Genomic DNA, 72,089 nt, shown 5'->3' on the forward strand with positions numbered 1-72,089 from the left:
TGAAAAACATGATGATGCAATGCACATGATGACATGGCAAGGTGCAACACACAAGCAAAATACAAGGCAACATCAGCGAATAACTCGAAGACACCTGGCGCAACGGTCTCGAGCGTCACAAAGCCCCAACGTCACAGCGTATCTTCAAGCAGTTCGCTCGCGAGGTGAACACAGTCCTTCCCAAGCTCGAGGCTACACACCCGCTCAGGTGGTCCAAGTGTGCCATAACCTTCAGCTCAGCAGATCAGCTCAAGTGCGCGGCCACCGCTGGCGCTCTCCCAATGCTTTGTTCACCCGTCATCAGCAACGTGCAAGTCACCAAGACCCTCATCGACGGTGGCGTAGGGCTCAACGTCCTATCCGTCGAGACGTACAACAACCTTCAACCTTTGGATAATGGAAAAACTACTGCACCGAGCTCATCGACTCCGACGTCGCCCACATTCGTCTGCCATACAATGCCATCCTTGGGTATCCGGCCCTGGCCAAGTTCATGGTAGTAACGCACCATGGCTACAACATCCTCAAGATGCCAGGAAGCAGCGGGATCATCACAGTCCCCTGCGAAGAAAGAGATGTGGTGTGCTCCCTCGAGCGCGCCTTCCAAGCAGCATCAATCGAAGACACCGACAACAATGCAGCTCGGTACCCCCTTGAGGTCATCCCCAAGAAGAAGAAGCAGCTACTCCGTGTCGGACCTTAGGAGGGCAGCGCCGCAAGTGGCACCTCGTCAGGATCAGCGCGCACACCTGGGACGCCTCCCTCTGTCGCATAGGAAGGCGCGCCCGACGCCCTCCTTGGGCAGGGCTCGAGGGATCTCTTTTGGAGGGCCTTAGATCTTGCCAACGTCACGAGGGAGGCGCTCGGGCACCACTTGGAGGCGTGTTTCGCGGCACGTCTCCCTCAGGAGGACACCGGGCAAGGAGCGCCCAATGCTCAGGAGTTCATCACCAAGGTATCTCAGGAGCTTCAGGAAGCAAGAGCAATATGTGGAGACCGCCGCCCACCTGGCATTGCTCCCCACCCAGGCGAGGGTGGTGAGCTGCGCGTCTGCATCGACATACCAGGGCTCAACCGAGCCGCATCTCAGGAGCGTTTCTGGCCTTCGCGCATTGGTGAAAGGATCGATAGGGTTGACTAGAGGGGGGGTGAATAGGCAACTAACAATTTTTAGCTTTTCTTTACCAAATTAAACTTTGCATTAAAGTAGGTTGTCTAGATGTGCAACTAGGTGAGTAACCTATATGATGCAACAACAACGAACATACAAGCAAGCAAGAGAAGTAACACTAATAAGCTTGCATAAGTAAATGTAAGAGATAACCAAGAGTGGACCCGGTGAAGATGAGGATGTGTTACTGAAGTTCCTTCCTTTTGAAGGGAAGTACGTCTCCGTTAGAGCGGTGTGGAGGCACAATGCTCCCCAAGAAGCCACTAGGGCCACCGTATTCTCCTCATGCCCTCACACAATGCGAGATGCCGTGATTCCACTACTGGTGCCCTTGGAGGCGGCGACCGGACCTTTACAAACAAGGTTGGGGCAATCTCCACAACTCAATCGGAGGCTCCCAACAACACCATGAAGCTTCACCACAATGGACTATGGCTCCGTGGTGACCTCAACCGTCTAGGGTGCTCAAACACCCAAGAGTAACAAGATCTGCTAGCGATTGGTGGTGGAATCAAATTTCTCTTGGTGGAAGTGTAGATCGGGGCCTTCTCAACCACTCCTGAGCAAATCAGCAAGTATGATTGGCTAGGGAGAGAGATCGGGCAAAAATGGAGCTTGGAGCATTAATGGAGCTTATGGGGGAAGAGGTTAGTCAACGAGGAAGAAGGGACCCCCTTTTATACAAAAGGACCCCATCCAGAGGGCGGTACTACCGCAGGGGGCAGTGGTACTACCGCTGGACCCGGCGGTACTACCGCTCCCCCTTGCGGTACTACCGCCCAACCTGGGAGGGCTTGAAGATAGAGGAGGGACCGGCCCAGCGCGGTACTGCCGCGGTGGTAGGGCGGTACTACCGCTCTCGAGCGGTACTACCACACCTACTACCGTTGCAAGTGTCGCTCAACCCGACACGAGAAGCGCCCCCCTCGAGTCGAGGCGGTAGTGGCCCGGTACCGCAGCGGTACTACTGCTGAGGACCGTCAAGCGGTACTACCGCTGGGCACCGCGGTACTACCGCTGGGGCCAAAGACTGCCCAAACAGCAGGGAATCAAACCTCCAATGACGCAGGAAGGCCCAGAGGGTGTGAAGCGGAAGTGTGCGTGATGATTCCACCCTAGCCTTACCAAAGCAGACCCCCTCTTGATAGTACGGTGACTCCTACGAAACTAGTCCACCAACAAGAAACGAAAGAGCTACATCGTCTTGAAAAACACTCTGAGGGGAAAGAAATCGTCTCGAGCCAAAGGATGAATCTCTGAAATGCTCAAAGCACATGGTTAGTCTGCAAATATGTTGTCATCAATCACCAAAACTACATCGAGAGAGATATGCCTTAACAATCTCCCCCTTTTTGGTGGATTGATGACAACCAGGGATTTGCACAGGGAAAAGACATGAAAGTAAATATACTTAGAACTACAAAATATACACGGGCTCCCCCTGAATGTGTGCACCTAGTTAGTAGCGCCTTTGGAATGCAAGACACACACATTAGGATCAACAATTCCCCTATATTTTATAGTCCAACAATTCTAAGCATAGGATACATGAGAGCAGGGTATAAAACAGGATAAGCATGCAACTCAAGATACTACAATACTGGATAGACATAGATAATAAAGGTAAAGATAAGGTAGCATATGTCTCACACCATATGTCTAGAACTTAGGTCTCACCAAACCAAGCAAAACGACGAGAAAACACAAGACACCACAAACCACAAAGACACACTCGCAACACGACAACAACACAAATCCCTAAACTCTCTCCCCCTTTGGCAGCGAGACACCAAAAGGGCAAAGAGCGTTTCTACGGCTCCAGGTGATAGCAAGCTGAGGATCTCGAACATCACATCTCAGCGGGATCGTTTGCACCGCCGTCGTCGGTCGGAAAGTGCTCGACGTCTGAATCAGTCCATGGGCAATGCCGCTGAACCCACTCCTCCTCGTCATTGATCCTCTCCTCAGATCCACTGTTAACAGTGGCACCCAACTGGCGCATGAGCTCCTTGTGACATCTGCGGGCCTTCTTTCTTAGAGACATGAGACATGTACTGGCCATGAGACTCCATGCAGAAAAGTTTCTTCATCTTGCGCTTAATCCTCTTAGCCCATGAGGGCTCCACACCGGAGGGCTCATAGTCCTCATCCTTGTCGGCCTCAGCATTGTCCTTGAACTCCATGTCATCCTCAGAAGGTGGAGCATCAGATCGAGGGGCCTGGGTGCCCCAGTTGTCCTTCTTCCTCAGACGTTTGATATCATGAGAAATCAACTCTCCAGTTTCCAGCGCAGCCCTGGGATAGTGATGTGCCCAGGCCTTGTCAATTAGCAACATGATGAAAGGACCATAGATCGGGCACTTGCGCTCAGAAATGGCAGACAGAAGTTCAGACCACATAACATGAGAAATGTCCAGGGTCTCTCCAGTGGTTTCTTCCTTCTCATGCTGGCAGAAGAGAAGCATGTCCACAAGATAGGAGTGGACCATATCCAGATTCCCAATGCGCGGGAAAAGAGTCTCGCGGAACACATGGTGAAGGATGTCCAGATAGGTAGACAGCTCATAGGTTACCTTCTTTGTCTTGGGGTTAACCTTCTGAGAGCAGTAGGGCCAGAGAGCTTGCTTGTGAGTGGAGGTGACATTGCGGTGAGGACGAAAGCCGACTGGATGCTCAAGCCCGTGATCTTCCACCCCAAGTAACTCCATGAAGGCCTTCCACGTGACAGAGAGCAACTTGCCATTTGTCATCCAAGTCAAAGTCCTTTCTGCATCAGTTCCAAGATGGACAGTGGCATAGAATTGGCATATGATGTCGGCATCAAAGTCCTTGTTGAACTGCATGATTCTGAGAATGTTCAACTGAGTGCACATCTGAAGGGCTTTGCCAAAGTACTCAGGGTCCTTTTCCATTGGATCGGTGTCGATAGAACGGACATCAACAAAGTGATTCTTCTTAGCCTTGATCACATCAAAGAAGATGGCGAACTGAAAGCGGTTCCAGAACGGGCGGTTGACCAAAGTGGGATCTTGGTCTTCCTCATAGGGGTTGCGGCGACGCTTTGCCCAAAATTCCTTGGCAGTCATCTCAGTCACAGTCTTTCCCTTTGGCTTGCTTGCAGATCTCTTCGTGTGCTGAGGTGGCGGTGGAGCACTTGAGGTTGTGCCTGCTGGCGGCGGTTGAGCACTAGATGAACCACCGACTGACTCAGAAGTGCGGTAGCGCTTTGACGTGGCACGACCGGGGTTGACACGGTGGGCCTGCTGCTCAGGATGATCACCACCTGGAACCAAACACACGAGCAGAAGAAACACACGAAAGAAAAGAGCATAAGCCACCAAAGAACACAACACGGATCAAAGCTTGGTAGGAAAAGATGGAATTAGGCATCTAGCTTGCGCGGTAGTACCGCTTGAAGAGGGCGGTAGTACCGCACCAGATGGGGAACGGTAGTACCGCGACCCATAAGCGGCAGTACCGCTTGCGCGGTAGTACCGCTCGAGGAGGGCGGCAGTGCTGCGCCAGATGGGGAACGGCGGTTCCCTATTGCCGTGGACGGATCCGGCACTACCGAAGATGCCAAATTCAAAAATAAACCTACCAAACTTCAATCCATAGGGCCTAGAAGCCATCTCCATCCTACTCAAGTCTCGCCTTAGCCAAAAGACGAGAAGAACAATGCCTATTGCCCCTAAAAACTAGATGCAAGATCTAGGCAAAGAGAGAACAGGAACGGGGGCAATACCGGCATTCATGGCTAGAGGACGTGGTGGGGATCGACTCCACCGAAGGAAATGGAGAGGGACGGCACGAAAACGGTGGCCAGCCGGGGCCCTCCTGCGGCTAGAGGTCGCTGGAGCGACGAGGAAGACGAGTGGGGGCGAATGGGTATGGAGGATAAACAACTCCCCCTGCCCCGACATAACCCCCCATCGCCCGCCCCGCAGCGGTAGTACTGCTGGAGTGGGCGGTAGTACCGCTTGACCCTTGTCAGCGGTAGTACCGCGCACGCAGCGGTAGTACCGCTCTGCCGCAAAAAGGACTAACCAAAAAGGGCTATGCTCAAGGAAAAGAAAAAAATGAGACAAACACGAGAACACACACACACACACACACAGAACCGACAAAAGGAACGAAGACACACACCTCTCCAAGAGAGGGCGGTGGCCGAGGCCACCTATGTTTGAGTTCAGAGGTATGGCGCCACAAAGATTTTAACCTTGGGCCCTTGACCAACACTCATCTTTGAAGCACAAGTACCATAAAAAATGGTTAATGTGAAAGAGTTTGGTTAGTTTATGCATTATGGGGGGAGGGAAAGTTCATTGAGAGAACAACACTCCCCCTATGTCCATGCCTATACCTAAACTAGACGACAGGTTGAGTGTGGTGGGGTGTGCAAGGGTTCAAGTCACATTGCTCGAATCAATGATATTTAGCTCATGCCTTAACTCGCGAAATCTTGCTTCATCCAAAGGCTTTGTGAAAATATCTGCCAGGTTATCATGAGTGTTGATATAGTTGAGCTCGATCGCCCTCGCCTAATATGATCCCGGATGAAGTGATACCAAATCTCAATATGCTTTGTCTTGAAGTGTTGCACCGGGTTGAGAGAAATCTTGATGGCACTTTTATTGTCACACCAAAGAGGCACTTTGTCACAAGTGACACCATAATCCTTTAAAGTTTGCCTCATCCATAAAAGTTGTGCACAACAACTACCGGCAGCCACATACTCCGCTTCCGTGGACGAGAGAGACACACAACTTTGCTTCTTGGAAGACCAACTCACCAAAGAGCAACCAAGAAATTGGCACCCTCCAGAAGTGGACTTCCTATCCACTTTGTCTCCCGCCCAATCCAAGTCCGAATAACCTACAAGCTTGAAGTTTGCTCCTCTTGGGTACCATAAGCCAAAGTTTGGGGTATGAGCCAAATTCGAAAGATTCGCTTGACCGCCAAAAAGTGACTTTCCTTAGGTGCGGCTTGAAACCGTGCACAAATTCCCACACTCAACATGATATCTTGTCTAGATGCACAAAGGTAAAGCAAGGAGCCAATCATGGAGCGATATACCTTTTGATCCACCGCTTTACCATTGGGATCAATGTCAAGTTGGCACTTGGTGGGCATGGGAGTGGAAGCTGGCTTGACATCACTTAGCTTGAATCTCTTTAGCATATCTTGCGTGTATTAGGCTTGATTGATGAAGGTTCCTTCTCTCCTTCTTCGAACCCGATAAAGAACTTCAACTCTCGCATGGAAGACATCTCGAACTTTGAGGTCATGAGATCGGAAAATTCCTCATTGAAAGCTTTGTTAGGGGAACCAAAGATAATATCATCAACATATAACTGGCACACAAACAACTCCCCTTTGACCTTCTTAGTAAAAAGAGTGGGGTCGATTAGCCCAACTTCAAAACCACGGTCTTGTAACAACTCGGTAAGGTGGTCATACCACGCACGTGGGGCTTGTTTAAGGCCATAGAGTGCCTTATCGAGTTGATACACATGATCGGGAAAGTAGGGATCCTCGAACCCGGGGGGTTGCTTGACATATACCAATTCATTAATCGGGCCATTAAGGAAAGAACTCTTCACATCCATTTTTTGTAACTTAAAGTTATGATGAGAAGCATATGCAATCAACATGCGAATGGATTCAAGACCAGCAACGGGGGCAAAGGTTTCACCGTAGTCGATACCCTCGACTTGGGAGTAGCCTTGTGCTACCAAACGAGCCTTGTTGCGAATGATAATCCCATGAGCATCTTGCTTCTTCTTGAATATCCACTTGGTTCCAATGACATTGTGGTTCACCATTGGCCTTGGCACCCATCTCCACACTTTGTTGCACTCGAAGTTGTTGAGTTCTTCATGCATGTCATTGAGCCAATCCGGATCTTCGAGCGCCTCATAGACCTTTTGGGGTTCAACACAAGAGACAAACACGTGATGTTCACAACAGTTTGCTAATTGTCTATGAGTGCTTACCCCCTTTCTTAAGCTTCCAAGCACATTTGTCATGAGATGATCCTTGGTGGAGAGCTTGGAAGCAACCTTGGTGGCACGACACTCCAATTCCTCCTCGGGGGTGAGACGAGGAGTGGTCACTTGATCATCTCGAGCGTCATCTTGAGCTTGTTCTTGATCTCGTGGAAGCTCTTGATCATGAACTTGCTCGGAGGAGGGAGCTTGACCTTGGGCATCACTTGATGTTACAACACCATCTTGAGATTGATCTTGCCCTTGGTCTTGTTCTTGAGGTTGAGGGCCCTCACTTTGTTCTTCGGAAGCATGTGGGTCTTGGGTTGGTGAAGGTTCCACTTGAGTAGAACATTGTCCTTCTCCTTCGGCCACAAGGGGTTCCTCAATGGGTAGGATATGACCAACACCCATTCTTCTTATGGCTTGGGGAGGAATTTCATCACCTACATCACAAGTACCACTTTGCTCCACTTGGGAGCCGTTATTCTCATCAAACTCCACGTTACACGTTTCCTCAATAAGTCCCGTGGACTTATTGAGAACACGGTAAGCATGAGAGTTTGTAGCATAACCAACAAATATGCCCTCATAAGCTCTAGCCTCAAATTTAGACAAACGGACACCTTTCTTGAGAATGAAACACTTACACCCGAACACCCGGAAGTACTTGAGGTTGGGCTTGTTACCGGTGAGTATCTCATATGGAGTCTTGTTCAAGCCTTTGCGGAGGTAGAGCCGATTAGATGCATGGCACGCGGTGTTGATGGCTTCGGCCCAAAAGTTGTAGGGAGACTTGAACTCCGCCATCATGGTCCTTGCCGCATCCATCAACGTCCGGTTCTTCCTCTCCGCTACACCATTTTGTTGAGGGGTATAAGGTGCGGAATATTGATGCTTGATTCCCTCATCACTCAAAAACTCATCCAAGGTGTAGTTCTTGAACTCGGAGCCGTTGTCACTTCTTATTGTCAAGATCTTTGCATTGTGTTGTCGTTGAGCTTCATTTGCAAAGTCGATGACGGTTTGTTGGGTCTCGCTCTTCCTCTTGAAGAAATATACCCAAGTGTATCTTGAATAGTCATCTACAATCACCAAGCAATACTTTCTACCCCCAAGACTATCAAAGGATGGAGGTCCAAAGAGATCCAAATGAAGGAGCTCCAAAGGCCTCTTCGAGTAGATGATAGTCGTGGGAGGGTGAGCCTTCTCATGTAGCTTTCCTTCGATGCAAGCACTGCAAGCACGATCTTTGGCAAAACTAACATTTGTTAGTCCACGGACATGGTCCCCCTTGAGAAGACTTTGCAAAGATCTCATATTGACGTGGGCTAGACGGCGATGCCAAAGCCATCCCACGTCAACTTTAGCCATTAGGCATGTCGCGGTCTTAGTGGGTCGCTCCGAAAAGTTAATCACATAGAGACCATTCTCGACATGCCCAACAAAGGCTACTTTAAGAGTCTTGCTCCACAAGAGGGCCACGGTATCAATATCAAAGAAAATGGCAAAGCCCATGGGTGCTATTTGACGAACGGAAAGTAAATTGTATGCAAGGGACTCAACAAGCATGACCTTCTCGATCGTAAGATCATGAGAAATGACAACTTTGCCGAGTCCCAATACCTTAGAGGACGAGGCATCACCCCACTAGACATTGGTGGGCATGGATGGAATCTTTTGCACGTCCACCACCAAGTCCTTGCTTCCGGTCATATGATTAGTAGTTCCACTATCGAGCAACCATGACCCCCCACCGGAAGAAAACATGTACAAGATATCAATGCTTGGTTTTAGGTACCCATTTTGTAATGGGTCCTTTGATGTTAGTAACAAGGGTCTTAGGAACCCAAATAGACCATTCAATGTACTCATAAGGAGAACCAAAAAATTTGGCATAAACATGCCCATCTCTAGCACGACACAATACATAAGAAGGGTTAAAGTCGCTGGCTTTGTTGGGAATGGAAGCGTTGCCCTTCTTGGCATCACTACCCCTCACGGAGTTCTCCTCCTTCTCCTTAGTAGCACGCTCTCCCTCCTTCACAAAAGTTTGCTTGAGAGGAGGAGGTCATTTGGCCTTGTCATTCTTCGTCTTGTTCTTGGACTTGGGCACGTACCCAATCCCTTCCTTGGCCACAACTCCCTTTTGGTTGGTCAAAAGGTCGCTGAGATTCTTCTCGCCTTGTATGCAAGACACAAGACCTTTCTCAAGTTGCACCTTTAGCTTAGCGTTCTCCTCAACAAGATGCACATGCTCACAACATGGGTTAGTAGCATTTGCATTATCAATTAACATCATACGAGGAAAAGTGGCTTTCTCCTTGGTTAGCTTTACTTGAAGTTGATCATGAGACTCTTTGAGGCTAGCATGAGCACCCTTCAAGACCTTGTGAGCCTTGTCAAGTAGGTCAAACTCCTCTTTGAGTCTAGCAAGATCAACCCCAAGCTTGGCCTTCTCGAGTTTAGCACACGAGAGACAACAAGAGCATGATCAAAATGTTTCTTTAACTTAGCATGATCAACGTTGTGTGACTCCTCAAGAGCCAAACGAAGACCACGCTCTTCCTCAAGAGCATTGGAAAGATCTGAAATCTCATCGGCATAGTCACGACTATGCCCCTCCATCTTGGGGATAGTATCTTCGTGAGCCATGATCATGTCATTGGCTTCACCAAGTTGTTCCAAGAGAGCAACAAAATGCTTGTTGGATTTACCCTTGAGTTTACCCATAAAGGACTCAAACTCATTTTCCTCCACATTGGATCCCCCATATTCATCAATGCAATCCTCCAAGGAAGGATTATTAATGATGGTAGTTTTGATGTTGGGGGTTACCTTGTTGGTGGCCTTAGCCATGAGGCACTTGGTGGTGATGTTCTCATTGGGTGAGTCGAAGAGAGACACTCGTGGAGCTTTTGCAATGGCAACGGAGACCATGGCAACCGACTCACCATCATCATCATCATCATCATCCTCATGGTACTCTTCTTGAACCACCAACGCCTTGTGAGGGGTCTTCTTGGTGAAGTTGCTCTTGTTAGGGAAAGACTTGGCTTTGTCCTTTCGGATGAGCTTGCCACCATTGTCTTCCCTCTTCTCATACGGACATTCCGCAACGAAATGGCTCACATTGCCACAATTGTAGCAAGTCCTCACACGTTGCTTGCTCTTCGTGCCACTTGAGTTGTTCTTGTTGGAGTTTGGCCTTGAGTTCTTCTTGCTCCAAAATTGCCTTGAAGCAAGTGCCATGTGTTCATGATAGGCATACTTAGTATCTTCGGGGTTGCTTTCCTCTTCTTCCTCTTCTTCTACTTCTTCAACACAAACCTTGGCCTTCAATGCAAGGTTGGGCTTCTTTGCCCTTTGAGAGCGAAGTACCGCATTGTCGGCGGTCTTGTCCAAGATGTTCATAGCCACAAACTCATCCAACACTTCACTTGAGGTCAAGGTGTGGAAGTCGGGTCTTTGACGAATGATGGAGGACATGGCCTTGTGGTAAGGCATCATTGCCTTGAGGAATTTGTGCTTGATCTAATTGTCATCCGTGTCCTTGCTCCCATGATCTCGAAGTGAGACCGCGAGTTTGGTTACTCTCCGATAAAGCTCACGAGGTTCTTCATCTTCTTTCATAGCAAACTCATCGGCTTCATCTTGCACTACTTCATAGTTGGAGCGTTGAATGCTTGCGCTTCCCCGGTAGAGAGAGACAACACAAAGCCATGCATCTTTGGCCAAGGCGAATGGCCGAAGATGAGGTAGATCTTCGGGTGGAATTGCATCTTGGATGATGAAGAGAGCATTCTCATTGAATTGATTATCCGCGGCTTCTCGAGGAGTGAAGTTGCTTGGGTCATGCGGATAGAAACCTTCTTCAATGATTCTCCAAGATTAGTATTCACATGATTTAAATGATGCTTAAAGCGATAAACCCAAGAATCAAAGTCCTCATTTTTCACAATCTTAGGGGAGGACCGGCATGATTCAAATGAGTGGAAGGAACCGGTCCGCCATAAACAAGTGGTGGTTCCACATGGGCAAAGATGCCGGTGCCATTTTTACCACTAGAAGAAGGAGCCTTTTCACTACTAGCTTCCCCCTTGTCGGAGTTAGCATCTGTCACCTTGTCACTGGGATCACCCACTTTCAACGATGCGGTGGATAGTTTAAGCCCTTCAATGAATTTAGTAAACATGCTTTCAACCTCGGTCGTCATTGAGGTTTTCAATGTCTCCAAGGCTACATTGAATTCCTCACGGGAGACCAAGGTTCCACCATCACCCGTAGACGAGATCGGATTCACACCGGAGTGCTCCTCCACACCGTCTACGGTGTCAACCATACTCTTCGGACGGCAAAGTCCTTAGTAAAGAGACGAGGCTCTGATACCAATTGAAAGGATCGATAGGGTTGACTAGAGGGGGGGTGAATAGGCAACTAACAATTTTTAGCTTTTCGTTACCAAATTAAACTTTGCATCAAAGTAGGTTGTCTAGATGTGCAACTAGGTGAGCAACCTATATGATGCAACAACAACGAACATACAAGCAAGCAAGAGAAGTAACACTAATAGGCTTGCATAAGTAAAGGTAAGAGATAACCAAGAGTGAACCCGGTGAAGACGAGGATGTGTTACCGAAGTTCCTTCCTTTTGAGGGGAAGTACGTCTCCGTTAGAGCGGTGTGGAGGCACAATGCTCCCCAAGAAGCCACTAGGACCACCGTATTCTCCTCACGCCCTCACACAATGCGAGATGCCGTGATTCCACTATTGGTGCCCTTGGAGGCGGCGACTGCACCTTTACAAACAAGGTTGGGGCAATCCCCACAACTCAATCGGAGGCTCCCAACAACACCATGAAGCTTCACCACAATGGACTATGGCTCCGTGGTGACCTCAACCGTCTAGGGTGCTCAAACACCCAAGAGTAACAAGATCCGCTAGGGATTGGTGGTGGAATCAAATTTCTCTTGGTGGAAGTGTAGATCGGGGCCTTCTCAACCACTCCCGAGCAAATCAACAAGTATGATTGGCTAGGGAGAGAGATCGGGCAAAAATGGATCTTGGAGCATTAATGGAGCTTATGGGGGAAGATGTCAGTCAACGAGGAAGAAGGGGACCCCCTTTTATACAAAAGGACCCCATCCAACCATTACCCCCAAAACAGCCCCGCAGAGGGCGGTACTACCGCTCCCCCTTGCGGTACTACCGCCCAGCCTGGGAGGGCTTGAAGATAGAGGAGGGACCAGCCCAGCGCGGTACTGCCGCGGTGGTAGGGCGGTACTACCACTCTAGAGCGGTACTACCACACCTACTACCGTTGCAAGTGCCGCTCAACCCGACGCAAGAAGCGCCCCCTCGAGTCGAGGCGGTAGTGGCCCGGTACCGCAGCGGTACTACCGCTGAGGACCCTCAAGCGGTACTACTGTTGGGCACCGCGGTACTACCGCTGGGGCCAAAGGCTGCCCAAACAGCAGGGAATCAAACCTCCAATGATGCGGGAAGGCCCAGAGGGTGTGAAGCGGAAGTGTACGTGATGTTTCCACCCTAGCCTTACCAAAGCGGACCCCCTCTTGATAGTACGGTGACTCCTACGAAACTAGTCCACCAACAAGAAATGAAAGAGCTACACCGTCTTGAAAAACACTCCGAGGGGAAAGAAACCGTCTCGAGCCAAAGGATGAATCTCTAAAATGCTCAAAGAACATGGTTAGGCCGCAAATATGTTGTCATCAATCACCAAAACTACATCGAGAGAGATATGCCTTAACAGTTGGGCGCTGCAAAGGTCCACCTCACAGCTACGTTCTCATGCCGTTCGGCCTGTCGAGCGTGGCTGCTGCCTTCCAGCGCAACCTGCAGAGCGTCATGGAGGTTTAGGAGGCCAGGCACCACGTAGTCCTGGCGGAGATAGCGACGGTCCTCAAGGAACTGCCCCGGCATTATGGTGGAGGGGGGCACCGCACACGACTGGGTGAGATCTTTGTGATCAACTTGTGTCTAGAGGTTCCCCTACCCCTGTATATAACGAAGCAAGGGGAGGCCAACCCTTGTTGGCACTCCAGGAGGAGTAATCCTCCTCCTAGTAGGAGTTGGATTCGTCCCTTTCCTACTCCTACAAGGAGGGGGAAAGGAAGGGAGAGAAAGAGAAGGAAAAGGGGGCGCTGCCCCCCTCTCCTAGTCCAATTCGGACAGAGGGTTGGGGGCGCGCCGCCTGCCCTAGGCCGGCCCCTCTCTCTTTCCCTTATGGCCCAACAAGGCCCATTAGCCCCCGGGGGGTTCCGGTAACCCCTACGGTACTCCGGTAAAATCCCAATTTTACCCGAAATTCTTACGATGTCCAAATGTAGGCTTCCAATATATCAATCTTTATGTCTCAACCATATCGAGACTCCTCATCATGTCCGTGATCATATCCAGGACTTCGAACTACCTTCGGTACATCAAAACATATAAACTCATAAAACCGATCATCACAGAACTTTAAGCGTGCGGACCCTACGGGTTTGAGAACTATGTAGACATGACCGAGACATGTCTCCGGTCAATAACCAATAGCGGAACCTAGATGCTCATATTGGTTCCTACATATTCTACGAAGATATTTATCGGTCAAACGGCATAACACTATACGTTGTTCTCTTTGTCATCAGTATGTTACTTGCCCGAGATTCGATCGTCGATATCCCAATACCTAGTTCAATCTCATTACCGGCAAGTCTCTTTACTCGTTTCGTAATACACTATCCCGCAACTAACTCATTAGTTGCATTGCTTGCAAGGCTTATAGTGATGTGCATTACCGAGAGGGCCCAGAGATACCTCTCCGACAATCGGAGTGACAAATCCTAATCTTGATCTATGCCAACTCAACAAGTATAATAGGAGACACCTGTAGAGCACCTTTATAATCACCCAGTTACGTTGTGACGTTAGGTAGCACACAAAGTGTTCCTCCGGTATTCGGGAGTTGCATAATCTCATAGTCATAAGAACATGCATAAGTCATGAAGAAAGCAATAGCAGTAAACAGAAATGATCAAGTGCTAAGCTAACAGAATGGGTCAAGTCAATTACATCATTCTCCTAATGATGTGATCCCGTTAATCAAATGACAACTCATGTCTATGGTTAGGAAACATAACCATCTTTGATCAACAAGCTAGTCAAGTAGAGGCATACTAGTGACATTCTGTTTGTCTATGTATTCACACACGTACCATGTTTCCGGTTAATACAATTCTTGCATGAATAATAAAAATTTATCATGAAATAAGGAAATAAATAATAACTTTATTATTGCCTCTAGGGCATATTTCCTTCAGTCTCCCACTTGCACTAGAGTCAATAATCTAGTTCACATCGCCATGTGATTTAACATCAATAATTCACATCACCATGTGATTAACACCCATAGTTCACATCGTCATGTGACCAACACCCAAAGGGTTTACTAGAGTCAATAATCTAGTTCACATCGCTATGTGATTAACACCCAAAGAGTACTAAGGTGTGATCATGTTTTGCTTGTGAGAGAAGTTTAGTCTACGGGTCTGCCACATTCAGATCCGTATGTATTTTGCAAACTTCTATGTCAACAATGCTCTGCACGGAGCTACTCTAGCTAATTGCTCCCACTTTCAAAATGTATCCAGATTGAGACTTAGAGTCATTTGGATCAGTGTCAAAATTTGCATCGACGTAACCCTTTACGACAAACCTTTTGTCACCTCCATAATCGAGAAACATATCCTTATTCCACTAAGGATAATTTTGACCGCTGTCCAGTGATCTACTCCTAGATCACTATTGTACTCCCTTACTAAACACAGTGTAGGGCATACAATAGATCTGGTACATAGCATGGCATACTTTATAGAAACTATGACTGAGGCATAGGGAATGACTTTCATTCTCTTTCTATCTTCTGCCGTGGTCGGGCTTTGAGTCTTACTCAATTTCACACCTTGTAACACAGGTAAGAACTCATTCTTTGATTGTTCCATTTTGAACTACTTCAAAATCTTGTCAAGGTATGTACTCATTGAAAAAACTTATCAAGCGTCTTAATCTATCTCTATAGATATTGATGCTCAATATGTAAGTAGCTTCGCCGAGGTCTTTATTTGAAAAAACTCATTTCAAATACTCCTTTATGCTTTCCAGAAAATTCTACATTATTTCTGATCAACAATATGTCATTCACATATATTTATCAGAAATGTTGTATTGCTCCCACTCACTTTCTTGTAAATACAAGCTTCTCCAAAAGTCTGTATAAAACCATATGCTTTGATCACACTATCAAAACGTTTATTCCAACTCCGAGAGGCTTGCACCAGTCCATAAATGGATCGCTGGAGCTTGCACACTTTGTTAGCTCCCTTTGGATCGATAAAACCTTCAGGTTGCATCATATACAACTATTCTTCTAGAAATCCATTCAGGAATGCAGTCTTTACAACCATTTTTCAAATTTCATAATCATAAAATGCGGCAATTGCTAACATGATTCAGACAGACTTAAGCATCGCTACGGGTGAGAAGGTCTCATTGTAGTCAACTCCTTGAACTTGTCAAAAACCTTTCGCAACAAGTCGAGCTTTGTAGATAGTAACATTACCGTCAGCGTCTGTCTTCTTCTTGAAGATCCATTTATTCTTGATGGCTTGCCGATCATTGGGCAAGTCAACCAAAGTCCACACTTTGTTCTCATACATGCCCCCATCTCAGATTTCATGGCCTCAAGCCATTTTGCGGAATCTGGGCTCATCATCGCTTCCTCATAGTTCGTAGGTTCGTCATGGTCAATTAACATGACCTCCAGAACAGGATTACCGTACCACTCTGGTGCGGATCTCACTCTGATTGATCTACAAGGTTCGGTAGTAACTTGATCTGAAGTTACATGATCATCATCATTAGCTTCCTCACTAATTGGTGTAGGAGTCACAAAAACAGATTTCTGTGATGAACTACTTTCCAATAAGGGAACAGGTACAGTTACCTCATCAAGTTATACTTTCCTCCCACTCACTTCTTTCGAGAGAAACTCCTTCTCTAGAAAGGATCCATTCTCAGCAACAAATATCTTGCCTTCGGATATGTGATAGAAGGTGTACCCAACAGTTACTTTTGGGGTATCCTATGAAGACGCACTTCTCCGACTTGGGTTTGAGCTTATCAAGATGAAACTTTTTCACATAAGCATCGCAACCCCAAACTTTAAGAAACGACAGCTTAGGTTTCTTGCTACACCACAGTTCGTACGGTGTCGTCTCAACGGATTTAGCTGGTGCCCTTTTAATGTGAATGCAGCTGTCTCTAATGCATAACCCCAAAACGATAGTGGTAAATCGGTAAGAGACATCATAGATTGCACTATATCAAATAAAGTACAGTTATGGCGTTCGGACACACCATTACGCTATGGTGTTCCAGGTGGCATGAGTTTGTGAAACTATTCCACATTGTTTTAATTGAAGGCCAAACTCGTAACTCAAATATTCGCCTCTACGATCAGATCGTAGAAATTTTATTTTCTTGTTATGATGATTTTCCACTTCACTCTGAAATTCTTTGAACTTTTTGAATGTTTCAAACTTAAGTTTCTTCAAGTAGATATACCCATATCTGCTCAAATCATCTGTGAAGGTTAGAAAAATAATGATACCTGCCGCGAGCCTCAACACTCATCGGACTGCATACATCAGTATGTATTATTTCCAACAAGTCTGTTGCTCGCTCCATTGTTCCGGAGAACGGAGTCTTAGTCATCTTACCCATGAGGCATGGTTCGCAAGCATCAACTGATTCATAATCAAGTGATTCCGAAAGCCCATTAGCATGGATTTTCTTCATCCACTTTACACCGATATGACCTAAACGACAGTGTCACAAAGAAGTTGCACTATCATTATCAACTTTGCATCTTTTGGCATCAATATGAATATGTGTACCACTACGATCGAGATCCAACAAACTATTTTCGTTGGGTGTATGACCATCGAAGGTTTTATTCAAGTAAATAGAACAACAATTATTCTCTGATTTTAAATGAATAACTGTATTGCAATAAACATGATCAAATCATATTCATGCTCAACGCAAACGCCAAATAACATTTATTTTGGTTTAACACTAATCCCGAAAGTATAGGGAGTGTGCGATGATGATCATATCAATCTTGGAACCACTTCCAACACACATCGTCACTTCACCCTTAACTAGTCTCTATTTATTCTGTAACTCATGTTTCGAGTTACTAATTTTTAGCAACCGAACAAGTATCAAATACCCAGGAGCTACTATAAATACTAGTAAGGTACACATCAATAACATGTATATCAAATATACCCTTCTTCACTTTGCCATCCTTCTTATCCACTAAATATTCAGGGCATTTCCGCTTCCAGTAACCAGTCCCTTTGCAGTAGAAGCACTTAGTTTCAGGCTTAGGTCCAGACTTGGGCTTCTTCACTTGAGCAGCAACTTGCTTGCAGTTCTTCTTGAAGTCCCCTTTCTTTCCCTTTGCCCTTTTCTTGAAACTAGTGCTCTTGTTAATCATCAACACTTGATGCTCTTTCTTGATTTCTACCTTCATCGATTTCATCATCATGAAAATCTCGGGAATCGTTTATGTCATCCCTTGCATACTATAGTTCATCACGAAGTTCTACTAACTTGGTGATGGTGACTAGAGAATTCTGTCAATCACTATTTTATCTGGAAGATTAACTCCCACTTGATTCAAGCGATTGTAGTACCCAGACAATCTGAGCACATGCTCACTGCTTGAGCTATTCTCCTCCATCTTTTAGCTATAGAACTTTGTTGGAGACTTCATATCTCTCAACTCGGGTATTTTCTTGAAATATTAACTTAAACTCCTGGAACATTTCATATGATCCATGACGCTCAAAACATCTTTGAAGTCCCAATTCTAAGCTGTTAAGCATGGTGCACTAAACTATCAAGTAGTCATCATATTGAGCTAGCCAAACATTCATAACGTCTGCATCTTCTCCTGCAATAGGTCTATCACCTAGCGGTGCATCAAGGACATAATTCTTCGGTGCATCAATGAGGATAATCCTAAGATCACGGATCCAATCCGCATCATTGCTACTAACATCTTTCAACTTAGTTTTCTCTAGGAACATATCAAAAATAAAACAGGGGAGCTAAACGCGAGCTATTGATCTACAACATAGATATGCTAATACTACCAGGACTAAGTTCATGATAAATTAAAGTTCAATTAATCAAATTACTTAAGAACTCCCACTTAGATAGACATCCCTCTAATCATCTAAGTGATCACGTGATCCAAATCAACTAAACCATGTCCGATCATCACGTGAGATGGAGTAGTTTTCAATGGTGAACATCACTATGTTGATCATATCTACTATATGATTCACGCTCGACCTTTTGGTCTCAGTGTTCCAAGGCCATATCTGCATATGCTAGGCTCGTCAAGTTTAACCTGAGTATTCCGCGTGTGCAAAACTGGCTTGCACCCATTGTAGATGAATGTAGAGCTTATCACACCCGATCATCACGTGTGCAAAACTTTGGCAACGGTGCATACTCAGGAAGAACACTTTTATCTTGAAATTTAGTGAGAGATCATCTTATAATGCTACCGTCAATCAAAGCAAAATAAGATGCATAAAGGATAAACATCACATGCAATCAATATAAGTGATATGATATGGCTATCATCATCTTGTGCTTGTGATGTCCATCTCCAAAGCACCGTCATGATCACCATTGTCACCGGCGCGACACCTTGATCTCCATCGTAGCATCGTTGTCGTCTCGCCAACTATTGCTTCTACGACTATCGCTACCGCTTAGTGATAAAGTAAAGCAGTACAGGGCGATTGCATTGCATATAATAAAGCGACAACCATATGGCTCCTGTTGCTGATAACTCGGTTACAAAACATGATCATCTCATACAATAAAATATAGCATCATGTCTTGACCATATCACATCACAACATGCCCTGCAAAAAAAGTTAGACGTCCTCTACTTTGTTGTTGCAAGTTTTACGTGGCTGCTACGGGCTGAGCAAGAACCGTTCTTACCTACCACTACTAGGGAAAAGCCTATACACAGAATTTTACCAGTAGCGCTGTACAAAATCAAGCGCTGCTGCTACTTAGTAGCAGCGCACGTAAATAAACCGCGCTGCTGCTATGACATTAGTAGTAGCGTGTACTAGCGAAAAGCGCTGCTATTACGTTTGAACTGGGTGCACATGGCTAGCCCAACCTAGCAGTAGCGCGTATAATGGCCCAGCGCTACTGCTAATCTCCTTAGCTGCAGCACGCTTATGTGTAAAGCGATGCTGCTAACGGAAATAAAATAAAGTGAAAAACAAGTAGAAAAGTAAATGAAAATGAAAGAAATAGAAAAAGGAGAAAGGGAAAAAATAAAATGTAAAGAAAAATAAAAGAAAAAAGGGAAAAAAGGAGAAAGGAATAGCAGTAGCGGGTTCTACAGAAAATCGCTATAGCTGCAGCGTGTATTCCAGAACGCGCTGTAGCTAACGTAGCAGTAGCGCCCTTTCTGGAACGCGCTACTGGTACTTCTGACTTAACCACGCGGTTCGTCCTTCCCCACGGCCACTTCATCCCCCAAATCAACTCCACTCTCGCCGCCGCCGTCGCCCCTCGGCCGCCGCGCGCTCTCCCCACGCCGCCCTCGACCCCAGATTCAACGCCGGCCCTGCCCCCAACCTCAACGCCGCCCGGGACGCCGCCCCCGAACCCGACCTCAACACCGCCCCGGACGCTGCCCCCGCCCCCCCCCCCCCCCCCCCCCCGCCCCCCCCGACCTCAACGCCGCCCCGGAGCCCCGACCACGACCTCGACGCCGCCTACCCCTCCCTCGTCGCAGGCACCCGAGGTGAGCACGCCTGCTCCTCCCTCTCCCCTACCTCTGCTTAGGGTTTCTACCTCCATCAAATTAGTTAGGGTGGAAACGAATCGGATGCGGATGCGGCTCAAATGAGTTAGGGTTCATGTAAGGGTGGAAACGAATCAAATTTCTAAGATGAATCATAAAACGAGTAAAATTTGATCACTTATTTCACTTTATAGTTGGATAATTGGAATATCCGCTACCACTTTCCACCCCTATAGGTTCATCAAATTAGATGGTAATTAGGGCAGTAGTTCTTAGGTACTAATTAGTTAGTAAGAACTAGGTACTAATTAGGTACTAGAATATTTTTATTTATAGTAAGTTTATTTTTAGTAAGAACTAGTTGAATTAATAGAACTAGTTATTAAGAACTTGTTGCTATTTTTTTAGTTAAAGCAATTTTCCCGCATCGGCGTGGCCGATGCCTATTCCGCATCCTCGTCATCGAGTCGGTGGAGGACGACACCTGCTTGACAAGATGGGCCATCTCCGGGACTGGGCTCCGCCGGGGTGGTACTGGGAGGCGCTACCTACCGGGGGGCGCAGGTTGGTGAGGAGCCAGCTTGTCGTTGACCCGAACCTTCTTTGGTGGCGGTCGCGTGGGCCAGTGAGGGTCCAGAGGCTCGAGGACTCCGCGGAGGTGGTGCGTCACCGTGTCAGTGAGGAGGACGCGCACGTCCGTCGCTACTTGTTTGTGTTGGAGCACATGTTCTCCAATACCTGGCAGGTTCTCCAGGGATCTCACTAGAGCTATGATCCCGTGATGGTTCCTTCTCTGTGGGTGTCCACCGCCCGCGCCGATACCCGTCGTGTGCTAGGGTTTTAGTTGTACTAGTGATGTTATATGTATGACACTATTCGGGATGTATTAGTGATAATATTCGACGATGTACGGACGCATGAGATGATTTACTTTTGCTTATTAAATGCATGCTAATTTGAGTCTTATATGATATTTTGAAATGTATATCTTGTGTTGCTCAATATCCAAGTGGCCGGTCATGTTTGCAGGTTACACCTCCGAGTGGCCTATGTTTTGCCGGAGTGTTGATTCATTTTCGTTCCGGCAAATTTCAGGCGCTTGATATATCCTATTTTAGCAAAGGTCATGCCGGATTTTTCCGTGAATTTTGGCATGACTTTTGCCAGAATATGTAGGAAATATCGAGTGCCCCGGATTTGTGTGTTGAGTATCCTGGTAGTTGTCTTCTATCGATTTTCAGTTAATGTTTTAACTATGAACATAGGAAATGTCTGACGACAAAAAGGATTTCGGTATTTGCAAATACTGCGAAGACGAGCGCGGCCTGTGCGACGGAATCTTCCTAGATGATGATAGGCGCTTCAGCATCAAGCTGGACGAGAACTTCGAAGTGGATACAGTAAGTCACAACGACAAGTCTTTTATCGTAATTAAGCATGACATCTGCTTCATTTGCTTCAACTTATATTTTTTTTACTATTCTACTAGCGTATCCCCTGTCATGCAAGAGTTTTTGTATTGGATAAGATAGGTTTCAGTCATACTATGGAGGTAAAGAAAGTTTATTTGAAGACCGAGCATGGTTATATTTTCCATGCAAAATTATACAATTCAGACGACTACACCTATTTTGGATGCAAAACATGGCGAGCACTATGCAAGACTTATGCATTTCAGCCTGATATGGTTATCACCTTTGATATTCGTCCGGAAGATGATATTGAAGGTAATACCGACATCTGGGTCGATGTGCAGACGCCTCTAGTTACACCAAAATGTAAGTTTCTCAACCATATTTATGTCTTTGATATTGTTTATTCAAAAATAGTTGACAACTAATTTGTATTGTCAGCTTATTTCGATGCAAGCAAACATGTCCAGCGCTTGGTAAACAGGACCTACTACTGTCCCGAGGCTGAACTAAACTGCGAGGATCTAAGTCATTATGTTTCATGGCTTGAGGATCTTGATACCGTCAAGACAAATTTTCTTCCTGGACTTAGAAATCTTAGTACTGAAAACGTGCGACCAATAGTGTTCGCCATGAACTACGGTCACATCTATTTAGGAAGGATGGTAAGATTTTTACTATTTGTCCTCAGTGCATCTTTTGCATACATTATTTGTGAAGCTAAACTTCATTGCTTCGTATGTGACCATACGATGTTCTTCAACAGGGACTCCCGATGAATGTTGTGCCTTATGGGATCGAGACTAAAGGTACCATGAGTATTATTAGCTTACGGCCAAGATATCCTACATGTTACTTTAGTGCATTCAAGATCAGCGATGAATGCTTAATAGTGCAAGGCTGGACCAGATATGTGATGGGGGAGCGCAGACAAGTACTAGGGGGCAGCAAACAGATGTGCTACCCAAAATTAGGAGACGGGTTCATCTGCATGCTCCAAGTTGATCAAGGAGGAGAGCTACACATGTTTTATGTTGTTTTACCTAAGAGAGAGCAGCAGGAGTGATTAGCTAGAAATGAGTTTGAGGATGATGATGTGCTACACTATTACTATGATAATAAAATAGCTAGTGTTGGTGGTAATGACTGATGATTATTATTAGCTAGTGTTAGTGGTGATTAAATAAATATTGTTGGTGCTAATGATTATGATGATGATTAAATAGCTTGTGCTGGCGGATTAGATTCAAGTGGAGGCAACGTGTGGTGCACATCGAAAGTACTACTAGTCCAAACTAGATCAAGTTTGGATTAGTAGTATACTTTTGACATGCACCACATATTGCCTCCACTTGAACCTAATCCACCTTCATTTGACACACTGTTATGGACATAATGATGTAAATCTCATAACTGGTATTATACCAATATTTGTACGATGGCGCATAAATACACTAAAAATAAAGAAATAAAAAAACAATACTAGTAGCGATGGAAAGAAAACACGCTGCCAGTAGTTACATTAGCAGCAGCGTGGGAGTGAACAAGCGCTACAGCTATTTGTCCTAGCAGTAGCGCGTGCGGCACGCGTTACTTCTAAGCAATAGCTGTAGCGCCTTATTAGTAGCGCGCCTACCCGCGCTACTAGTGAGCACAAAACCAGCGCTACTGCTAGGGTTTTCCCTAGTAGTGTACGCATCAAAAGCATAACGATAGTTCGTCAAGTTAGTGCTGTTTTAACCTTCTCAAGGACAGGGCGTAGCCACACTCGGTTCAACTAAAGTTGGAGAAACTGACACCCGCTAGCCACCTATGTGCAAAGCACGTCGATAGAACCAGTCTCACGTAAGCGTACGTGTAATGTCGGTCCGGGCCGCTTCATCCTACAATACCGCCGAACCAAAGTATGACATGCTGGTAAGCAGTATGACTTGTATCGCCCACAACCCACTTGTGTTCTACTCGTGCATATAACATCTAGGCATAAAACCTGGCTCGGATGCCACTGTTGGGGAACGTAGTAATTTCAAAAAAATTCCTACGCACACGTAGGATCATGCTGATGTATAGCAACGAGAGGGGAGAGTGTCGTCCACGTACCCTCGTAGCCCGTTAAGCGGAAGCGTTATGACAACGCGGTTGATGTAGTCATACGTCTTCACGATCGACCGATTCTCAGTACCGAACGTACGGCACCTCCGCGTTCAGCACACGTTCAGCTCAGTGACGTCCCGCGAACTCATAATCCAGTAGAGCTCAGGGAAGAGTTTCGTCCGCACGATGGCGTGGTGATGATGTTGATGAGGTTACCGTAGCAGGGCTTCGCCTAAACACCGCTACAGTATGACCAAGGTGGATTATGGTGGAGGGGGGCACCGCACACGGCTGGGAGAGATCTTTGTGATCAACTTGTGTCTAGAGGTGCCCCCCTGCCCCTGTATATAAAGGAGCAAGGGGGAGCCTGACCCTTGTTGGCGCGCCAGGAGGAGGAATCCTCCTCCTAGTATGAGTAGGATTCGTCCCTTTCCTACTCCTACTAGGAGGGGGAAAGGAAGGGAGAGAAAGAGAAGGAAAGGGGGGCGCCGCCCCCCCTCTCCTAGTCCAATTCGGACAAAGGGGAGGGGGAGCGCTACCTGCCCTAGGCAGGCCCCTCTCTCTTTCCCTTATGGCCCAACAAGGCCCATTAGCCCCGGGGGGTTCCGGTAACCCCTCCGGTACTCTGGTAAAATCCCGATTTTACCCGGAATTCTTCCGATGTCCAAATGTAGGCTTCCAATATATCAATCTTTATGTCTCGACCATTTCGAGACTCCTTGTCATGTCTGTGATCATATCCGGGACTCCAAACTATCTTCGGTACATCAAAACATATAAACTCATAAAACCGATCGTCACAGAACTTTAAGCGTGCGGACCCTACGGGTTCGAGAACTATGTAGACATGACCGAGACATGTCTCCGGTTAATAACCAATAATGGAACCTGGATGCTCATATTGGTTCCTACATATTCTACGAAGATCTTTATCGGTCAAACCGCATAACACTATGCGTTGTTCTCTTTGTCATCGGTATGTTACTTGCCTGAGATTCGATCGTCGGTATCCCAATACCTAGTTCAATCTCGTTACCGGCAAGTCTCTTTACTCGTTTCGTAATGCACTATCCCGCAACTAACTCATTAGTTGCATTGCTTGCAAGGCTTATAGTGATGTGCATTACCAAGAGGGCCCAGAGATACCTCTCCGACAATCGGAGTGACAAATCCTAATCTCGATCTATGCCAACTCAACAAGTACCATCGGAGACACCTTTAGAGCACCTTTATAATCACCCAGTTACATTGTGACGTTTGGTAGCACACAAAGTGTTCCTCCGGTATTCGGGAGTTGCATAATCCCATAGTCATAAGAACATGTATAAGTCAGGAAGAAAGCAATAGCAGTAAACAGAAACGATCAAGTGCTAAGCTAACGGAATCGGTCAAGTCAATCACATCATTCTCCTAATGATGTGATCCCGTTAATCAAATGGCAACTCATGTCTATGGTTAGGAAACATAACCATCTTTGATCAACGAGCTAGTCAAGTAGAGGCATACTAGTGACATTCTATTTGTCTATGTATTCACACATGTACCATGTTTCCGGTTAATACAATTCTAGCATGAATAATAAACATTTATCATGAAATAAGGAAATAAATAATAACTTTATTATTGCCTCTAGGGCATATTTCCTTCAAACACCCCTTCATTAACGGAACCAGGTGGCATTTTCCAAGTTTATTTAGCTGGGAGCGCCCAGGGAGCTGCATTATTCCCAAGCCGCGTGGGTCCGTCCCTGTGGCATGTATCCCTTCTTTTTATGTCTTTAGCTTACGTTGTTGGGGGCGCCCCTCGGGTTGCATCATCCCCAAGCCGCTCGGGCCGGACCCAGTGACGCGTATCGTTCATGCATTTACTTGAGCTAGTTTGCCTTTCATGCTTAATCTATCTATGATTATCACCTGCTTGATTGTCGCCCACCGCGGGAGCCGCGCGCTGGTCATCTTTCTTTAGGACCCTTCACGTGAGAGCGTTAGGCACGGCGTCTGTGCTCTGGTCCATCCCTGCAGCGTCGATAAATCCAACGGCTGAGCTCTGTCTGGTGGGCCGGTCTCGTTCACGTCACGTCCTGGGGCCGTTGGTGCTTGGCTTTCTCACGCGATAACCTCAAAAGATTCGTTCGATGCAGGCTGTCTAACCACCTCGCAGGACCAACACAACAAACAAGAATCAAGATCAGGTGCAACCCGCCTTGAGGTAGGGCCTCGTGACTCCCGCGCTGGCTCACGAGTGCCCAGACACACCTCGTCTAGCCCTGCCGTGCAAGCCACGTGTCAGGGCGGGGCTGTACACACCCCGGGGGCTCTCCGCAGTAGGGAGTCCCCTCCCACGTACTAGAGGCGGATCGGCAATCACCATGGCGATTGGTGCCCTTCCTCGCACTAACTTGCAGGAACTTCCTGAAGGCTACAGCAGGCGGTACCGCGAACTCTCTCTCTCTTTTCCCGTGCGATTCGCTTGCGCGTTAAAAGGGGGGCACCTGAGCATCGCGACTCGGGAGCTTTTACTGGCTCTCCAGCCCTCACCCCTGGCCTTGACCACGGCATCGTGACCTGGCATACTAGCGGCGGCTGAGCTCGCTCGAGGGCCAGGACCCGAGGACATAGAGCACCAGGAAGAACATGGAGAAGAGGGGGAGGCCCGCACGGACCTAACCTAGCTACTCAGCAGCGGCCGACGCCCAAGCCTGGCATCTCGCCAAGGACCAACCCTAGATTGCCAAGATAAGTTTCACGCTTGGGTCAACCAATCGCTACAGTGTAGAGTTATCATTTGTGTTGCCCAGATGCGGCGACGTAGTCTCCCTCTCTTACCTCTAGGTGGTCGCTTGCGCGCCAAAGGGGACCTCCTGAGCATCGCGTCTCGGGGGCTCTTACTGGGCCTCGGGCCGCTCACCTCCTGGCCTTGACCACGACATCGCGACCTGGCATACCAGCGACGACTGAAGGGGAAAGGGGAAACAGGAAAGGGGACTAGGACCTGTCGGCGTAGAGCACCACGCCATCGTGAGGTTGGAAAGGGGAAACGGAGCCAAAACAGAGCACGCACATGCACAACTTCATAATAAGGATAATATCAACAAAAGACATTACAGACACCTTAGACGCCCCAGCGGGGTACTTTTTAATTCCTCGCAGGGGACAAAAGGAAGGGAATCCCTAGGAGATCTATCTACACACGCCGAACGACACCGGGGCCATCATCAACAATGGGCCACGAGAGCCCGGCGCCAACCCCATCCAGATCATCGATGGCGATGGCCAGACGCTGCAACCTTGCTCCAGGCCCGACGGGAGCTCGGGGCACGTAGCTGTCGTCGCTCGTCTCCGGAGACTCCAAGAGCTCGAGAGAGTCGCTGGACCACCAGGAGCCGCCACTATCGCTGGAGGAGCTGTAGGCGAGGCATGCGGCAGGCCCAGCGCCCACCGCTGCGCCGTCCTGGCGACCTCGTCGAAGACCTTGAAGAACACCATGGAGGCGCCATCATACTCGAAATGGATCGTGAGGGCGCCCTCCATGCGGTAGACTCGGGCAATCTCGCCCCAGCCTCGGGTAATGAGATCCTCCCGGAGGCGATGGCTTTAGTTGCCGCTCCAGTCGCCGGGGCGTCGCAGTCGGCGTGCTGCAGCCAAAGCTCGAGGGCCCCCCTTGGCGGCATCTCTGCAGAGAAGAAGGAAGGGAAGCGAATCCAAGTGCTCGGGGGCATCGCTGCCCACAGCACGAACTCGTACGAGGAGTCTGCAGCGTGGACCCCTGGGCGACGGCGTGCGCCTCCGCGGCACGGCAGCCTCGGCCCTGGCGCGGGCGGCGGCGCTCATCGCTCCTTCCTTCGGAATCATCAGCGTGAGCATACAAGGGCAACGGGTACCCAGGAGGCGGCCTCTCGTACCACGGCCGAGACACCACCGGCCTCAAGACCATTTCTCGGCGATGGGACCTCCTCTTCTTCGGCGGGAGCAGCTCGGGCTCATTGAGGGGAGCCTTGCCCTTCTCCGCGGCCGAGAACCTCCGAATTGGTGCTATGACTGCACCAGCAAGGAGTGGAGCAAGGAAGGAGAAGAAGCGAGAGAGGCAGAGGAGAGACGGGTGATGGGGCTCCGCCCCACCCCCCATTTATAGCCAAAGGGAGGCCAACCGCCGGCCTCCGCGATCTAAGGTAATAATGATGGCTTTTCCTTGCATGCAGCAGGGACTCGTCAAGTCGGGCAGTAGCCGAGGCTGCATGGGGAAGCAGAAACGCCCACGTCCAATCAACCGCCACGCGTCGAGCAAGGACGCAGGCTATTGGGGCTCGCGGTGCTCCGCACTTGCCCCTTGGCTTTGCCTCGAAGCCAAGCCCGAGCGCGCCTTGGGCCTGGGGGCTACTGTCGGCGTTCTGGGAACGGGTGTCCCCAGACTTGTCTGCCTGCGGCCCACGGCATGGATCTGCAAGTGGGACCGTACGACCCATCTTCACCAACAAGCATTCAAGACCCTCGCGAGGGGACAAGCCTCGCGAGGTGGACGACACAAGACCTTCTCAGGAGCGGCCTCACCAGGCTGGCTCGTGAGGGGCGGAGAGATCAAGGCCAGGCAAACCTCACGAGGTTCCAATGACGTGAGCCATGACGATCGAGACCAGGCGGGTGCCAGTGCTCACAGTGTCCTTATTTCCTCTTTGGTGCTAAGGAGGCACGCGCAGATGAAGAGTACCGAGGTGTCAAGCAAAGGTTTCCATATCGGTGCAACGAGACCAAGACCAGCAGGACGGCATGACGGAGGTCACCGTAGAGCGTAAGACGGTGTCACCACCAGAGCCTTTGGTAGGCGAAGACTGCTTTTGTCAGGATAACTTGTACTAGCTGTCCCCTTTCAAATTGGCCATTGTTGGCTTCCTTCCCGCTCAATATTTGGGGGAGAGGACCAGGGCCTCTATAAATAGGATTAGCCACTACAGCTATGGGGGGGATCAACCTCATCTTAGATCTGAGCCACCACATCCTTAGCCACACACCAACCAAGCACAAGAACACCTCACCTCAGGAGGTTGTTCTTCCCCTTGTACTGTTCATCATCAGCCCAAAAGGCAATCCACCACACCACACTGGAGTAGGGTATTACACCGCAACGGTGGCCCGAACCAGTATAAATCTTGTGTCTCTTGTGTTGCAAGTTCGTCGAGCTAGCCTTTGAGATCGCGAAGTGCTTGAGGGCGTGATCGGTGAGGGAGAGATCTTCGCGCGCACCCCAGTGTTCGAACCTTAAGGGTTTTGCCGGAACCCAAAATCCGACAAATCTTTCCTACCCTGGCAATATTCTCTAGATTCAATATTAATCTTCCTACCAACCGTATAAATATTTTTAACTTTTAAGAGAGCTTTCCAGTAAGGGGAGTCTGAGAATCTAGGCCCAACAGAGGCCACAGACTTATTTCTCAGGTATCACGCGCGCACAATATCTTGCCACATCCCATTTTGAGTCTCAAGTTTCCACCACCACTTAACCATCAAGCTAATATTTTTTTACGTAGATCTTTAACCCCCAAACCACCTTTCTCTTTGGATCTACAAATCCTGCTCCTTTTAACAAGGTAATATGTTCTCTTCTTATTACACCCTTGCCAAAAGAACATATTGCCAAGGTAATATGTTGTAACAAACATAACTTCAGTTTTATACACCAACAAATCACCTAAGAAAAGTACCCCATCAACCATGAAAGCAAAGTGAAAAAGAAAAAGACATGAAAAACATATGTGCAAGTATCAAATTTAGTGTCTCAGTGATCATCCTAAATACTCCCATTGCACGTCTAGCTATCCATCCATGAAACCCCCATTTCTCTAGCTTCCCAGTGTGAACTTCATGCAGATGGGTAGGTTAACCTTAGCAAGAGAAAGCAAGGAAGAAGGGAACATCCATATACCATCCCCATAGATAAAACCAGAGGCAACTGCAGGCATCAGCAACATCCAAGAAAAGAAGGGAACATCCAGTGTGCTGGGGGGCTATGCCCCCTCCCCCTCCCCCAGCTTTGACAGGAGTAGCGACCGATGTTCGAAAGGTGATGGATTCAGACATATTGATGTAATGCTTTGTAAAGTCTTGGTGAATAATTAATAAAATGGTTGCATGCATCTTCCAATGCAGAGGTTGGGATCATCCTCTTTTTCTAAAAAAGATGTCCTGTGTTGTAACAAACAGTTTTTTTCGAACCAGGCTATACCCCTTTTCATGGCAAATGAACGAAAATACAACTGTTCTACAAATATTCCGGGTGAAGGAAAGAGTTAGAGCAAGTTCGAGCACTGCGAGAAAACCCACTTGCATTCGCCCGCCGTCGAGACAAACGCCATGGAGCAAAAATCTAGGCAGCACAACTCCAATCCCAAAGCTAAGTCTAATTATTACAACCCAAAACAAGTGGAGCGGGAGACCAACCAGGGACCAACATATCTAACCGCAATCCATTAGAAGTATCACCGCAGTAGACCCGGCTACTCTCCTTTAATCGGTCATCTAGCGGCGGCGCGCAGCTTCATCGAACGCATCATGCTCGATCTGACCATCTCAGCACCAACGCGCAGTTCCTTAGCATCATCCCCTTGCTGAAAACCGGCCCAATACAGCAAAAACGAACACATGAAAAAACAATCTGAAAAGGGTCTTAATTTGTTTCTTCTCAAAAGTAACGCGGTTACGAGCTAACCAGATGGCTCAACAAGCAGCTGCAAGGCCCATAGTGTAGTACTTCTCTCCTGCAGGGAGGAAGGTATGACACCACGCGAAATATTGTTAATAATTGTTCGGACAACTATCAGTACCTAGTACCACCCCAACAGATCGCCAAACAACTGTAGCCACCGGACAAGTAAAAAACAAATGTTGGAAAGATTCCAATTCGCTGCAAAAGGAACAACTAGGATTTCCTAGTCGTTTTTTCTTTTTCATAACTTGTCTAGTAAGGACTGCATCCTGCAACAACTGCCATAAAATTGATCTTGATTTTAAGGGGGATTTTTGCCTTCCATATCCTTCTATAATGGCACCCGCTAAGGGGACTCTCAAGCCATTTATACATAGATTTGGTAGAGAATTTACCACTCTTACTAAGCCCCCAATACACGCGATCACTACCCTCAGTCAAGTGAATATCAGATATGGTTTTACACATAACATCCCGCTGCCCAAGCAGGCCAGGAGTAAGCCTTCATCTGAAGAAGGTGCAAACATCAACAAAACCAAACTTATCTACAGTACATTCTTGGATGTTGCAAATGTGGAACAACAGGGGGTATTGCTCCTGAAATGGGATCAACCCTTTGATCGAATCTTTCCTACCCTGGCAATATGTCCCAGATTCAATATTAATCTTCCTACCAGCCGTATAAAGATTTTTAATTTTTAAGAGAGCTTTCCAGTAGGGGGAGTCTGAGAATCTAAGCCCAACATAGGCCACAGACTTATTTCTCAAGTATCACGCGCGTACAATATCTTGCCACATCCCATTTTGAGTCTCAAGTTTCCACCACCACTTAACCATCAAGCTAATATTTTGTTTATGTAGATCTTTAACCCCCAAACCACCTTTCTCTTTGGATCTACAAATCCTGCTCCATTTAACAAGGTAATATGTTCTCTTCTTATTACACCCTTACCAAAAGAACATATTGCCAAGGTAATATGTTGTAACAAACATAACTTTAGTTTTATACACCAACAAATCACCTAAGAAAAGTACCCCATCAATCATGAAAGCACAATGAAAAAGAAATTGACATGAAAAACATATGTGCAAGTATCAAATTTAGTGTCTCAGTGATCATCCTAAATACTCCCATTGCACGTCCAGCTATCCATCCATGAAACCCCCATTTCTCTAGCTTCCCGGGTGAACTTCATGCAGACGGGCGGGTTAACCTTAGCAAGAGAAAGAAAGGAAGAAGGGAACATCCATATACCATCCCCACAGATAAAACCAGAGGCAACTGCAGGCATCCGCAACATCCAACAAAAGAAGGGAACATCCAGTGTGCTGGGAGGGCTGTGCACCCCCCTCCCCCAGCTTTGAACCAACCTATGAAGACATTATTTTTAGGAGGACATAGATGAAAACATTTTTAGCCTTTGGCCCCTTCAAACACTCATATTTTGTCATTGGCCCCCAGCAGAATACGTCTAGCTCCGCCACTGCTAACCGATTATCTTCAGTGACTTCTCAGTTCTCACACACAGATTACTACTTTGATTCGTATATATACAGTACTATAAAATGTCAAGTACAATCAAACAATGCTTTGTCTAGTAACAAACATAGCTTTAGTTTTATACACCAACAGAACACCTAAAGAAGTACCTCATCAATCATGGAAGCCCAGTGAAAAAGAAAAGAACATCAGAAACATATGTACAAGTATCAAATTTAGTGTCCCAGGGATCATCCCAGATCCATCCATGAAATGGCCGTTTCTCTAGCTTCCCGGTGTGAACTTCATGCAGATGGGCGGGTTAACCTTAGCAAGAGAAAGCAAGGAAGAAGGGAACATCCATATACCATCCCCACAGATAAAACCAGAGGCAACTGCAGGCATCAGCAACATCCAAGAAAAGAAGGGAACATCCAGTGTGCTGCCCCCCCCCCCCCCCCCTCCCCCAGCTTTGAACCAACTTGTGAAGACATTATTTTTAGGAGGACTTAGATAAAAACATTTTTAGCCTTTGGCCCCTTCAAACACTCATATTTTCCCATTGGCCCCCAGCAGAATACGTCTAGCTCCGCCACTGCTGACCGACTTCTCAGTTCTCACACACAGATTACTACTATGCTTCGTATATATACAGTACTATAAAATGTCAAGTACAATCAAACAATGCTTTGTCTAGTATTTAGTTTTATACACCAACAGAACACCTAAAGAAATACCTCATCAATCATGGAAGCACAGTGAAAAAGAAAAGAACATCAGAAACATATGTACAAGTATCAAATTTAGTGTCTGAGGGATCATCCTAGATCCATCCATGAAATGGCCGTTTCTCTAGCTTCCCGGTGTGAACTTCATGCAGATGGGCGGGTTAACCTTAGCAAGAGAAAGCAACGAAGAAGGGAACATCCATATACCATCTCCACAGATAAAACCAGAGGCAACTGCAGGCACCAGCAGCGTGGCCTCCTTTCTCTTCATCTTGTGCCAGCTGAAGACTACCAAGCTCCCTACACACATGTCGACGGCAAAGTTGGCGCCAACTAGGAACGGCACAGCCATCGCCATCGGAAGGGGAACGTACTTCCGGTACTTCTGCGTCGAGAAGTCCCTCAGAAGGTTGACGAGCACAGAAAATGCGAAGCAAGCTGCAGACAGCTCGAGGCAACGCTTTGGCAGTGCAGAGAAGCCCTCGACGCCGAGAATGGCCATGTTCCGGTATATCAGCGCGTACGGGGCCTTCCAGTACCCGTCTGGGTTTCCAATATCAAATGCTTTGTAGAAGAGCAAGAATGTAGACGGCGCGATGATGCAGCCCATGACTGTACCAATGGCCTGCCCGACAAGCAGTGATCTCGGTGATGTCAGTGTCAGATGGCCCGTCTTGTAGTCATGCATCAGATCTGCGGAGACTTGCACTAGCTGCTTCACTATCGCACAACCAACAAGGCCGGCAATGACACCATCATCCTTCCCTCCCCAGGCTGCAAAGATGAAGAGAGCAATCTTGCCATAATTATAGCTCATGCTCATGTCAGTGAGCCCAGCTCCATAGGCATTGGAGAACCCCAGCACGGGAGCAAGCACATAAGCTACAACGACATAGTACCACTTGGCCTGCCGGAACATTGTCGGTATGACAATTATAGCAATGATGCTTAATGAGGCATATCCGGCATACGCTAGCCAGTTTGGAATCATCAAATGTGGTGAAGACCTCATTGCGCTGCAAATCATCAAATGAAACTGTATCCTCGTTTGCCGCTGCAATTCACTCAGCATTAGCTAAAGCTTTGGTGACAAAATGTGGAATTAATTAATTTTGCAGTGCATATTTACCTCTCTTAACATGTTTACGGTTGGATTGTGCATGCAGACTCTTAGCAGTGATGCCTGTGAGTTTGATGAAGTGATAGAGGCCATCCCCCATGATCAGAGCTACACACATGAAGGACTGCACATAAAAACACATTAAAGGTTGTACGAAAGTACAGGGTGTCGTGTAGATTCATTTGAAATTACCAAGTGATTTATCAAGCAAACCTTGTAACCAAACAAGCTTGTCATGCTGCTTTCTGGTACATTTGCCGGGTACCAAATGCCCTTTTGTTTGCTGATGAGTGGCCACATTATTCCCCAAGAAAGTACCGCACCGAAAAGTGTGGATAGGTTTACAAGGTGTGAGCAGATCATCCCCGCGCCGACATATGTGAGACTAAAATCAAAGAAGAACCTGATAGTTGAAAGAGTCAAGAGTTAGGAGAATTAGGCATGAGACAAATTAGCATGAAAACAGAACTATGAGCAATGGGCAACCCATAGGGTATACGTTTGTTTCCAAGCCTTTAGACCAAAAGTAGGGAATTGTAGAAACCCACAACTCTGGCCACCTGTGTAGAACCATTGGAAGAAGCTCCACAGGAGGCTGATCACGAAGCTCCTCACAAATCCACGGACCTGCATTCTGACATGAGAGATGAAGTCAGGCCATGAATTCACCATGTATCGTCAAGACTGATGATTTTTTCAGCATATGTGGGACAAGAGGCTTGTACTTTGCGTTCTTTTCTCCTTGAGGGGTATGGAACCCGTTTATGAGTACAGCAGTTGCAGTCCCGCTTGGATAAGTCAATTTGTAATCTATGACCAAAGCCTGAAATGGGATGCAAACCATCGGAGGAGACACAAAAATATACGGTCATAAATGGTGTTTTACATGTATGTCTTCATCACAGCAACTAAAATTATTGCTTTATCTTACAAAAACATGTATGCCTTCAAACCTGTAGCAGCATATTTTTTGTGCGAGTATATAAGATGATAAATTGAGAAAGGGTGTGTAAGTCTGTCACATTTATCCTACGAGTTTCCTCTTTTCATTCTACAAATTTAGTTCAGTTTACCATTGGTCAATGCTAACGAAAATGTGACATGGAGTACAAAACTAGAGTAGAATGTAAAGCACATGGTACTGTGAACCCGGGGAAAGAAAGTCCTGAATTTGCAGAGACAGAGCTGATGATACGTTGAACGATTTTAGCACACCTTTCTGAGCGGAAGCAAGTTGAGGAGCCCCACGAAGCTAATGGCTAGTAGGAATCCGGCCATCCACCCGAACCCGGGCTCCTTATAGCTCACCGGCGCGTTGCCCGGCGTGCTCACCCCGGCAAGCTCGTACGTCTTCTTGTTCAGAGCCAGCAACGACGACCCGAACCCACCTGCGCGCACAATATTCCCCATGTTGTAGATGCAGCCGTGGACTAATTGAGAAAGACCCGGCGGGATGCTAAACGGAGTGGTGCCGGGAGGAGAGGCGGGGGCGCGCACCGCCGAACCCCATGGTGTAGCAGGCGACGGCGCAGGTCTGGACGACGGTGTTCTCCTGCCGGGTGAAGGGGCGGGAGGGCACGCCGAGGCGCCCAAGCACGTGCGTCCACCCGCGGAGCGCGAGGAACGCGAGCAGCGCGGCGGAGACGTTGAGCGTGGGGATGATGCCCGTGGAGAGCGCGAGCTTGAGGATGATGACGGTGAAGACGAAGCCGATGAGCAGCGCCGCCACCAGGCCCCGCGCCGTTATCTGCTCGCGCCACGGCGGCACGCGCTCCTCGTGCTGCGCGGACGCGGCCGGCACCGGCTCCGGCTCCGGCTCCACGCCGCCGCCGGCCTCGCACCGTTCAATCTCGGTCGCCACGCCCCGCGCGGGAGTGACTTCCATGGAGGCTGTCCGGCGGCGGCACCAGCCTGGCAGAAGGCTCTCACCACAGGCCGGAGAGTAGCAAACACCACTCCAACACCAACGCCACAATATAGGAACTTCAACGCAAAAAGCTTGTCCTACACTAAGCAACAAAACCACGTCTTAGACCAACGCCGGTCACCTCCAAAAAACAATAACTTCAAAAGACAACTCTTGATTGCCTAAAAGAGTTTGACAGGTGGGTGGCGACCACTCTTGATTGTTTGAAGTTGGCAGGTAGATGTCGAGACTCAGAGAACCCTGAAAAAAGTTATTATTTTGGACTCACCAACGATGACGTACATAGCGTCCCTGTCGAATAATCTAAAACCGCGGCGAGCACCAAAGAAATACCAACTAGGACCTCCAAGCCATTTTTCCTAAAGCAATGCTCTCAACAGAGAAATGATGTTGAGGACACCAATCCGAAGGTGTGCTTAGACTTTTGCCTAGTGACATCTAATCAAGTTATTTATTTGGATAGGCGACGGAATAAGCACAAGTACAACATCTCGATCTCTGCAAACCAGAAAAACAGTCCAATAGTAAATGGACTACCACCATGCTCCAAATCACGGATCCAAGGAAGATTTCGACCATGGATTAGTGCCGAAGAGGAGTGCATTGAGTGAGCTCGTGAGAAACATGTCGTCACTACTATGCACCTACCAGAGACGATCAAGGTCAAGAGGCGAACAAACGAGAGACAGAGCCAACATGAAACCCAGGTGGATAGCGAGGCCCAACAACGTCACAAGGCCCGGCCCAGCCCAGAGATTAAGCGCTCCAACAATACAAGAAGGTGCGACTGGCATGTGGAGGGGGCAATCAAGAATAGTGTACCAAGAATCAGTCTATCCTTCTCCTACTTTTCTTCCTCCTCAAGTTGTCGCGTCAGCATTTCTTCCCCAATTCCGGCGTGACGCCGCGAACGCTGTATCGATTATGGTGTATAATCGAGTGAGGGTCGTGACATCAGATATCAGAGACATCTCAATCCACAACATCCTTCGAATCAGCCGGGTAAATCCCTGCGTGAGGCCGAATTGGGGGAAAATTTTCCCCGATCCATCAGTTCGAGCAACGGGTCGGTAGATTTCGGGGCGCAGGATCTGAGCGGAGGCGTCCAGGGTGATCATGAAGAAGGTGGTGGAGGAGATTGCGCAGACGTGCAAGAAGAGTGAGGTGGCGGCCGCATCCATCCAGTTGCCGCTCACCACAGCCCAGAACCTAGGAGCCTGGATTCTGATAGTGGATTCGACCATGGAGGTACTTCACATCTCCATCGAGGTGGTGGCGGTGGGGGGGGGGTCACGTCACGACGCTGGAATCCGGTACCTCGCTGATGACTCCACAACAGCCTCATGGGCAGCGACCCACGAGCAACAACAATGCTGAAGCACACCAGGGTGATGCGATTTGGGCACCCTTGGCCCCAGCGCCCGCCCTGGTTAGGGGTAAGAAAAACTTTCCCCAAACTCCGGTTCGATTCGAGTTGGGGGTTTAGTCTGGCATGGAGGAGAGTGAGAGATCCAGTAGCAGGAGTCGGTTTGGATAGTCTCACATGCCAAAGATAGATTTCCTCGTTTTCATGGGGGAAATGCTCGATGGTGGAAAGGAGTGTGTGACAAATATTTTTCCATGTATCATGTGCCTAGAGACACTTGGGCAACGTTTGCCACCATGCATTTCACAGGCAATGCAATTCTGTGGTTGCAAACTTATGAGGCAGACACTAGTGTAGAAACGGGATATAGTGTCAGTTCATGAGGCCCTTTAGTACCGGTTCTGGAACCGAAACTAAAGGGCGGGGACTAAAGGTTCTCCCCTTTAGTCCCAGTTCAACACGAACCGGGGCCAAAGGGCCACCACGTGGCACGAGCCCGCGCCGGGGGCTGGGAGACCTTTAGTCCCGGTTGGTAACACCAATCGGGAGTAAAAGGTTTAGGGGTTTTGGTTTTATGATTTATTTTTCCTTTAATTTTGTGTTTCCATTTAATTTTTTCATTTGCTGGTATTTTACGATACCACATATTGTACACGTTATGCATATATATAAATAGAATTTCTCATAGAACCTATATATATATATGACAAATGTTTCCTACAAGCAGTGGTAGTTACCACCACTTGCATTTTGTATGTTGTATATAGTATCTGTCGAAACTGAGCGTATGTATATGTAGTATTGTCGGTGTCAAAACCGGCGGATCTCGGGTAGGGGGTCCTGAGCCGTGCGTCTAAGGCGGATGGTAACAGGAGGCAGGGGACACGATATTTACCCAGGTTCGGGCCCTCTTGATGGAGGTAATACCCTACGTCCTGCTTGATTGATCTTGATGATATGAGTATTACAAGAGTTGATCTACCACGAGATCGTAGAGGCTAAACCCTAGAAGCTAGCCTATGGTATGACTGTATGTTGTCCTACGGACTAAATCTTCCGCTTTATATAGACACCGGAGGGGGATAGGGTTACACAAAGTCGGTTACAAGGGAGGAGATCTACACATCCGTATCGCCAAGCTTGCCTTCCACGCCAAGAAGAGTCGGTTACAAGGGAGGAGATCTACGGGACGAAGTCTTCAATCTTGTATCTTCATAGTCCTACAGTCCGGCCAAAGGATATAGTCCAGCTGTCCGGAGACCCCCTAATCCAGGACTCCCTCAGTAGCCACTGAACCAGGCTTCAATGACGATGAGTCCGACGCGCAGATTTGTCTTCGGCATTGCAAGGCGGGTTCTTCCTCCGAATACTCCATGGAAGATTTTGGACACAAGGACAGTGTCCGGCTCTGCAAAACAAGTTTCACATACCACCGTAGAGAGAATAATATTTCCACAAATATAATCTGCTGACACGCTTGACAGCATGACATCATACTGCGGCCTAGTCATTATTCGAACCGTTTTTCTCAACCAGCACTGCACATATCGAGGCGGTTTTCTTGACACATCTTGTCAAAGCAGAGATCGTGTCCCCTTATCACGTGATTCTCATCAATACAGGTATGGGTAACCCAACCGTGCCATCAATTACGGCGTTTGGGGAATAAGCGATTTTACCAGGTATGTGGGGAGGCGTATTGCCTCTTACGCCCTTATAAAGGGACAAAGATTCACCCTTTTTACCCACGCCTTCTCCCTCCTTGCTTATCCATTCTCATGCACTCGAGCTCCAGCGCCCAAGTTCGCGTCTTTCTTCTCAAACCACTCCAAGCATGTCCGGAGCGGGAGGCAAGTGGATGGTCTCCTCCGTCATGGAGGAGCACGTCGCAAAGCTACGTGAAGCCAGATATCTTGCCGCGGACATCGCGCACCGGCTACCAGATGCGGGGCAGATCGTCCCTACGCCCGCAGCCCATGAGAGGGTAGTTTTCCTTACCCACTTTGTCCGCGGACTGGGATTTCCCCTTCACCCGTTTGTCTACGGGCTCATGTTCTACTACGGGCTGGATTTTTCATGATCTGGCCCCCAATTTCATCCTCAACATCTCGGTGTTTATCGTCGTGTGCGAGGCCTTCCTCCACATCAGGACCCACTTCGGCCTGTGGCTGAAGACCTTCAATGTTAAACCGAAGGTGGTGGTCGGCCAGCAAGCGGAGTGCGGAGGCGCCATTGTGGGCAAAATACCTAACGTCACCTGGCTCGAAGGCTCCTACGTGGAGACCATAAAGGGGTGGCAATCGGGGTGGTTCTACATCAACGAGTCGCGTGACACCAACTAGGTGGAGGCCCCCAAATTTCGATCCGGAATCCCCACGCGGCTCACCTCCTGGAAAGAGAAGGGCATGTCCTGGGGTTCCCCAGTAGAGCTGACCGGACTCCAGACCTACATCAAGAACATGATGAGCAAGAAAATCAAGCTTGTCAACGTGGTCCAGGTCATGCTCTTTCGCCGGATTCTCCTGTGTCAACGACGGGTATTCAATTTGTGGGAGTTCGACCCGGCCGAGCACCAGACGTTGCGAGAGCTCTTCGACACGACTCACAAGGAAGTCTAGAAGGTGCTGTTCAAGGGTGCTGAGGTACCTCCTCCCCTTAGCGAGGACCGCGGACTCAGCGCAAAGCGCCACGCCAATCCGGTAAGTTTTTGTATCTCATAGGATATTTATTTGCCCCAATTTTAATCATGTGCGGGATCTATGCTTCCATGCCATTAACAGGACCGGGTGGAGACAGCGGAGCGGATCAATTGCCCAGCCCCCCTGCTTGAAGATCCTGCAGATGCTCTCCTAACGGAGATGCTGGTTCCGGCGCCTTACGAGGTGCCGGTGAAGAAGGCCACATGGACCCGAGAGGGTCTCCAGCGCAAGGTTATATCGGACTCATCGTCCGATAACTCCGACGCGCCCTCCTCCCACGAAAACAAGGAGGAGGAAGAGGAAAGTTCTCCCCCTTAGCTAGGGGAGACAAGAAAAGGAAGGCAGACCCAACCGGGGAGGCCGAAGGGTCCAAGAAGGGAAGGACCCTCCTTCCGGACTGCTCCACGACGGCCGCCTACAGCGGCGACGAGTGGTTACCCAGGGATAAGCCCCTGGCGAAGTCGTAAGTATCCGGATACCATAGTAATTCATGGTATGTTTTATTGCACTGCTTCTTCTTACGCCGAATATGATTATGCAGTCCGTCCTGAGCCCGTCTTGACGTATCTTTGTCGGACGGTTCTTTGGACTCGTCGGATATGAATAGTGATTCACTTCCGACCGCCTCCACCCCTTGCCCTACGGACAACGTCGAGGTGTTGTCTAAAAAGGCACCAAGCTGAGGGGAGGTGGTCCTGGGGGCGCCTCGAGGCGACCTTCCGGACCCTGGGCGCAAAGGGAGCAAGACTCCCACGGGCTCCAAGTTCGGCCCTCAGCCGAACACTGCGCCGGAACCTTCGGTGGTTCCGGACTCCGGAAGGCGATCCCCCATTAAAAGGGGCAAGCGGCCCGTGCCGGTGGCCTCTGTCCATCCAGAGACACCGGATAACTTGCTGGAAGCGCTTCGCGGCGCTTCCATCGACGAAGAGCACCGCACTATCATGAGTGCGGTGGTCGAGAAAGTTCAGTCCGCCAAAAACGGACTGACCGAAGCTTGCGCCAGCCTCCTAACATGCTTTGAGCTAAGCAATCAAAATATAGGAAAATATTATCGCATAGACAGTAGCCCCTGATGCTCTGTTTGGCGTTCGCGAAGAAAGGCCGAATAGAGGATCAAATAATGACTCAGGATTCTAATCAGAATATGTCTATGTGCATATGCAGGCTTCACTGCTGGCCGCTGCCGCACGTACTATGGAGGTCGCTGCACTGAAGCAGGACCTTGAGCGGTCCGAAGACGAGCTCGGCCTTACCAAGAGGCAGATCGAGGAGAGCAAAGGTAGCAATACCTTGTCTATATATTAAAAAGAAATTCGGTTGTAAGTAATAGGATCATTATGAATTTGTCAGGGGCCACAACCGAGGTGGCGACCCTGAAGAAGGCGTTGTCCGAGGCCGAAGACAAAGCGGCCAAGGAGCGCATTGAGCGGGAAAAGCAAGAAGCCCGGGTAGGCGAGGTGTAGCAAGAGCTCGAGGCTCTCGCCAAAAAACACGAGTCCTTGGAGTTGGACTCTAAGACGCGAGAGTCCGAGCTTGCGAAGGCGCTCGAAAGCGCACGGAGCGCCAAGGATGAAGCCCACAAGGTCGTCCAGGAGATGGATGTGGTGAAGAAGATAGTAGCGGGTAAGGCATTCATTATGCAAAGAAAGCATGTGAAGGAAACTTTCCTTTTAATTACCCGAGTTCGGAGCTCTCTAGGAGCGTTCACAGATCTTCCCCACAGTGTACTAGATGCCGTGGAGTTTTACCGAGCTGAGGAGGGGAGCTCAACGGAAAAGTTGTTCTGTGTCAGTATACTAGGACCGAACACCCAATGCCCTTGAGAGACCAGCTGAAGCAACTGGTCGAGCTTCACAAGGCGGTCGAACAGGCCATGAAGGGTCTTATAGTCCGGATGTGGCCTGGCGATCCCCTGCCTAGCAGCTACTTTGGTTTGGTGAGGCGGCTCGTAGATGCCTGCCCACGGCTTGAAGTTATAAAGCAGCCCGTCTACATCGAGGGTGTGCATAGGGCTTTTGCCCGGGCAAAGGTGCACTGGGCGAAGCTGGACGCCATAAAGCTGGTGAAGGAGGGGCCGCCGGAGGGCAAGGAGCACCGCTGCCCCGAAATGTATTATGACAGTGTCCTGAAGGGTTCCCGCCTTGTGGCGGAGGAATGTGCCAGAGATGTAATTCTTGAATGAACATGCTCATGTGATCCTGTAATATGAAACGAGTTCATTTGCGCTATGCAACGCTTTTTAAATTTAAAATATTACCTTCTGCGCGGCTGTTTATAAAATTTGAGAGTTGGCTAGTCGTCGTCTTCTGCCCCCATGTAACTAGTACTGGGGTGTTCGGGATAAACCTGAGCATTCTTTATCCCAATTTTGGGTCCTTCGAGGGAGGTGTTCAGCACAACGAACCAGGCAATTAGACTATAAGGCTTTATCACTCTCACTTAGCCATAGAAGTCTAAAATTTTAAATTTTGGCGAAGCCCCTAGTATTCGGAAGGCCGAATTGGGGGCGCTATATACGCCTAAGTCGGACAAGGCCGACTCCTTGCCCGAAGCGGAAAAAGTCTTTAAGGACTTGAGACCTCTCGAACAGCGACCAGCTCTCGCCTTATCATGACAGTCACTTTTCGGCTTTCTCTACTGAGGTGCTCGTCCGAAAGAACCGGGACACAATCGTAGTAGTTCTCCCAGTGCTACCTTAGCCGATATAGTGGAACGTAAGGTACCAAAACATGGGAGCCGGGCAAACCCAACTATTGACCCAAGACATGATTCGGAGTTGATGCATATAATGCTATAAGTTTGGGATGCCACACTGTCAAAAGTGTTCGGACTTCTCACACCGTATTATGGGGTAAACGAAAGCCCATGGCATACTGGCCGTACCAGAATGTACGGGTGCAAGTTGTCGTAAATGAACATATAAGAAAAAAAGGGATGAATAATGCACTAATAATCTAATGCTATGCATTTTTTAAATAATACGTCGAAGCGTACTGATACAAGTAGTGCAATAAGTAGAAAATAGGACTATTTGACATGTCCTATCCAAGGGCAAGCTGCGTATGGATAGTAGAAAGCGGGTATATCGATTATTATTAGAGACCACCTGGGGATTCCCTTGTACATCTTAGCTTCTTGCCTCCTTGGTTGTTCCTTCCCGTAATGTGTCCAGCAATCGTACTGCCGGAAAGGGCTTCCAGAGAGCTAGGTCCTGAAAGAGAAAAAAATGATAAAGGTATGCAGCCCCTAGGGCGGTTAAGCCGCATTGCGAGACGTGCCCTGATCGTGCCCCCGCCTATGCCCATGGTATTTTCAGTGCGTAATTATGTACGCACGGCACGGATTTTGTCGCTTGACTAGGACTGGGACGAGGGCCGAATTGCTAGGCGAGCTCTGAATGTGCCAGGTGATCCTGTTGCAGTTTACTCCGGACTCGCTTGACGGTGTCCGGGGGCTGTATCGCTGAATTGGCGGTTTGCCTTAAAAAGCTGCTTTGTGCTTCTTCTGCGAGAGCCGCATTGTGCTCTTCCGTGCGGAGCGAGCGTTCTGTGTTTCAATTGACTGTTATGACCCCCTAGGTCCTGGCATCTTGAGCTTGAGGTGTGCGTAATGCGGTACCGCATTGAATTTTGCAAATGCAATTCGCCCGAGCAGTGCGTGATAGCCACTGCGGAACCGGGCGATATCGAAGATTAACTCCTCGCTTCGGAAGTTGTCCGGAGATCCGAAGACCACTTCCAGTGTGATTGAGTCCGTGCAATGGGCCTCTACACCTGGGATGATGCCCTTAAAGGTGGTTTTGGTGGGTTTGATCCTCGAGGGATCTATACCCATTTTGCGCATTGTATCCTGATAGAGCAGGTTCAGGCTGTTGCCGCTGTCCATAAGGACTCGAGTGAGGTGAAATCCGTTGATGATGGGGTCTAGGACCAGTGCGGCGGATCCGCCATGACGGATACTAGTGGGGTGGTCCCTGCGATCGAAGGTGATCGGACAAACGGACCATGGGTTGAACTTTGGGGCGACGGGCTCCATCGCATAGACGTCCCTTAGTGCACGCTTCCGTTCCCTCTTGGGAATGTGGGTTGCGTATATCATGTTCACTATCTTCAGTTGTGGGGGGAACCTCTTTCTGTCCTCCCATGTTCGGCGGCCGGGGCTCCTCCTCGTCATCACTATGCAGCCCCTTGTCCTTGTTTTCGACATTTATCTTGACGGCCTGCTTGGACACCCAACATTCTCTGCTGGTGTGATTGGCTGGCTTATCGTGGGTGCCGTGGATTTGACACGAGCGATCAAGTATGCGATCCAAACTAGACGGGCCCGGAGTACTTCTTTTGAATGGTTTTTCCGCTGACCGGATCTAGAGCCTCTGAATCCGGCATTGACTGCCGTATCATCGGTGTTATCGCCGATGTTGCGGCGCTTTTGTCTATTACGACGTGGATTGCCGTTGGCATCTTTGGTATCTAAAGTGCCCGGATTCCTTGATGTGTTGTTGCTGCGAGCCAGCCAGCTATCCTTGCCCGCGCAAAAGCGGGTCATGAGTGTCGTGAGGGCTGCCATAGACTTCGGCTTCTCCTGGCCGAGGTGCCGGGCAAGCCACTCGTCACGGATGTTATGCTTGAATGCCGCTAAGGCCTCTGCATCCGGACAGTCGACAATTTGGTTTTTCTTAGTTAGGAACCGTGTCCAGAATTGCCTGGACGATTCCCCTGGCTGCTGAGTTATATGGCTCAAGTCATCAACATCCGGTGGTCGCACATAAGTGCCCTGGAAATTGTTAAGGAATGCGTCTTCCAAATCCTCCCAACTACCGACGGAGTCTGCTGCCAAGCTATTCAGCCAATGCCAAGCTGGTCCTTTGAGTTTTAGTGGGAGGTACTTGATGGCATGTAGATCATCACCGCGATCCATGTGGATGTGAAGGAGGAAATCCTCAATCCATAGAGCGGGATCTGTTGTACCATCATACGATTCGACATTTACGGGTTTAAAACCCTCCGGGAATTCATGATCCATAACTTCATCAGTGAAGCATAGGGGGTGTGTGGCACCTCAGTGCCGGGCTATATCACGACACAGTTCATATGAGTCTTGTCTATTGTATTTGGCCCGGACGGATTTACTTTTAGTGTATCCGGTGCGATGGTCATCGTCCCGCATTGGCGCGCGCCCCCGTGACCCGTATATTGACCTTGCATGTTTTGCCCTGTTGTCCAATATGTCTTGCAGGTCCCGTGAGTTTCCCCGGGCCTTGGTATTTTTGATTGAGTGGCGGCGGGGTGCAGGCTGAACTTCAGGCTGAAACGCCTCTCTGGCTCAGCCACGCAGTGGCCGGTCAGCCGCATCGTACACTGGTGATGGAGGTTTCAATGCTTCCTCCTCGAGGTGAGGTAGCAACCTGCGCTTTGGGTAACTCTTGGAGGGGAGCTCGAGTTCGTATTCCCCGGCCGCAAGGACTTCGGTCCATCTGTCTACTAGCAAGTCTTGATCAGCTTGAAGCTGTTGTTGCTTTTTCTTCAGGATATTTGTTGTGGCCATAAGCCGGCGCTTGAAGCGCTCCTGCTCGACAGGATCCTCAGGCACGCTAAATTCTTCGCCGCCGAGGCTCACCTCATCTTCGGAGAGAGGCATGTAATTGTCCTCCTCCGATTCTCCATCTGCTGCCTGCTCTAGAGGGCTAGCTTGTTCACCCTCCCGCTCTACATCATGCTGGAGGGGATTGTGGTTGTCTTCGGCACTATCTGGAGTGTTATTGTCTCTTGTGCCGGTATCACTACTTTTGCTATGGCGGGACTTAGAGCGGTGCCACTGACGTCGGCGCATGGGTTGCTTCTTGGAGGGGTCATCCTCCGCTGTCTCGTCGCCATTGCCTTCTTTGGGGGTGTCCACCATGTATATATCATATGATGAGGTGGCGGTCGAGCGCCCTGTGGGCGGTGGTTCCTGTTCGTCTCCTGCATCGTCGTCCATATCGTCGATGTCTTCGGAGTCGAAGTCGAGCATGTCGGTTAAATCGTCGACAGTGGCTACTAAATGAGTGGTGGGTGGGCAGCGAATTTCTTCGTCGTCCGCATCCCATTCTAGCCGGACATAGTTCGGCCAAGGTTCTCCTGACAAGGAGAGAGACCTTAATGAATTTAGCACATCGCCGAAAGGCAAGTGCTGAAAGATATCCGCGGAGGTGAACTCCATGATCGGCGCCCAATCGGATTCGATTGCACGGATGTAGGCGGCTCGGAGTCCATGGCTGGAGACGAATCCAGTGGTTCGGCAACACGGCTCTCGTAAGGGATGAAGTCAGTATACGGCTCCATCCCCACTGAGAGTGTGACCTCCATGGAGGGGTCTATCCCTTCGTCCTCGGATGGCGCAATTTGCTCTGGATTGAAGGCCGGAGTAGTTGCAGATGCAATCTCCCGAATACTGTCCGACGGCAGAGTTACGTCATGCTCGTCGTGATTGTGCGGTGCACCTGACATGGGCTCGAATCCGTCGAAGATCAAGTCTCCGCGGATGTCGGGAGTGTAGTTTAAGTTTCCGAACCTGACCTGATGGCCAGGGGCGTAGCTCTCGATCTGCTCCAGATGGCCAAGCGAATTGGCCCGCAATGCGAAGCCGCCGAATACGAAGATCTGCCCGGGGAGGAAAACCTCATCCTGGACCACATCGTTACCGATGATCGAAGGGGCCATCGAGCCTTACAGTGACGGCACAGTGGAACTCTCAATGAAAGCACCAATGTCGGTGTCAAAACCTGCGGAGCTCAGGTAGTGGGTCCCAAACTGTGCGTCTAAGGCGAATGGTAACAGAAGGCAGGGGACACGATATTTACCCAGGTTTAGGCCCTCTTGATGGAGGTAATAACCTACATCCTGCTTGGTTGATCTTGATGATATGAGTATTACAAGAGTTGATCTACCACGAGATCGTAGAGGCTAAACCCTAGAAGCTAGCCTATGGTATGATTGTATGTTGTCCTACGGACTAAAGCCTCCGGTTTATATAGACACCGGAGGAGGATATGTTTACATAGAGTCGGTTACAAGGGAGGAGATCTACACATCCATATCGCCAAGCTTGCCTTCCACGCCAAGGAGAGTCTCATCCAGACACGGGGCGAAGTCTTCAATCTTGTATCTTCATAGTCCAACAGTCCGGCCAAAGGATATAGTTCGGCTGTCCGGAGACTCCCTAATCCAGGACTCCCTCAAGTATGTAGTATATAAGAATGTTTAGGTGGTATATATACTAATTTTTAGGCAGTATGTATCATATTTTGAGTATGTTCTTTTTTATATACAAATATGTATGTATTTCACAAATATAACAAAAATATGTGCTCATATGCAATTTTTCCATGTAACTTGCTTTGAAATATCTTAGATGTAATATATGAACATATTTAAAATAATAAAATAATATATATAGTACCACATGGTAGTATATGAGATATGTCGGGTAACTACCACCGGGTGGTAGGATGTATTTTTTCTATATGACAAATTTTATGTACCACTAGTGATAGTTACCACCACTTGAGTTTTGTATGTTGTATGTAGTATTTATCAAATCCGAGAGTATGTACGCGTAATATGTAGTATATGAGAATATTTAGGTAGTATATATACTACTTTATAAGTAGTATGCATCGTATTTTGTGCATGCTCTTTTTTACGTACAAATGTATACATATTTCACAAATATAATAAAACTATGGGCCAACTTGCAATTTTTCCATATAACTCATTTTTAAATATGTAATATATAATATATGAACATATTTACAATTATAGAGTAGTATATATAATATCACATGGTAGTATATGAGGTACATGGGGTAACTACCTCTAGGATATATATATATCATCGAATGTCTCGCGCGACCATTCACACATACACACACACACACACACACACACACACACACACATATATATATATATATATATATATAATTGGTATGTATAATTTCTCCTACAATTTGCAGATCATTACATGGAGGCATTATTGCGGTAGCAGGTAATGGTATTATCCTTTGGGATCTGTGACCTGGTCGAGCAAAAACCCCGTTATTTCCTCTTGAATTGCTAGTACGCGATCCTGTGTAGGAGCCGACCCCGCATCTCCTTCATCTTTAAAGAAGAGATCAAAATATGCATTTATTATTAGTTGTGTGTACATATGTTAGATAATGATGTAAAAATTATGAATAGTGTTATGGCAAACATACCCATTGATCTCTATCAGTTCTGCTCCTTCCGGACGCCATCATGCGAATGTTCTCGCAAACGTAGTATGCACATAAATCAGTCCCCAGCGCATGCTTCAGGGCCTTTACAAGAATAGAAATCAATCAGATAATAACTAATCAATCATGATAACTAATGGTATTGAAACTAGAATTAAAGAGATAGTAGCTAGCTAGTAGTAGCTACTTAATTAATTATCTTGGGTTGGATCCATTTCAGCTCATTTTTTCATGGGCCTTTAACCTATTTGATGAACTTTCCCCAAGCCCTGCCCGCCGAAAAAGAAAATGAATAAAGGAGTTATTAATTAGTTGTTATCAGAAAATGACGAACTAAAGAGGCCGACATATAGTTCAATAATGATTGAAATTACCTGTTGACCATCCCCTTCACGATTTCGTACTCAGTAACTGGTTTAAGTAGTGAGTCCAGTACTTCAACTTTTCCATCATCAACTTTAATGATTAACAAGATTCAGTGAAAACTGCATGCACACACGTTTGCATGTATAAATTAAACGGGCATGTGCGTAACTCATCAACTATCCTAAACCGTATACACTTATTAACATCTAGCTAGTAATCAAAAACAAAATTTGTAGTACAAGACAGTGTGACTCACCCAAAGTTGTAAGGATAGTATGTCTGGACAGGTATTTAGGTGCTTCAAGAACTTTAGCAAGCTATTCTCTATGTCTGTTCGATCCCATTCACGCGTCCATGTCTCTTGATTAATGGTATTTGAGTCAATGAACCCAATGCCATAACGTCCAGTTGTTTTCATTTCATAGATCTTCATTCTCCATAATACCACATAAAAGAATATAGTGAGGATAATTACAGGTAATGATCAACGAGCAGTACAACTAGCTGGAGACTTAATGAAATTACAAAAAGAAATCACTTACAGACAATAGCAACCGATGATAGATTTGTCGAGTGCGTCTTGATTGAATAACTGAAACATTTCTGTAAGCTCAACATACAGAGCATTTTCATGGTTGTAATGCTCTGGCTTGACTCTCACCATGAGGGACTCTCGATTGGTAGTCTTGGCAATTTTCATGTACCATTCATGCAATTCATACATTCTCATTGAGAGCTTCTTGACCTCCTCGGGCTTGACCATAGGTTCGCCACGGACATATTTCCGTTTTAGTTCCTCCTCTTTAAATGTTTCCATGGGCTCGATCTCTAGGAGTTGTTCTATAGTGCATCCGATCTCTGCAGCCTGCCTTCTATGATCATCGGTTATTACTAGCTGATCGACGCTGGTACTCTCATGTGTTGGTACAATGAGCGGGGGGGGGGGGGGGGGGTCGATTGCACCGCCTGTTTTCCAGCTGGGGAACAGTTTTCCCGCTTTTTTGGCAGCTGCTTGGCTCGAGCTCGACTCCTTTTTTTGTGCTTGATATGCCTTCTTGATTTGGCGCTCATAGTCCGAGTCAATAGGCTTGGGAGCTGGTGGTTGAGCCATACGAATGAAGTGGTCAACGACATGCTTAGGCACTTTCTCCTTTAGCGGCGGTGGCGGTTTTAGTCCAAAATGGGCCCTCACTTGGGCTTGCACTTCGGCTTCGTTTTCCTCCAGAGTCAGGAAGGCCTCTTCGGAAGAGGCTTGAGGCTTGTACCAAATTGGTATCTCTTGCCTCCTGTACTTGTACCGCTAGTCGCCGAAGGTGCGGTGATGTCGCTTGAAGCTACGTCGGTATTTCCCCAAAGAGGAAGGGATGATGTAGCACAACGGCAGTAGGTATTTCCCTCAGATATGAAACCAAGGTTATCGAACCAGTAGGAGAACCAAGCAACACAACGTAAACAACCACTGCACACAAATAACAACACCTCGCAACCCGGCGTGTTAAAGGGGTTGTCAATCCCTTTCGGGTAACGGCACCAGAAACGGTGCATGGATGGGAGAAAGTTGTAAATATTGATAGATCGAACGCCAAATAAAATAAATTGTAGCAAAGTATTTTTTTGGTTTTTGATTTAATAGATCTGAAAATAAAAGCAAATAAAAAGTAGATCGCAAAGGCAAATATATGAGAAAGAAGACCCGGGGGCCGTAGGTTTCACTAGTGGCTTCTCTCGAGAAAAATAGCAAAGCGGCGGGTGAACAAATTATTGTTGGGAAATTGTTAGAACATCAAATAATTATGACGATATCCAGGCAATGATCATTACATATGCATCACGTCCAAGATGAGTAGACCGACTCCTGCCTGCATCTACTACTATTACTCCACACATCGACCGCTATCCAGCATGCATCTAGTGTATTAAGTTCATGGAAAAATAGAGTAATGCAATAAGAACGATGACATGATGTAGACGAGATCCGTTTATCTATGGCGGTAGATATAGATCTCATCTTTTTATCCTTAGTAGCAACGATAGATACGTGTCGGTTCCCTTCCTGTCACCGGGATCAAGCATCGTAAGGTCGAACCGACTACCGGGCACCTCTTCGCATTGCAAGATAAATATATCACGTTGGCCAGACAAAACCCAAATATCAGAGAAGAAATACGAGGCTATAAGAGATCATGCATAAAAGAGATCAAAGAAACTCAAATACTTTCATGGATATAAAAAGATAGATCTGATCATAAACTCAAAGTTCATTGATCCCAACAAACACACCGCAAAAGAGTTACATCATATGGATCTCCAAGAAACCATTGTATTGAGAATCAAGAGAGAGAGAGAGATGAAGCCATCTAGCCACTAACTACGGACCCGAAGGTCTACAAAGAACTACTCACGCATCATCAGAGAGGCACCAATGGAAGTGGTGAACCCCTCCGTGATGGTTTCTAGATTGGATCTGGTGGTTCTGGACTCTACGGCGGCTGTATGAATATTTCGTCGACTCCCCTAGGGTTTTGGGAATATTGGGGTATTTATAGAGCAAAGAGGCGGTCCGGGGGGCACCCGAGGTGGGCACAACCCACCAGGGTGCGCCTGGGCCTCCTGGCATGCCCTGCTGGGTTGTCCCCTCCTCGGGACTCCCCCGGGTGAACCAGGGCCCAATATCTTCCATATGGTCCATAAAAAATCTCCGTAAATTTTCGTGGCATTTGGACTCCGTTTGATATTGATTTTCTGCATCGTAAAAAACATGGAAAAACAGCAACTGGCACTTGGCACTATGTCAATAGGTTAGTACCAAAAATGATATAAAATGACTATAAAATGATTACAAAACATCCAAGATTGATAATGAAATAGCATGGAATAAAATTATAGATACGTTGGAGACGTATCAACATCCCCAAGCTTCACTCCTACTCGTCCTCGAGTAGGTAAGTGATAAAAACAGAATTTTTGATGTGGAGTGTTGTTCATCATGTCATATCATATTATTTTATTTGTAGCATGGACATTTGGACTTTTATGTGATTCAAAGAAATAGTCTAGTTTTGAAATAATAATTTAGATACTCAAGCATATCAACAAGCAACCATGTCTTTCAAAATATCAATGCTAAAATAAGTTATCCCTAGCCCGTCATGCTCAAACATTGATCCATTCATGAAACATACCCGAATATTAACTACACCCAATACTTAAGCATGCTCATATTGCCTCCTAGTTGGTGCTTTTATAAGAGAAGATGGAGGCTCAAAATAAAAATTGCATAAAGTAAAAGATAGGCCCTTCATAGAGGAAGTAGGGATTTGTAGAGGTGCCAGAGCTCAAAGCAAAAAAATTGAGATAAAAACATTTTGGGAGGTGTATCCATCCCGCCAACGAAAACGACTTAGAGTTCCCAATACTTTCCATGCATAGATATATCATAGGCGGTTCCGAAACAGAAAATAAATTTTATTCCTTTTTCCACCATAACTTTCACTTTCCATGGCTAACTGTATCCACGGGTGCCCTCCATACCAACACTTTCCAAGGAATTTATTATTTGACAACATAAAGTAAATTCATTTATTTTTGCATTTCAGGACTGGGCATCCCTAATACCTTTGCCTTACCCTCGTGCAATGGCAAGTGAATAAACACTCATCTTGAGAATAACACATCTAGCATGGAAAATATTAGCCACCCCTCACCGCTCCACGAGCGAAACAAACACACAAAAGAGAAGTTTATTTCGAAAATTAGAGATGGCACATGCAAATTTGCTTAGAACGGCAAAAGAATACCGCATATAGGTAGATATAGTGGACTCATGTGGCAAAACTGGTTTAAAGGATTTTGGATGCACAAGTAGAGGTCATACTTAGTGCAAAATGAAGGCTAGCAAAATATTGGGAAGCGACCAACCAAGAAATGAATAATCTCATAAGCAAGCATTAAGCATAATTAACACCGAATAATGCACCACAAGTAGGATATAATTTCATTGCATGATTGTTGACTTTCGTGCATGCATAGGGAATCACAAACCTTAACACCAATATTCCTACTAAAGCATAATTACTCATCAAGATGACTCACATATCACATCATCATATCTCAAAACTATTACTAAGAATCAAGTTTATTTTGTCCAATGATCTTCATGACATTTTTATTTATCCTTCTTGGATATCTATCACTTTGGACTAATTTTCATGTGTTCCTTTTCATAAGCTGAAACAAATATAAGTGAAGATCATGAGCATAACAAATTTTATTTCTCTCAAAATAATTTAAGTGAAGCAAGAGAGAATTTCTTCAAAATTTTACTAACTCTCAAATAAATCTAAGTGAAGCAAGAGAGCATTTCTTCAAAAATAACAAGCACAGCATGCTCAAAAAGATATAAGTGAAGCACTAGAGCAAGTCCATTGCTCATAAAAATTTAAGTGAAGCATAGAGAGCAATTCTAACAAGTCATGACATAATTTTGGCTCTCTCAAATAGGTGTGTCCAGCAAGGATTGATGACTTAAAACACAAAATAAAACAAGAAAAGACACATATCATACAAGACGCTCCAAGCAAAACACATATCATGTGACGAATAAAAATATAGTTTCAAGTAAAATACCGATGATCGTTGGAAGAAAGCGGGGATGCCACTCGGGGCCATTCCCAAGCTTAGTTGGTTGCTCATTCTTGGATAATAGCTTGGGATGCTGGGGCATCCCCAAGATTAGGCTCTTCCATCCTTCCTCCATCCATCGTAAGATAACCCAAAACTTGAAAACTTCAATCACACAAAACTCAACAAAACCTTCGTGAGATCCGTTAGTATAAGAATAATAAATCACTACTATAAGTGCTGTATAAAACCAATTCATATTTTGTTTTTGTATTATATCTACTGTATTCCAACTTTTATATGGAAAAAACTCATCAAAGAAAACCATAGAGCCATCAAAATAAGCACATAACACAAAGAAAACAGAATCTGTCAAAACAGAACAGTTTGTAGTAATCTGACTATTTCGAATACTTCAGTAACTCAAAAAACTCTGAAAAGTTAGGAAGACCTGAGAAATTTGTATATTGATCTACCGCAATTTAAATGGGTATTTTATCGCTCTCTGATAAAAATGAAATTAAATGAGCGTAAAAGTTTCTGTTCTTTTAGCATGATCAAATAACTATTGCCCAAGAAGATCCTAAAGGCTTTACTTGGCACAAACACTAATTAAAACACAGAAACACAATCATAACAGTAGCATAATTGTGCTAACACAAGAATAGAAAGCAAAAAGCAAAAATAAATTTTATTCATTGGGTTGCCTCCCAACAAGCGCTATAGTTTTACGCCCTTAGCTAGGCATAAAGTAAGGATCTAAGTTTTGTCATCTTTGGTTCGAGATCCATAAGATGCACTCAAGATTGATTCATAAGGTGGCTTAATTCTAGTTCCAGGAAATTGTTCCATACCTTTCCTCAAAGGAAACTGGAACTTAATATTGTCTTCTTTCATACCAATCACGGCACCATTAGTGCGTAAAAATGGTCTACCAAGAATAATTGGACAAGAAGGATTGCAATCAATATCAAGAACAATAAAATCTATGGGCACATAATTTCTATTTGCAAGAATAATAACATCATTAATTCTTTCCATAGGATTTTTAATAGTAGAATACGCCAAGTGCAAATTCAAAGAACACTCTTCAAGATTAGTAAGACCAAGCTCATCACATAAAGATTTCTGAATAGTAGAAACACTAGCACCCAAGTCACACAAAGAAAAGCACTCATAATTTTTAATCTTGACTTTGATAGTAGGTTCCCATTCATCATGCAATTTTCTAGGAATTGAAACTTCTAATTCCATTTTTTCTTCAAGAGCTTTCATAATAGCATCAACAATATGTTTAGTAAAAGTTTTGTTTTGTTCATAAGCATGGGGTGAATTTATCATGGATTGCAACAAAGAAATACAATCAATCAAAGAGGAATTATCATAATTAAAGTCTTTGTAATCCAAAAGAGTGGGTACATCACTAGCTAAAGTTTTGACCTCTCCAAACCCACTTTCATCAATTTTCTCAACAAGATTTTCACCCTCCGAAATATTGGGACGCATTCTACCTAAAGTTGACTCTTCTCCAATCCCTTTTTCACAAACATTAACTTTACTAAACAAAGAATTGATAGAAGAAACACCAATCATTTTAAGATCATCATCACTTTTGCGAAAGAAATCGCTAGAAAATGCTTTTTCTAAAAATTCTCTTTTAGCTCTAAGCATGGCGGTTCTTTTCTTACTTTCATCCATCGAGACATAAAGAGCTTTAATTTATTCATCAATCTTAGGCACACAAAAATTAATCTTGAGACTTTCCACATCATGAGCAATTCTATCAACACTTCTAGACAAATCATCAATCTTACTCAACTTTTCTTCTATGGAAGTGTTGAAAACTTTTTGAGTGTTGATAAATTCTTTAATATTATTCTCAAGATCAGAGGTGTTCCTATTATTATTATAAGATTGATTTCCATAGGAATTACCATACTTATTAGAGGAATTACTAGGAAAAGGCCTAGGATTAAAATTACCTCTATAAGCATTGTTGTTGAAATTATTTCGAGAGATAAAATTCACATCTATGGCATCACTATTTTGCTCAATCAAAGTAGACAAAGGCATATCATTAACATCAATAGGATCACTTCTACTAGCAACCAATTTCACAAGAGCATCAACTTTTTCACTCAAAGAAGAAATTTCTTCAACCGAATTAACTTTTTTACTAGTAGAAGCCCTTTCGGTATGCCATTGCGAATAATTAGCCATAATATTATCAAGCAATTTGGTGGCTTCACCCAAAGTAATTTCCATAAAAGTACCACCCGCGGCGGAATCTAAAAGATTACGAGAAACAAAATTCAACCCCGCATAAAATTTCTGTATGATCATCCAAAGATTTAACCCATGAGTTGGGCAATTCCTTAGCATCATTTTCATCCCTTCCCAAGATTTTGCAACATGCTCATGTTCAAGTTGCTTGAAATTCATGATCTGGGTTCTAAGGGAAATAATTTTTGCGGGAGGAAAATACTTAGTGATAAAAGCATCTTTGCACTTATTCCAAGAATCGATACTATTGCGAGGCAAAGAAGAGAACCAAATTTTTGCAGAATCATGCAAGGAAAACGGAAAAAAATTCATCTTGACCACATCATTGTCCACATCTTTTTTCTTTTGCATATCGCATAATTCCACGAAGGTATTAAGATGGGACACGACATCCTCATTAGGAGTACCGAAAAATTGGTCTTTCATAACAAGATTCAGCAAAGCAACTTTAATATCACAAGTCTCCGCACTAGCGGCGGGAGGAGCAAGTGGAGTGCCAATAAAATCATTGTTGTTGGTATTTGAGAAATCACATAACTTGGTGTTCTCTTGAGTCATGATGACTACACAACAAGATTGCACTCAAAAACAGATCCGGCAAGAAAACGGCGAACGAAAAAGAGAGACGAATAAAACAACAATTTTTTGTGAAGTGGGGGAGAGGAAATAAGAGGCAAATGGCAAATAATGTAAATTGCGAGGAAATAAGATTTGTGATTAGGAACCTGGTTATATGTTTAAGATCCTCCCCGGCAACGGCGCCAGAAATTCCTTTTGATGTCGCTTGAAGCTATGTCGGTATTTCCCCAAAGAGGAAGGGGATGATGCAGCACATCGGCGGTAGGTATTTCCTTCAGATATGAAACCAAGGTTATCGAACCAGTAGGAGAACCAAGCAACACAACGTAAACATCCCCTGCACACAAATAACAACACCTCGCAACCCGACGTGTTAAAGGGGTTGTCAATCCCTTTCAGGTAATGGTGCCAGAATCGGTGCATGGACGGGAGAAAGTTGTAAATATTGATAGATCGAACGCCAAATAAAATAAATTGCAGCAAGGTATTATTGGGTTTTTGATTTAATATATCTGAAAATAAAAGCAAATAAAAAGTAGATCGCAAAGGCAAATATATGAGAAAGAAGACCCGGGGGCCGTAGGTTTCACTAGTGGCTTCTCTCGAGAAAAATAGCAAAGCGGTGGGTGAACAAATTATTGTTGGGCAATTGACAGAACATCAAATAATTATGACGATATCTAGGCAATGATCATTACATAGGTGTCACATCCAAGATTAGTAGACCGACTCCTGCCTGCATCTACTACTATTACTCCACACATCGACCGCTATCCAGCGTTCATGGAGAAACAGAGTAATGCAATAAGAACGACGACATTGTTGGGGAACACAGTATTTCAAAAAATTTCCTACGATCATGCAAGATCTATCTAGAAGATGCATAGCAAGGAGAGGGGAGAGTGTGTCTATGCACCCTTGTAGACCGAAAGCAGAAGCGTTTAGTAACGCGGTTGATGTAGTCGAAGGTCTTCGCGATACAACCGATCAAGTACCGAACGCACGACACCTCCGCGATCTGCACACGTTCATCTCGGTGACGTCCCTCATACTCTTGATCCAACTAAGGCCGAGGGTGAGTTCCGTCAGCACGACGGCGTGTCGATGGTGATGATGAAGTTACCGACGCAGGGCTTCGCCTAAGCACTACGACAATATGACCGAGGTGTAAAACTTTGGAGGGGGGCACCGCACACGGCTAAAGATCAATGTGTGTGTCTATGGGGTGCCCCCCTCCCACGTATATAAAGGGGGGAGGGAGGAGGAGGCTGACCAGAGTTGGCGTGCCCAAAGGGGGGAATCCTACTCGAAGTAGGATTCGCCCCCCCCTTTCCTACTTCCACAAGGAGAAGGGGGGAGGAGTAGGAGAAGAGAAGGTAAGGGGGGCGGGCCCCTAGCCCTAGTCCAATTCGGTTTGGGCTAGGGGGGCGCCACCTCTTGGCCTGCCTCCTCTCTTCCACCACTAGGCCCATGAGGCCTAATAACTTCCCGGAGGGGGTTCCAGTAACCCCTAGTACTCTGAAACTCATCCGAAACGACCAGAATCATTCGGGTGTCCGAACGTAACCTTCCAATATATGAATATTTATGTCTCGACCATTTCGAGACTCCTCTTCATGTCTGTGATCTCATTCGGGACTCCTAACAACCTTCGGTACATCAAATCACATAACTCATAATACAAATCGTCATCGAACGTTAAGCGTGCGGACCCTACGGGTTCAAGAACTATGTAGACATGACCAAGACACGTCTCCAATCAATAACCAATAGCGGAACCTAGATGCTCATATTGGTTCCTACATATTCTACGAAGATCTTTATCGGTCAAACCACATAACAACATACATTGTTCCCTTTGTCATCGGTATGTTACTTGCCCAAGATTCGATCGCCAGTATCATTATACCTAGTTCAATCTCATCACCGACAAGTCTCTTTACTCGTTCCGTAATGCATCATCCTGAAACTAACTCATTAGTCACATTGCTTGCAAGGCTTATAGTGATGTGCATTATCGAGAGGGCCTAGAGACACCTCTCCGACAATCGGAGTGACAAATCCTAATCTTGATCTATGCCAACTCAACAAACACCATCGCAGACACTTGTAGAGCATCGTTATAATCACCCAGTTACGTTGTGATGTTTGATAGCACACTAAGTGTTCCTCTGGTATTCGGGAGTTGCATAATCCCATAGTCATAGGAACATGTATAAGTCATGAAGAAAGAAATGGCAATAAACTAAACGATCATAGTGCTAAGCTAACGGATGGGTCTAGTCCATCACATCATTATCTAATGATGTGATCTCATTCATCAAATGACAACACATGTACATGGCTAGGAAACTTAACCATCTTTGATTAACGAGCTAGTCAAGTAGAGGCATACTAGGGACACTCTGTTTGTATATGCATTTACACATGTACTTAGTTTCCGGTTAATACAATTCTAGCATGAATAATAAACATTTATCATTATATAAGGAAATATAAATAAAAACTTTATTATTGCCTCTAGGCATATTTCCTTCGGTCTCCCACTTGCACTAGAGTCAATAATCTAGGTTACACAGTAATGATTCTAACACCCATGGAGTCTTGGTGCTTATAATGTTTTGCTCGTGAGAGAGGCTTAGTCAACGGGTCTGCAACATTCATATCCGTATGTATCTTGAAAATCTCTATGTCTCCCTCCTTGACTTGATCGCAGATGGAATTGAAGTGTCTCTTGATGTGCTTCGTTCTCTTGTGAAATCTGGATTCCTTTGCCAAGGAAATTGCACCAGTATTGTCACAAAAGATTTTCATTGGACCCGATGCACTAGGTATGACACCTAGATCGGATATGAACTCCTTCATCCAGACTCCTTCGTTTGCTGCTTCCGAAGCAGCTATGTACTCCGCTTCACATGTAGATCCCTCCACGACGCTCTGCTTGCAACTGCACCTACTTACAGCTCCACCATTCAATAAAAATACGTATCCGGTTTGTGAGTTAGAGTCATCCGGATCAGTGTCAAAGCTTGCATCGACGTAACGTTTACGACGAGCTCTTTGTCACCTCCATAAATGAGAAACATATCCTTAGTCCTTTTCAGGTATTTCAGGATGTTCTTGATCGCTGTCCAGTGATCCACTCCTGGATTACTTTGGTACCTCCCTGCTAAACTAATAGCAAGGCACACATCAGGTCTAGTACACAGCATTGCATACATTATAGAATCTATGGATGAAGCATAGGGAATGACTTTCATTTTCTCTCTATCTTCTGCAGTGGTCGGGCATTGAGTCTGACTCAATTTCACACCTTGTAACACAGGCAAGAACCCTTTCTTTGCTTGATCCATTTTGAACTTCTTCAAAACTTTATCAAGGTATGTGCTTTGTGAAAGTCTAATTAAGTGTCTTGATCTATCTCTATAGATCTTGATGCCCAATATATAAGCAACTTCACCAAGGTATTTCATTGAAAAATTCTTATTCAAGTATCCTTTTATGCTATTCAGAAATTCAGTATCATTTCTGATCAACAATATGTCATCCACATATAATATCAGAAATGCTACAGAGCTCCCACTCACTTTCTTGTAAATACATGCTTCTCCAAAAGTCTGTATAAAACCATATGCTTTGATCACACTATCAAAGCATATATTCCAACTTCGAGATGCTTGCACCAGTCCATAAATGGATCACTTTGTTAGCACCTTTTGGATCGACAAAACCTTCCGGTTGCATCATATACAACTCTTCTTTAAGATATCCATTAAGGAATGCAGTTTTGACATCCATTTGCCAAATTTCATAATCATAAATTGCGGAAATTGCTAACATATTCGGACGGACTTAAGCATCGCTACGGGCGAGAAGGTCTCATCATAGTCAACTCCTTGAACTTGTCGAAAACCTTTCGCAACAAGTCGAGCTTTGTAGACAGTAACATTATCGTCAGCGTTAGTCTTCTTCTTGAAGATCCATTTATTCTCTATGGCTTGCTGTCGGTGTCAAAACCGGCGGATCTCGGGTAGGGGGTCCCGAACTATGCGTCTAAGCTTGATGGTAACAGGACACCGGGGAGACGAAGTTTTACCCAGGTTCGGGCCCTCTTGATGGAGGTAATACCCTACGTCCTGCTTGATTGATATTGATGAATATGAGGATTACAAGAGTTGATCTACCACGAGATCGTAATGGCTAAAACCCTAGAAGTCTAGCCTGTCAGATTATGATAGCCTCTACAGACTAAACCCTCCGGTTTATATAGACACCGGAGCGGCCTAGGGTTGTACAAAGGTTACATAGAAAGGAAATAATACATCCGAACGCCTAGCTTGCCTTCCACGCAAAGGAGAGTCCCATCCAGACATGGGAGGAAGTCTTCTATCTTGTATCTTAATGACCCAGTAGTCCAGCCCACGTCACACAGGTTGGACGCCCGAGGACCCCTTAATCCAGGACTCCCTTAGTAACCCCGAACCAGGCTTCAATGACGAGGTGTCCGGCGCGCAGATTGTCTTCGGCATTGCAAGGCGGGTTCCTCCTCCAATCACTTCAAAGTACCTGACTTAAAGAGTTGTATTCGGCCTTTCATTTAATGTCGCACCCATCGGCTTCTATGCCTCCACACCTTCTGCTTCCATGTGTCGAGCGAATATGAGAGGTCGGGGTATTTTTGGCTCATAACTCCCCCAGCCACGTAAGAAAGGCCTCTATTTAAAGGGATTGGATCTTAGATACATTCCACACCCAGCGGAAAATCCTCAGAGTCTGGACAGGGGAAACCATTCAACATGGCTAGCATCCCTAGTTCCTCCTCCGTGAACCCTCACGGCTCTGAAAAAAGGCGATTGGGAGAGATGTTCTATATCCCATGAGCAGTTGTTTAAGCTCCAAACACAGGGATTCCTTGCCCCCGTAGATCTGGTTCCTGTTCGAGCAGGATTGACCTCCTTCACATGCGAAGTTCTGCGGAAAATTTCCCCAATCCAACCAGGGGAATGGGTGTGCTTTGTATCTTACTTGTTGAGAGGCGTCGGGTTTCCAATCCACCCTTTCCTCCATGGACTACTAGAGTATTACGGCCTCCAACTGCACAACCTCACACCGGCCTCTATCCTGCACATCGCGGGTTTTGTTGCCCTGTGCGAGCTTTTCCTGGGCTGTGAAGGCCACTTTGATTTGTGTAGGAAGCTATTCTGCCTCATCCCTTGCAACCGAGAGGGGTCGATATTCAAGGTGGGCGGCGCCAAAGTATGGTGCATAGCCGGGACCGGATACCTGTCCGGTACACTGAAGAAGGCGCCTGAAGAATGGCCCTCAGAATGGTTCTATATTGAAGACATTGCTCTCCCCGACCCAGTTCGAATGGGTCTTCCTGAATTTTCAAATGCTTCATTGAAGAAACGTCACAACTAGCGCCCTCAGAGCCTCAAGGAGGAAGATAGAGCGGAAGTGGCGACTTCCATAGTGCGGGGGGGGGGGGGTCTAGCCACTCCAATACCGAGGGCTTCCCATGTGGCACTATAATGGGGAGGATGATGCCTCACGCTATGGTCGGAAGGGTCCGGACACCCCCGCCACTTTGGTCAAAATATTGGCCGAACTGTACAAAGGGGAGAAAGAGGAGTTCACTCGTCTTAAACGCCAAGATGGATTTTCCATGTACAATCCTCCGAGCTGGGTGAGCTCTAATCCCACCACTTTACTTAATCCTCTCCCTAAATCACTTTTAATGGACATTAACCCATCTATCTGCAACAGGAATGGCGGAAGGTTACCGAGGAGATCCATAACCCTGCCCCACAGCCAAAGGATCACAACCGGGACCTTGACCCCGGATTTGAAGAGGATTCAGACATATTTGTGGAGCTTGAGGAGGGAGTATTCTACCAGGAGAGCTATGATGGCACAGTAGTGCCAATCATGGCCGACTATCCCGGCCTCCTTCCTACCTCACATGTAAGTAATCAAGAGACACCTTCTTCGAAAGAGCTTCCTCATTACGCCTCACCCACTGCACTATTTCGTGCTCCAAAGGGGAGGCGCTCGACGCCACAACGTGCACCAGAGGCATCTCCTAGGAGAGCGGTGCCCACACCGAGAACATCTTCGAAGAGAAAGGCGAACGTCAATATGGCAGAAACTTCATCAAAGAGGTATGGCTTTCTTTTGAAATATGCCTCCTGGTCGTCACATCAAACTATGACATTATCCACCGCATTTTATCAGGAAGAGTGTCCGCCGAACTATGTCCGCGGATCCTGCCGATCTCGCCTCCACTAGTCAGATTCCAGACCCAACCCTAAGGACGAGGGCTGACAAGGGAGTGGCGCCGGACTATCCTTTCGCAGAGGATTCAGATGATATGTCCGTCAGAAACTCTGAAGTGGAGAGCGCCATGAATCATCGGCGCCGAAGGGCCGCTCTACGCGACCCCGACTTTTCAAAAGAGGCATTCAATGCCTTCATCTCGGCCGATGCATACATCCGAGCTACTCGGGATGGACTTGCCAGAGCCACGGGTCAGCATTTAAAAGATATGCAGGTAAGTGTAAATTTGATACTCCAGTAGCCTCCGAGACTTGAAGCAGTTGATACAACTGATTTAAGGATCATTGTATAATCAGGTACTCACGAAGAAGAATGCCCTGCCGTCTCAAGAGCTGGAAAAGTGTCAGACCCAGCTAGCTGTGGCTACCGCCGAATTGGAGAAATCCAAGGGGGCACCGCCTGGTAATGTTTCCCCTCATCAGAAAAAGTATTATCATATACCAGTAATATTGATATTGTTGTGTTTCCTTTGATAGGATCAATAGATCAACTGATTGAAAAACTGAAAATCACCGAGGCTGGTGAACAGGAGGCCAAAAGGCAACATGCAGTAGGCGAACGTGTGCTGACACGGGTCAGGGATGAAAAGAACAAGCTGCAGGATTCCAACACCCTGCTGGGCGAAGAACTAAAAGATGTGCGAGCCCAGCTTGCTGACGCCGTCAAGGAGAATAGGAGGCTACAAGGCGGCATATTCAGTATGTTTTTGGCCATACCTTTATGCACTTCAGCAAAGAAATGGTCTAACAGATTTATGTCTATAGGTATGCTGACTGGCCATCCCGAAGAGGAAATGTCCGGCTCTCAAGGTGGCCTTCTGCAAGAGCTGTCCCAATTGCACGAGCAAGCTCGGCAAGGGATGCGGAGCATTGCCAAAGCTTTGTGGCCATCCGCCTCTCCTCCAGGAAGTATGGAGGAGCTTGTGAAGCTATTCTAGGGAGCTCGGTGGCGCTTCCGATTATGGAAGATATCGGCCTGCCGAGAAGGTGCACGAGGCCTGGGCCATGGTAAAAACACAGTACACCAAGCTCAATCTGAATCATATGGCCCGGGTCAGACCTCGAGGGTCAGATGGAAAAGAAATTCCAGTTAGCCTGGTGTATGACCAGGTAAAGAGAGCCGCCAAGTATTCCCAACATGCTTGTAGGCTAGATAACCTGTTAGATGGCATAAAGGAAGAAGTTTTTGAGTCCAAATGACTATGTACTTCAATTGACAAATTTTTCCCTAGCCGGATTGTAAAACGATTGTCATGGTAGACCTTTTCGCTTCGACCTCTGGACCCGAAGGCTCGGAGTGTTTCCAAATACCCGCTCAGTAATATAAACCGGGCCATGCGTGGAAACCAGGCGTAGGGGTCATAGTTGCTTGAATAGACAAGTTGTATCCGACTAGCTATGTTATATTACATGTTGATTGTAAGAAACATTTTTTAGGGAGAATAGTTCCATTAAGGGTTCCTTTCCCTGGGCGGATATGCGTTAGTATGCATGTCCAGACTGTGATCGAAAAATCACAGTATACGTAACATTTGGGGTTTCATGGTGTGATGAAGGTAAAACGTCTTTAGTTCACCGACCGAATATTCCCTTAAGAACGCTAGCTTTCGGCTTCACCCAGCCTAAGGTACACGTCCGGATGACCTGACAGTAACAATCCCAGAGGTGCTCCCTTTATGCCCTAGCCGAACAAACGGGGACGTAGGGCATAAGCACAGGAGCCAGGCAACCCAGCTTGGCCAAAACTTAAGTCATAACGATGCATATAATGGTGAAGAAAAGGTACATATGCGGAAGAGGACACATGTGTGTTGAGCTTGATGCTCGGAAAATAATAATAAGCTTCTGTAAAAGAAGCCCCCAGGCATTATGAGTGTATACATTTAAGGATGTGCACATCATAGGTGTTCGGTTTGGCCGCTCAAGAACTAAAGAGCTAAAAAAATTAAAGAGAGGAAAAGAAAATAATGGAAACAAAGGGAGAAGAAGACGAACAAAGATTCCGGCTCTAGGCGTAGAATCTTCGGAGTCTGGCGGCATTCCACGGGTTCGGCTCTAAGCGGTTGTCCGATGCATCACGCAGGCGGTACGCTCCTCCAGTGAGAACTTCATCTGTGATGAAGGGACCCTCCCACTTGGGCTTGAGTTTGTGCTTTTTCTTCTCTGGTAAGCATAGAACGAGTTCACCAACGTTATAAGTCTTTTCCCGCACTTCTCTGCTTTGATATCTGCGAGCCCACTGTTGATAGAATGCGGAACGGGCTTTTGCGACATCGCGCTCCTCCTCCAAGGCATGTAGGCCATCCTATCGATCAAGCTCGGCCTCTCTCTCTCTCTCTCTTCATACATGCGCACTCAAGGTGAGTCGTGAATAATGTTGTAGGGCAACACAACCTTTGTGCCGTACACCATGAAGAAGGGTGTATATCCGGTAGTGCGATTGGGCGTGGTCCGCAGCCCCTAGAGTACGCAGTCGAGCTCCTCAACCCAGTGCTTGTCTGATTCTTTCAAAGACCGCACTAGTCTAGGCTTAATGCCACTCATAATAAGACCATTAGCTCGTTCGACTTGACCGTTTGTTTGTGGATGATAGACCGAGGCGTAATCAAGTTTAATGCCCAATTTAGCACACCAGGATTTCACTTCATCGGCTGTGAAATTGGAGCTGTTATCGGCGATGATGCTGTGTGGGACACCATAACGGTGCACGACACCGGATATAAAGTCTATCACCGGTCCAGCTTCAGCCATTTTCACTGGTTTGGCCTCTATCCACTTGGTGAACTTATCTACCATGACTAGCAGATATTTTTTCTTATGGCTCCCTCCTTTAAGAGGTCCAACCATATCAAGTCCCCAGACCACAAAAGGCCAAGTAATGGGGATTGTTTGTAGCGCAGTAGGCAGCATATGGCTTTGATTGGCGAAGAGCTGGCATCCGACACAACGTTGGACCAAGTCATGTGTGTCTACTCGGTCGTCGGCCAGAAGAAAGTTGTACGGAAGGCCTTACTTACAAGGGCCCGAGCCGCGGCATGGTGACCGCCGAGGCCAGCATGGATTTCAGCCAGGAGTTGCCATCGTTCTTCTTCGGAGATACATCTTTGAAGGACTCCGGTAGCACTTTTCTTGTAGAGCTCTCCGTCATGGACCTTGTACGCTTTCGAGTGCCGAACAATGCAGCGAGCCTCATTCTAGTCCGCAGGGAGCTCTCGCCTATAAAGGTAGGCCAAGAAAGGTTCAGCCCATGGGGCAATTACTGCCACTATTAGATGGGCCGATGGTGTTATTTCCGTGGCTGAGCCCCCGATGATATTGGTATTGTGTTCGGAATCTGGGGGTATAGTCGGATCCGGACTAGTGTTGCCACTCTCATCCTGCCATACCACAGATGGCTTGAAGAGCCTTTCCAAAAAGATGTTAGGCGGGACGGGGTCGCGCTTGGCTCCCATGCGAGCGAGGACGTCGGTCGCTTGATTACTTTCTCGAGCCATAAGATGGAACTCGAATCCCTCAAACCGCGCTGATATTTTGAGTACAGCGTTATGATAGGCCGCCATCTTCGGACCCTTGGCATCGAAGTCTCCATTTATTTGGGATATTGCGAGGTTTGAATCCCCACACAACTCCAGGCATTGTATGCCCATGGAGGTAGCCATCCGAAGACCGTGTAATAAGGCCTCGTATTCGGCTGCATTTTTGGAGTCTATGTATAATATTTGGAGTACATACTAGAATGTGTCTCCAGTGGGGGATGTTAAAATGACGCCTGCTCCTAAACCAGCCAGCATTTTAGAGCCATCGAAGTACATGACCCAGTTGGAATATGTGTCGTACTCTTTAGGGAGTTCGACCTTTGTCCATTCAGCGAAGAAGTCGGCCAATACTTGGGATTTAATGGCCTGGCGTGGTTTGTATGTTATGTCAAATGGTAGGAGCTCAATAACCCACTTGGCAATCCGACCCGTAGTGTCGCGGTTGTTTATTATGTCATTAAGTGGTACTTCGGAAGCTACTGTAATCGAGCAGTCTTGGAAGTAGTGTCATAGCTTCCGGGATGCCATGAATACCGCATATGCTATCTTTTGGTAATGAGGGTACCGGGATTTGCATGGTGTAAGGACAATGGATATGTAGTATACCAGTTTCTGGAGTGGGAACTTGTGTCCGTCCTCCTCTCGCACAACGACGAGCACTGCGCTCACCACCTGGTGCGTTGCAGAGATGTATAATAACATCGGTTCGCCGATGTTTGGCATGGCCAGGATTGGTTTGCTCGCTAAAGGAGCCTTTATTTCCTCCAGTCCGGCCGTTGCCGCTTCCGTCACTCGAAGTGGTCGGTACTTTGGAGAAGGCGATAAAGTGGCAATGCTTTTTTCTCCTAGTCTGGAGATAGAGCGGCTTAAAGCTGCCACGCATCCGGCTAGTTTTTGGACCTATTTAAGGTCGGTTGGTGTAGCCAATTGTGACAAAGCTCGGATTTTGGCTGGATTTGCCTCAATTCCTGTATTGGAAACGATGAAGCCCAGCAGCTTTCCGGCGGGAACGCCAAAACACACTTTTCCGGATTGAGCTTAATGTCATATGTCCAGAGGTTGTCGAATGTGAGACGCAAGTCATCTATTAACGACTCAGCGTGTTTAGTCTTGATGACAACGTCATCCACATATGCTTCCACTGTCTTGCCGATTTGCTTCTCCAGGCATGTTTGAATACTGCGTTGGTAGGTGGCGCCGGCGTTTTTAAGCCCAAAGGGCATAGTGTTGAAGCAGAAAGGCCCGTATGGGGTGATGAATGCCGTTGCGGCTTGATCGGATTCCATCATTTTAATTTGATGGTATCCGAAGTATGCGTCGAGGAAACACAGTGAGTCATGTCCTACAGTAGCATCAATAATCTGATCGATGTGGGGGAGGGGGAAGGGATCCTTAGGGAAAGCCTTATTGAGGTCTTTGAAGTCGACACACAGGCGCTAGGATTTGTCCTTCTTTGGTACCATCACCAGGTTTGCTAGCCAGTCCGGGTGTTTTATTTCTCTGATGAATCCGGCCTCGATTAACTTGGCTAGCTCCTCCCCCATGGCTTGTCATTTCGGTTCGCAAAAGCGCCGCAGTGTTTGCTTGACCAGCCTATATCCATTCAATATATTGAGGCTGTGTTCGGCCAGTGTAACACCCTCGATGCGACTATAGCTCCCACAGGTCGAGGCACGACTTAGAGACATAATTGCATTGAAGGCATATGTCGCAAGTTAGGCAATCTTCACAACATCCCATGTAATGTATAATAAAAGGGGGAGATACATAGTTGGCTTACACTCGCCACGTCACATCAAAGTACATAAATAACATTACATCATCCAAAACACTCATGGCCCGACTACGGTGCCAAAATAGAAGAGAACCCAACATGCGACATGGTCCCAATCAAACCCCAACTAGGCACCACTACTGATCATCAGGAAAAGACACGTAGTAACGCTGAGAGTCCTCGTCGAACTCCCACTTGAGCTCGTACTCGTCACCTGGAGCGGAATCACCTGGACCTGCATCTGGATTTATAGTATCTGTGAGCCACAGGGACAGCAATCTCGCCCCCTCGCGATCAAGACTATTTAAGCTTATAGGAATGGCAAGGTAAAATATGAGTGGAGCTGCAGCAAGCGACTAGCAAGTATGGTGGCTAACTTATTCAGAAAAGAGAGCGAGAAGAGGAGGCAAAGCACGAGCGAGAAGCTAGAGGAACAACCTGCGCAAACATTACTCCAACACCGTGTCCACTTCCCGGACTCCGCCGAGAAGAGGCCATCACGGTAACACACTCAGTTGATTCATTTTAATTAATTAAGGTTCAAGTTATCTACAACCGGACATTAACAAATTCCCATCTGCCCATAACCGTGGGCACGGCTTTCGAAAGTTCAATCCCTGCAGGGGAGTTCCAACTTAGCCCATGACAAGCTCTCACGGTCAATGAAGGAATAGACCTTCTCCCAAGACGTTCTGATCAGACTCGGTATCTCGGTAACTCAAGACACTTCGACAGGTTAAAACAAGACCAACAACACCGCCCGAATGTGCCGACAAATCCCGATAGGAGCTGCACATATCTCTTTCTCAGGGCACACTCAGATAAGCAATCCATACAACTAAAACCAGCCCTCGAGTTTCCCCGAGGTGGCGCTGCAAGGGGCTCTAGTTTGGACCAACACTCAGAGGAGCACTGGCCCGGGGGGGGGTTAAAATAAGATGACCCTTGAGTCTGCAGAACCCAAGGGAAAGAAAAGGCTAGGTGGAAAATGGTAAGACCAATGTTGGGCATTGCTGGAAAAGCTTTAATCAAGGCGAACTATCAAGGGGTTCCCATTATAACCCAACCGCGTAAGGAACGCAAAATCCAGGAACATAACACCGATATGATGGAAACTAGGGCGGCAAGAGTGGAACAAAACACTAGGCGAGAGGCCGAGCCTTCCACCCTTTACCAAGTATATAGATGCATTAAGATAACATAGCAATATAATGATATCCCAACAAGTAAGTAAATGTTCCAACAAGGAACGGCCTCCAATCTTCACCTGCAACTAGCAACGCTATAAGAGGGGCTGAGCAAAGCGGTAACATAGCCAATCAACGGTTTGCTAGGACAAGGTGGGTTAGCGGTTTGACATGGCAATTGGGAGGCTGACAAGCAATTGGTAGGCATCGTAGCATTGGCATAGCAAAGAGCGAGCAAACTAGCATAGCAAAGATAGTAGTGATTTCGAGGGTATGATCATCTTGCCTGCACAGTTGTCAGAGTTGACTGGATCCTCAAGAGCAAACTCAACGGGCTCCTCGGTAGCGAACTCGTCTCCCGGCTCTACCCAAACAAGATAAACAAGCAACAAGGGTACAATCAACCACGTGCAAGACCAAGCAATATGATGAAATGATGATATGCTATGCGGGATGCGATGCGGGATGCAAAATGCAAGATATGACAGAAAAACATGAACCTGGCCTCAACTTGGAATTACAAGTGTGCCACTGGAAATATGAGATGAAATCACTTGAAAACGATATAAAGATCATCGGAATCGGAGTTACGGTTTGGAAATGGCAAGCGTTTCAAAAATGGCATCGGTCTGCGATTTACAGCAAGTAGGCATATAAATGCAACGAGAGGAACATGCTACAGCCACCAAACATGACAACAAAATACATGGCAGGGATGCACACAAGATGCTTAACAAAAGACTAGCACTGAGCCACGGCCAATTCATCCATTACAAGGTTCAAACAAGCATGGAAAAAACGCAAATGCAAAACAGATTCCAGACTTAGTGAAATTAAAACTTGTCTGAAATTTCAGATCACGAAGCCCTCTTCGGAGCAGCAAAACAACATGATACATGACCTGATTAAGACAAGTAATAAGATGGCGTGGAGCTACTCGACAAGCTTAACAAAAGACTCAAAGTGACCTCGGGCCAAAAGGGTTCACAAAATATACTAACGGGCACACGAACATAGCTAAAACACAATCAGTTTTCAGACTTGGTGAAAACTGGGACATGCTGAAATATAACTCACGAAGGCATGTTTACGAGCTCGATGCACTCACCACGGTGCAAGTCATGGCAAGACAAGCATACATCCATTAAGAAGGCACAAAATGCTATCTAGACATGGCAAGAAAAATGGCATAGCATGCACGGATCAACTACAATAACATCGGCAAAATTGCAAACGAGTTGACGATCTGCCCAGATTCACAACAAAGCAAAAGTAGAACTCGATTGACTCAATCTAGGGTGCTACATAATTGCAAACAAAGACATGGATGGATAGATCATAACATGAGTAACAAAACTCTCTTACTGATCATCCTCAAAAGAGGCACGGATCACTAGGAAACAAGCCGAACATATGGCATCATGAACTAAATAATCCCAGACTTAGTGAAAACTACTTAGTCTCTGAAAACAGATTTCTCGGGTGCCTCTCTTTGCAAGCTTGCACAAGTCACCACACACATCCTAAAAATGCATGGGTTGCACCTCTGGAAAGAAGACAAAATTCTTAACAAAATATATGAAGGACTCACAGGCATATCATGCACACAATAATCATGGCAAAAATGACAAAAGTCTAAGATGAACTAGTAGATCTGACAATTAACTCACGGAGCCTCCTTCTAACAGCATTTTGGGCATCAAGATGAACTCAAATGAAAATGATGCAATGGAATGAAATGATTTACTCGTCGAGACGAACATTTTGGTATACTATATGTCTAAATCGGAGCTACGGATGCAAAGTTACAGGGCCTCGAACAGGAGCATATGAGCTAAAAATCTAGGGACTTAGCAAAAAAAACAACCCCGCGGATTAGGGTTACTATAGCAACCGCGGATCTGGATCGGGCGCGCTGGATCCGGCGAGGTCGCTCGCCGGCGACGATGGGCGGTGGCAGCCGGACGGAGGGGAGGCGAGGCCGGGGCCGGTCGGCCTTGGCGGCGAGGAGGAGCGGCGCGGCCGGGGACGGGCGGCGGCGGCCCGACGACGAGGCGGCGGAGGCGGCGCGGGGCGCGGCGTGAGCTGCTGGCCGGCATCGATGGCGGTGGCGGCGGTGGTGGCCTCGGGGTGGAGCAGGCGGCGGCGCGGGGCGGACCGGGCAGCGCGGCGACCTCGGGCGCGCGGCGGTGAGTGGCCCGGTCGGGCGCGGGAGCGGGCCCGCCTCGGGCCTGGGCGGGCCTGCGGGAGCGGCGGCGGGGAAGTGGTCCACCCTCCACGTGGCGGTGCTGGATTGGCTGCGGCGATGCGTCCGGTCGGATCAGACGTGTCCGGCCGGCGCTGGGATCTTTTTTTAGCTAGGGTTTCGGGGAGGAAGAAGAGATCCGAAAACAGGGGGCTATTTATAGGCATAAGTGGAGCTAGGAGAGTCCAAATGAGGTGCAGTTTTCGGCCACGCGGTCGTGATCGAACGCTCTAGGACATGGAGAAGAGTTTGGTGGGTTTTGGGCCAAATTGGAGGGGTGTTGGGCTGCAACACACATGAGGCCTTTTCGGTCCCTCGGTTAACCGTTGGAGTATCAAATGAAGTCCAAATGGTACGAAACTTGACAGGCGGTCTACCGGTAGTAAACCAAGGCCGCTTGGCAAGTCTCGGTCCAATCCGGAAATGTTTAATTCCCACACACGAAAGAAAGCTAGAAATGGCCACCGGAGGAGAACGAAGCGCCGGAATGCAAAACGGACAACGGGGAAAATGCTCTAATGCATGAGATGAACACGTATGCAAATGCAATGCACATGATGGCATGATATGAGATGCATGACAATGAAAAAAAAACACACGGAGACAAAGACCCGAACCCGAGAAATAAATATAACTTAACGCCGGAAACGGCAAGAGTTGGAGTACAAATTGGGAAAGTTACATCCGGGGTGTTACAACACTCCACCACTACGAAAAGATCTCGTCCCGAGATCTAGGACTGAAAGAACGCCGGGTACTCAGAACGGAGGTGATCCTCGCGTTCCCAGGTAGCTTCACGGTCGGAATGGTGTGACCACTTGACTTTGAGAAATTTGATTGACTTGTTGCGAGTCTTGCGTTCAGTCTCTTCAAGAATAGCAACTGGGTGCTCACGATAGGAGAGATCTTCTTGGAGCTCAATGTCCTCGAAGTTGACGGTGCGGTCAGGAGTCTTGAAGCACTTTCGAAGCTGAGAGACATGGAACACGTCATGAACATTTGCAAAGTTTGAAGGAAGCTTGAGTTGATAGGCGAGGTCGCCTCTCTTGCTGACAATCTTGAAAGGTCCCACGTATCTAGGGGCAAGCTTCCCTTTGATACCGAAGCAACGAGTACCTTTCATAGGAGAGACACGGAGGTAAACATGATCTCCGATCTCGAAAGCCAAATCACGGTGCTTACTATCATAGTAGCTTTTCTGGCGGGATTGGGCTGCTTTGAGGTTATCTCGAATGACTTTGCACATTTCTTCTGCTTCTGTGATTAAGTCATTACCCAAAAGCTAACGTTCACCAGTTTCAGACCAGTTGA

General features: G+C 46.8%; 1 pseudogene; it reads right to left on the minus strand.

Annotated features, from left to right (window-relative positions):
- Window positions 1-32,424: 32,424 nt before the first annotated feature.
- LOC123127871 (metal-nicotianamine transporter YSL2-like) lies at window positions 32,425-35,590 on the minus strand (annotated as a pseudogene).
- Window positions 35,591-72,089: the final 36,499 nt, after the last annotated feature.

This window comes from Triticum aestivum, chromosome 6A (genome assembly GCF_018294505.1).
Source record: "Triticum aestivum cultivar Chinese Spring chromosome 6A, IWGSC CS RefSeq v2.1, whole genome shotgun sequence".
NCBI classification, from domain to species: Eukaryota; Viridiplantae; Streptophyta; class Magnoliopsida; order Poales; family Poaceae; genus Triticum; species Triticum aestivum.